Below are 72,089 nucleotides of genomic sequence, written 5' to 3' on the forward strand. Positions count from 1 at the left end.
CTGCCACTAGGCTACCGTAACCGGTTCCATGCCGAATGAATGGCCGGAATGCAAGCAGAGATTCACGCATTTTCAGATCGCGACGAAACTTACCGACAAAGATGACCAAATACGGATAAGTTTTCTTATTTACGCCATATGGGACCGGAAGCAGAAGGAAGGCTCTTGAAAGTTTTGACAAATACTTTGTTCCCAAGAAAAATGTGATTCACGAGCGCGCCAAATTCCACATCCGGAGCCAGCGCCAGGGAGAGTCAGTAGAGGAATTTGTCCTAAGTTTGCACGACTTGGCGGCGCACTGTGATTTCAGAGACAAGGACGACCAAATTCGTGACAGGTTAGTTGTGGGCATTATTGACAAGGAACTTGGCAAGAAACTACAGCTTGAATCTGAACTGAACAAATCAGATCTTAGTATTCTACATGAAAGTATAATAGTATATTATAATATCCATTATGCAATTTTTCTCTCTAAACCGCAGACGCAGTCTCTCTTTTTGTGATTAATTTGTATACGTCAATTTCATTCAATGTGTTTTATAACAGGTGTTTAATTTCCATATATGCTGTTTACTGCTTTAAATATAAGTTGTTATCAACTAAAGGAAAGGTTAAAACTCCTTGTCTGAAAGAAGGCATTTATAACGGTTTATATAACAACACTTATGTTCAAAGTACATACACTAGACACGTGGATATTGCCACATGCTGGTTTTTAATTACTTACAAGCTAAATGATAACAGCAAACAACAGATTTTTTTTTATTTTTGGAAAAGATATATTAGTGTGACGGCATCCCTTGATCTGCTATTTTTTTACCAGTAAATGAAGCCTTCGATTTGAGTTGATACTCATAGAAATGTAAATTTTTGTCAGATTAATCCTAGTTACTTTTTGAAAAAAAAACATCAATTGCTAATTGATTTAACATAACAGAATAATTTCGTTCATTTTATATTGTAGCACATTATGCTGATTTATACTTAAAAGCGGTTTTAGATTTACAGACTTTTTGATTAGTCCTGTGAAGGCTTTTTTTCTTTACATTAAAAAAAGTGATTTGATTTGCATGTACGTTTATTTAATTATTTTGTATTTTACACATGTTATATTTTACACATAACTAAGTATTATAATTCACAAACAAGTTAAATTCTAAAAATGCATTCAGACTACATTATAAATATCGTGCTATGATGACCACGGCTGGCGGACTAAAAATGCAATACGTGCAAAACTCAAAAGCTGCGACATTAAAAGGGATAAAAAATTTGAGTTAAAAAAAAATTAAAAAATAAATACTTACAATTAAGACAAATTGTTATGTAACAATGTTGGTCTATCATCGTTGTAGGGCTGAATTGATTCATCGAAATATCACTATTCAATATAACTGCTCGATTAAATATCTCGATTTTCGGTTCGATGTTTTGTTTTAAAATCGGGCTCGACCTCATTTCAAACGAAGAAAGTGGCGATGGAGAAAGTGTCAGAGCATGCTGCTATCGGTATTGACACGAACAACAAGCATTCAGTTGTGTGTTTATAAGAAGCCGAATAAACTTTATTTTAATCAAAGCTCGAGTCTGATAAAACCTTCCTTTGGATACTATCATCTTTGACCTTGGAGTGTATGACCTACTTTCGAAAACTTTAACCTTGGCTATAAAAGGCTCTTAAACTACAAAGTCCACGGTGATGTTACCGTTCGACGGTATGGAAGCACTTAGGTTTTATAATTGTCACTGTCAATGGAAGGCAAGTAACTGAACGCAAAAAGATGGTTTGTAGAATTTGCTCCAATGACGTTAGATACAAGGCTGGGAATACTACGAATATGGCAGCCCATCTGAAACGAGAGCATGCGATATTGCTGAATGACAATACTGTGTCATCAAGTAAAAATTCCCCAACGTCCATATACCTCCAATACCGGTTACACTACTCAATCAAATCTGTACAAATTCTCAAGTGCAAAATGTAAATTTTCATCGAACTCACCAAAAAAAAAAAAAAACCAAAACATCAATATGACTATAGTTATTTAGGATGGGATATGTGCCCGTTTTTACCATAGAAAATATTGGATTTAAACATTTGATTGAGTCTATAGAATCCAGGTATACGATAACAAGTAGAACACACATAGTACAGAAGGTGATGCCAGAACTCTACACCAGTTTTAAAAAGAGAATTGCAAGTGGTAATGATTAAGCAGACTTGTAGCCGTAACAACTGACGGGTAGACATCTCGAGCAGCTGAGAGTTATATGACTATTACTGTCCACATTATTGATGGCAATTTTGAAATATAGAACTATATCCTGCATACTAGGCAACTAAGTTCCTCTAACACTGCTGACAACTTGGCTGAAGGTTTGACAAATGCTTTTGAGGAGTGGGGCCTCAAGAAATCTCAACTCATTACTGATAATGCTAGTAATATTGTCTCTGGATTTAACAGTATTTCTTCTGAATTTTCTCCTCACATCAGGTGGTTTGCACATAAGTTGAACTTGGCAACTCAAAAGACAACTAAATGTCAACAAGTCGACAGAGTGGCTGATAGAATCAGGAGAATAGTTTCTTTTTTTGTCACAAAAGTTCCACAGCCACAGCTAGTCCAGATGCACTCATCCCCATTAGTATGCTGCATTAGTAGATTTGCTCCACACACCCCAGGACTGCAGTGCCATCATCCAATAAGTGGCCATGTTCAGAGCAAATTTTATTCTTTGTAAACTACATTTTAATTATCTGACGTTTTGTTGTAATGTTCTCAGCGAATGAGTATACAGCCGGCTGGAAGGGTGTCTCACCCACCCCTCGAGTACAGGGGGTTATTGTACATGCCATCGCACTGTACAGGAATGGCACTTCCCCTAAGAGTGTTGACATCCATGTAATCTAATGTAATGTCAGCCTCATTAAGGATCTTGATTATGGGCGTGATTCTATTTATTGTCTTTTACAGGAACTGATGAGTAGGAGGGGGAGTGTTAGTAGAAATAACTTATCTCATTCCATCATTTCCTAAAGGGGTTTGACTTAGTCCAACTTGTAGACCATGTCCTACCCTGGGATCAGGGCTCGAAACCATAAACTGAGAATAGACTAAAGTCAAAATTTCGATTTTGAATATTTTGCGTTTTATTTAAAATACGTACTTAAAAATTTGCAGATTAGTGTAATACTCCAATTTAAACATATGATTGAAAAATTTGTTTCATTATCCAAATCATTTCAAAAGTGATATTGATTTGAAATTTTGATTTAAGTCTGTTCTCAGTTTATGGTCTTGGGGTTAGGTCTCTATCTCCTCATACAATTGTACCTCCAGGATGCAGAAAACACTTGGTGCACCGGAGGCTCATTCTGCTCGCAAAACTACGCCTGTTTTCAAATCTTCACAAGATTTAAAATTTATACAAACAATACAAATCTTTGTTCTGAACAGCCTCCGGAAATTCTCGAGGTGATTTTAGATGCCGTAGAGGAGTTAGTAACTCCTGTTGACCAACCACACCCACCCTGAGCCCTTTGTATTGATCAGGGGGTTCATCACAGCCTGGTCTCTGTTGTTTGTGGAGTGAGACTTCATTCCACATTGTTTTCCCAAAATGTAGAAGTTTGTTGGACTTTTGGTTAGCCAGCCTAGGTAATGCTGCAATCGTTCAATTGCATGAAACAGTCAACAGCTACATGTAAAAGAGATGAGAGAAGTCAGAGTTACTTCCGTTAGATTGATTGGTTATATATTGTTTAACGTCCCATTCAAGAATTTTTCACCCAGAGACGTCACCGTATGCCGGTAAAGGGCTGCAAATCTAGGCCTATACTCGGCACTCAGGGCCATTGAGCACCGAGGGTTCTTTATCATGCCAACGCCTACCGTCACAAGGTTTTTAAGGTCTTACTGAAAAGAAGAGTGACTTTCACTTCTAGTGCTGGGCGCTTGGCGAAGGAACACCTACGTTTACGTCTTGGGTTTGACGCGGAAGGAGGAATTGCGTTTTCAAGGAATTTCCTATTTTTTTTTTTTTTATATTTTTAGTAACAATCGAAACACAGTTCATCGAACTCAAATATCGATGCATTAAATTATGAATCCTAGTGTAGATTACTTGTACGTCATATTATATTGAAATCGGATCAAAACTGTAGGAGGAGTAGCGTTTTAAAGGAATTTCACAGAAATTTCTATTTTTAGTAACCATGGCAACACCGTTCATCGAAATCAAAAACCGATGCACTAAATTATGTATATTAGTGTAGTCTACTTTTGTGCCAAGTTATATTGAAATCAGACCAAAACTGTAGGAGGAGTAGTGTTTTGAAAAATTGTTTACAGACTGATGAACAGACAGACAGACGGACGCACGACGGACTTATCGCATAAGCTCTTCTGGTCTCTGAGCAGTAGAGCTAAACCAGAAGTCTCTGATGAGACTGTATCTCTACTGGTCTGTACATATAACAAAGGAAAAGTAGCACTTGGATTTGAAACTTTGCAACATGCAGCAATAAATAGAATAATGTAATCTTAATGTAGTCTACTTGTGCGCCAAGTTATTTTAATATCAGACCAAAACAGAAGGAGGAATAGCCTTTTAAATTTGAAATTTCTATTTTTAGTGACCATGACAACACCGTTCATCGAAATCAAAAACCGATGCACTAAATTATGTATCTTAGTGTAGTCTACTTGTGTGCCAAGTTATATTGAAATCAGACCAAAACTGTAGGAGGAGTAGCGTTTTAAAGGAATTTCACAGAAATTTCTATATTTAGTAACCATGGCAACACCGTTCATCGAAAACAAAAACCGATGCACTAAATTATGTATCTTAGTGTAGTCTACTTGTGTGCCAAGTTATATTGAAATCAGACCAAAACTGTTGGAGGACGTTTTAAAGGAATTTCACAGAAATTTCTATTTTTAGTAACCATGGCAACACCATTCATCGAAATCAAAAACCGATGCACTAAATTATGTATCTTAGTGTAGTCCACTTGTTTGCCAAGTTATATTGAAATCAGATCAAAACTGTAGGAGGAGTAGCATTTTAAAAGAATTTCACAGAAATTTCTATTTTAGTAACCATGACAACACCGTTCATGGAAATCAAAAACCGATGCACTAAATTATGTATCTCAGTGTAGTCTACTTGTGTGCCAAGTTATATTGAAATTAGACCAAAACTGTAGGAGGAGTAGTGTTTTGAAAAATTGTTTACAGACAGACGGACAGACAGACAGACACCTTAATTACTATCGCATAAGCTCTTCTGGTCTGACCAGTAGAGCTAATAATTGACTTATAGCTCTGATTTATTTTCATTTAAGCACGTGGAAGGTTTTTACTCTGTCGGTTTCCTTGGCCGTAGGAGATGGTGACACCTGGGTCGCACGAGCATTAAGTTTCCCTCTCTTTATGCAGCTGACGAAATCCCCCAAAACCATCTCATGCATTTCGTCAGACAGTCTGCTGTATGGTACCGGTAAATTTTCCTCCTCTTTACTTTTCACTCTCTTAATGTGTGGCACATCTTGGGGTTTAAAACCACAATTTTGACCCTGTTTGAATTTCGGCATTGATTTGAATTCTTTACTAGGCCTTTAATTCCATGAATTTGACAAATAATGGGTGCTGTTTAAGGCTACAAAGACTGGATTCAAATGTTCTACCAAAACGAGGGATTTTCTCTCTTGTCTATGTTTATTGTAAACAACGAAGATTTGGCATACCTGCTATTTCTCCAAACTACATTACAGAGGGAATGGTGGTAAAACTTAACGCATATACTAGTACTTAATCAGAAGAGAAGACCAGATAAGAATAATTTGGTGTACTTGAGTTATTGATGATTACCATTTGATAATCATCAAAAAGTTTAATTACTTTTCTATTAGTTTTTTCTGAAACCCTTACATATTACATAATTTTCTAGGTTTTCATCAAATTTTGGAGCTTTTTCAAATTCTGGGTAGAATCCATCCTTATGAAAAAAAATTACTCAAATGTGACTATATATTAAATTTAAATTAAAAAACAAAAACATCTCATTGACGTACAAATATTTCATTACAGCCACCAATATATCCAAATAGGATCACTGGTCTGAAAATCATTCACTTCTTTAAACTGCACAGGTACCAGTAAGGTGTCGTCAATTGAGATGGTCATCGTATCCAAGACACTGAAGTCACAGGACTCAAATTTCAGACATGTACACAGATAGGAGTAAGATCTTTGAATTTACAAAATTGACTAAGTCCGAGGTAGGAAACAATGTAAGTATAAGAATGAGAGTGCCTAAACCCCGGATGTCGAGATCATTTTTTGTTATGGTAAGTAGGATAGAGTAATGAATGGGAGTAATGAGGAGGTCCAAAGGCCGCTTAGACCCGCGGCGCCTAGATAACTTTGAAATGATTTAGATCGCAAGTTAGCATAGAAACGGACAATAACAACATAAGCAAGCGCCACAAGGACTAGGGCTATGACTTTTGCATCATAATGGTGAAAATTAAAGGTGGAAATCTATGAAAATACCAGTATTTCAAAATTTTGACGAAGAGAAACAGAGGTCGTAAGGATAAATAAATATTTTAGACACTCAAACCGTAAGCCTTATGCCAAAATCGTAAGGTTTGGCAGCTCTGTTTGATGTAGAGTGCCATATACTGCTGATCGCTGTCAGTTGTAATCAACTGCAATTTTGACTCTGAAACGCCATGGGACCATATTTTTTCAGTATTTTTGTAAGGGTTTAGAAGGAAATTTCAAGTGATGCTAAAGATTTGCCTGAAGTTGCCATATTTAAGTACCGAGAGGGCCTAAGGTTTATATAGAGTTCTGTGGGAAATTAATTCGTACTCTTTTCCAGGTAGCTTTGATGGATGGATCAATAAGTATTTCAAGGAAAAATTAAATTATATCTACTCACTGTACCAATATGTGTTGGTCAAATATTCATTGAAGTTCCTACTAGTATCTGTGTATTAAAAAGTTATGAAAGATTTTATGTAAACTTAAAAGCAATAGGTGCATCACTTACATAGTTATTGGATGGTTCAATAACTTATTATTAATTTATCACAGTCTTGCATCACTTATCTAATTATTAGACGGTTCAATAACTTACTCTTAATTTATCACAGTCTAAAACAAGCTAATTTACGATCTCAGAAATATGAATTATTTGTCACTGAATAAAAATAAACTCCTTATGATCGAGATCATCATTATCCAAGACTATTATATAAAAATATAGATTTTATAAATATAAATGTTCAACAATGCTTAATAAATAATATAAATGTTTGTGGAAACATTCTTAACAACTGACCAAAATTTGTGCTCCCTACAAATCATAGTATTTATCTTTCAGGGCGTCTTTTAATTAAAAGAATTATAAACAAGTAAGTGGCTCAGCTGAATACACTTGAAATTGTTAAGTGCGCCTCGATATGTTTATTCAAGAAATTGAATCTCATGATGATCTTAGCAAGGTGTGCGCCCGGTCACAGTTATGTTAACCCTGCTAAGAGGGTAATGGGCATTCTAAACGTGGCCCTGCAAAATGTAGCATTAGAACGTGAAGAGTCAACAGAGGAAATGAATAAAGTACTAAGAAAACTGCAACAGTATGGCAGATGTGAGAAGTGTTTCTGAGAAGACTACGGGAGTGAAAATTGCATGGATGGAATCAGTAGAGCCAGCTGCTGTTGCATCACTGCTCCGTACCGCTTCTTGAGGTTGAAGTTAAAAGATGATCCAGTGAAGGCCTTAGATCCAGTAAGTAACCAGGAAACTGATATTTTGAAGCGCCATGTTCGTGAAGTTTTCCCAAATCTTGATTTGACAAAACTTCAAAAAGTGCACACAAGTAATGTTAAGAGTTACAAGAAGTGGATTGAAACTCAGTGAAGAGGTAGACAATACGCAAAAATCAGGAAATGCAAAGATGAGAACTGTTGTCTTCCTCCGCGCTGGAGAGATGAGCAAATGCAGTGGTTATCTGATCCTGTTTTAAATGAAAAGAAAGATCATTTTAAACAGCTAGTTACATCGAAGTCAAAGGAACAGAGACGATTGGATCCGAACAGAGACAGATGAATCCGATAGAACAACGTTAAAGGCACGACCACCTAAAGAAAAGAAGGTGAAGCTTGGAACTGAACTTAAATTGAACTTAAATTTATTTTAACATTTTTAATCACCTGTAATAATCTCTGTTTTTGCGCCTTTGATTCTTAATTTTTAGATTGTACAACTCCCATTCCCCCGTCACAGAAACAAATTGGCTCTCCGAATCTGCAGTGTTTCCAAGGCTCTCTTTGTTATTAGTCCCCTACCGGTGAAACCGGAGGGGACTATAGGTTTCCTCTGAGTCTGTCCGTCCGTCTGTCTGTCTGTCCGTCCCTCTGTCTGTCTGTCAGTCTGTCCCACTTGGTTTTCCGCACTTTTTTCCTAAACGCTTGTAGATATTGAGCTGATTTTTGGTATGTGAGTGTATCTTGATGAGTTACAGATCAAGTTTGCATTTCGTTCCGCTTCATTGATTTTTTACGGAATTACGGCCTTTTCAATTTTTACGGGTTTTCCGCAATTTTCTTCTAAACGCTTGTAGATATTGAGCTGATTTTGGTATGTGGCTTTACCTTGATTAGTTATAGATCAAGTTTGCATTTCGTCTCGCTTCATTCATTTTTGACGGAATTATGGCATTTTCAATTCTTAAAGGGAATAGAACCAGATTACACTTGCCGGTAGGGGACTAGTATTGCTCATGCAATACTCTCAGAATGCTTGTTTGTGATCTGTTTCTGTTGACATCGTTTTCTTTAAAAAAAAGAAGGTTCTCCTTGAATGTGCGTGACATTCTAATTTAATTTGTTTTATTCTTGTAAAAAATCTTCAGCATTAGAAATTAAGGTTGATCTTGTTGAAACAGCCAAACTGGCACTCCTCTTTACAACTCCTACTTCTCCATCACATGGCCCTTTCCCATGCCTTGATGTAAAAAAAGTGCTTCTCCGCACTCAAACAAAAATCTTCATGACAAATGCCCATGACTACAAAATTGTACTTGGATTTGTACTGTGTAGGTGCATCATTTAAAAACTGGATCTCCTTTTTTTATTTTGAGGCCCACACATTGAATTAAATATTCAATGTTTTTTTATGAGTGTTGAACAAGATGATAGTCATGTTTATGGTCTTCTGATAGCCTCTGACAGCTACCTTTTGAATTTGAAGGGACTAAGCTAACATAGTTACCAAGTGCTTTTTAGCGCCAAATTTATTTTTTGCCATTGTAGCTTCATGTAGGAGTCTTTGTGCAGCATTGTCTTTGTACTTTCTCGTTTTAACTTCTTTAAGGTTTCACTGAAACTTTTACAAAATTCTTCCAAGTGAGAAAGATTCTTCTTTGATGACAGAGACATGTTAATTTTTTTCTTTCAGGCAATTTTTACGAGTTCTTCTTTCTGGATTATGTTTGATATCACCTCTGCAAATTTTTTCTGGATTTTGGAGAAACACTTCAAGAGTCATACGAGGGTTGTCACAACTTAAAGTCTGGCACTCCTTGTATAACTAATGTAGGTTCTAGCACTTTGTACTACTTGTACTGTTGGTGGTGACGTACCAGATGATTTTCCTTTACGTAATGCATGAAGTCTTTCATTTATTCTACTCTTCTTGTGTGAAGTCGTGTTCAATCTTTGTAAGGCTTTCTGTTTTCTCCTCTCTGCTGTTCAGTATCTTTTCTTGTCCTTGGAGTTTTTCATGCCGTCATTTGATCCCATGCCGTCTTTCATTCCCTGTATTTTCTTATCATCCTTTTTGCATTTTCATTGCATTTTTGTTCAGATGTTAAATAACTTAGTATCTTCACACGTGGAGTTCCATAAGCTTTATTATATGCCTCCTCATTCTCTTTAAGTCTCATTCGCCAGGCACTTTGTGCTATGTAGTCTGTTTTTGTTCTAGGTTTTTTGTTTGTTGTTTAACGTCCCTCTTGAAAATTTTTCACTCATATGGAGACGCCACCATTTGCCGGTGAAGGGCTACAAATTTTGACCTATACTCGGCACTCAGGGCCATTGAGCAGTGAGGGATCTTTTTCGTGCCAGCACTTCTTCGACACGGGACCTCGGTTTTTTCGGTCGAAGGGCCAGTCTCCACGTCCCGCAGTGGGATTAGACTCCTTACTCCGCGACTCTTGAGCAGACGCTCTAACCACTGCGACACGTGGATTTTGTTCTAGGTGATAATGTCAGTGACTCAGGAGATTTTGTTTGTTTTTCCTATTCAAATAAAAGTAATCTGTATCCCCCCCCCCCCCAACAAAAAGAAAAGATTTTTAAGTAACTACACATTTTATTTTGTAAGGTCTTGGGGTATTGTTATGAACATGTCTGTCACTTCCTAGTGACTCTGAAAACAGTATTTTCTCATACCAGGGAAAAACATCATTCTTAATTGTTGGATTTCCCATTTGTATTTTTAAAAAAATGACTGAACAATTTCCACTTGATTTTAATCTGACATTTTACATTCAAAACAATGGACACCAATTTTTTGTGTCTTGTTATGAACATTATGTTTTTATTAAAGCACAGATAATAATGTAAAATATTATAAACATGAATTTTAAAGTTATATCTTGATTTTATACATCAGAACTACAGTTCAATATATCATGAAAATAAGAAGATAAAGCTCATATGATTTACGTTCAAAACAATGGACGCTGTATTTTTGTGCATCTCTAACGAACAACCAGTAAATAACTAGTATCCGTAAAATATTCAGTAAATGTTCATCCTCTGATAAATTGACAATAAAAAGAACAAATAAAGCATTAAATATGGTAAATATATTTGTTTATATTTAGTAAATTATTTAAGCAATGCCAAAACACTTATGCTCATAACAATGGAAGCGAAATGATATCCATATGCTAAACCGAAAATACTCGACTTCCAATAGAGCCATGCACTGTGTTATCATATTTAATTATTTTGGCTTCTGAAAAACACCAGCCTTATGTAAATACACGAACTATGTTAAATGTTTCATATTTAAAATTCAAAAAGTCCAAAACACGAATACTTACCAATTCCTTACGTTTGTTACTCCTTATTAACATAGCTGGGACTATCTGATTTAGACCAATGACTGAATGGTTGTTCATCAGCGATAGGTTTAGGTTTGTAACAAACAAAACGCCGAATATTTTACGTTTAAAGATCATTTTCCAATTCCAATGATGATTGAGTTACTGTATTTGAAATAAAGATTTTAAATTTATATTGAAAGAAAAAATGAGCAAGCTCACATACCCCACGCTCCCCCAAATTTCGACAATGAAACACGTAATGAATGGCACAGTGCATTTTAAATACACAGTATACTTCAAAAAGGGGCATTACTTGCAAAAAATCATTACATCAAAACTTCTTGCATACAAAGACATTCAAATCTTTGTATGTTACAAATTTAATTTGGCTGAAGTTTCTAGATAAATAATGGAATCAAAATTTCTGGGTAATATACAAATCTATACATTATGTCTGAAATACCTACAAAGTTTCAGGAAATTCAGTGCAGGAGTTATGCTGACAAAGTTATTTAATTTTCTGTGATTTCGATTTGTTAATGAGTGTAAGTCCATGTCCAACACATGACAATTTACACATTTAAATAATTGATGGAAACAAAATTATGATGTAGTCATATGAATTTGTTTAAATACTGTACTTATGAAATTATTTAAGGCAAAGCACCAATTTGAAAGGGGGGGGGGTTGAGAACTATCCAAGATTTTGTGTGTGTTAAATCATTAATATTTTGATCTCCAAATCAACAGGGGTCTTTTAAGGTCATAAAATATTTCACATAAAATTTCATTACAAAAGCTGATTCCAGCGGATTTCCTTATTATCTAGCTGGAAAGTTTCTTCAATAATAGGCAAAACTCTTAAGGCAAAAATAATGGAATTGGAATTTCCTGGTAATATTCACATCTACAAACTGTGTACTAAATATCTGCAAAGTTTAACCAAATTCTGTGCAGCGGTTTAAGAGGAGTTGCGCTGACAAATTGTTCATCTCTATATTCACGATATGGTCAAAAATCTAAGTTGGAAAGTGCCGAAATTCCCAGAAAAATAATGGAATCGGAATTTCCTGGTAATATGCACATCTACACACTGTGTCCTAAATATCTGCAAAGTTTAATTAAATCCTGTGCAGCGGTTTAAGAGGAGTTGCATTAACAAACTGTTCATCTCTATATTCAAGATATGGCCCAAAATCTAAGCTGAAAAGTGCCGAAATTCCCAGAAAATGATAGAATCGGAATTTCCTGGTAATATGCACATCTACACACCGTGTCCTAAATATCTGCAAAGTTTAACGAAATTCTGTGCAGCGGCTTATGAGGAGTTGCGCTGACAAAAAAAACAGGACTGACTGACTGACTGACACACTGACTGACGGACGGGTCAGAATCATCATACCTCACGCAACTTGTTGCGTGGGGTATAATAAAAGTCCAAACTGATAAATTAAACGTACAAATTGAAGTTGAATGATTTTTTTCTATTTACACAGAGGTGCGAAAAAAATCAACGCATACGGACATGACACATTACGATCAGAAACAATATATTATTAAGTAAAGTTTAAGAAAACGAACCAAGTTCGAATTCAGTATGTTTCTGTATCATATATAATTATATATATGGAAAGCACAGAGACTTTATAAGGATACCCACTTTCGCCCTAAGCCCGGATTAAACTCTTAACCAAGGGAATCTCCTAGCATTACAGGAGTCCGCTCGGCCATCTAGGCAAGTCAAACAAGAAGTCTGTGGGCTAATGCTCACTATAGTAATACCCCCGCTCCGATGTGAATATACGTTCTCACTGAACTCCACTATATGGCATGCCTAAACAAAGAGTGTTAAAATTTCAAGCATCTGCCTGGAATAGTTGCTGAAAAACTGTGACGAAAATTTGGTACGGACAGACGCATTTACAGCCTCAGTACGACTATTTCAGAAGAGAATTGATCCATTTTAATACTCTATGATGTACAATGTATAAAGAGTTGTAACGAATAGCTTAAATTAAGAATTACGTATGGCATGCCTAAACAAAATTTCAAAGTACCTGCAGTCAGTAGTTGTTGAGAAAACTGGGACGAAAATTTGGTACGGACAGACGCACGGAAAATCAGGAAGTTGACATCGGATTTGTACAAAAATGAATCCCACCATATGGCATGCCTAACAGTGGCGTATATTCCTATCTGCTAATTTGTAGGCTAGTGAGAAGTCCAAGATTTAGACTGAGGCGCAAAGTGTGGGTAGGCAAAAAGAAGTCCCCCCCCCCCGATAGGAAGAGGGGGAGGGGGGGGGGTCAGTGGGAGCTTTTTTGCGAAGACATTTACGATTGTCATCTACAATTTAACAAGTGGAAATAATATTGTAAACATTTTTTATTCAATTTATATCATGATATGAAGACTACTTAACAAAACTGAGAACTTTCAACTTATTTTTACTCTGCTTGCAAAATATGGAAACTTCCTTGAATAATCTAAATACGATCAATACATTTAATTTCCTACTAACCAAAAATATATTTCCAGTAATATTATTTCATTTACTGCACCTAATCATGGCCTCTTGTTGCTGTCGATGATTTTTTCTAAATTGTCTGATACAGACTTAATAAAACACTTGAGTTTCGGATGTAAAAAATTCCACCTATAGGAAGTTTTGTCGTTATATATATATATATATATATATATACATATATATACATATACATACATATATATATATATATATATATATATATATATATATATATATATATATATATATATTAAAACTGTCAACGTTGGATAGGTATAAAAGTACGGATTGCTAAGAATGCTTTTTTTTGGCATTTGCAACAAAATAAAATTAATAGATATATAGAATTATTATCATCTTTTCTTCCCTTTTTTCCAACCAATTTTTATCCCTAAGAAATTGATGTGTAGGCTACAGCCTTTTTGCCTATATGTAATATACGCCACTGCCTAAACAAAGAGTGCTAAAATTTCAAGCATCAGCAATGAGTAGTTGCTGAGAGAACTGCGACGAAAATTTGGGACGGACAGACGCACGGATAAACAGAAAGTTGACATCGCATTTGTACAAAAATGAATCCCATCATATGGCATGCCTAGACAAAGCGTGTTCTAAAAATTCAAGCATCTGCGGCGCGGCACTTCTCGATCATTTAGAATGGAAGTGAGAGACAGTTGTTTGGACATTACTTTTACTAGAGGATTTACCGATACACAAACAAACTTGTTTAGTAAAAAAAAAAATTGATTTATTTGGTTTGTAACTTTTAAAAAAAAAAGCTTTACGAGGGGTTATCAAAAAGTTCGTGGACTGATGCGATAAAATTAATACTATGTAGTCTATGCTTACAAAATTTATAAGGAACATAAAACAACAAAGGTTTAAGAAATGTTGACAATTTTAGCTTGATACGTTGATAATTTGCCCAATTATTCTAAAATAAAAAACACATTATACGATCACCTGGCGCTGTCCCCGTTTAGTTTCATGACGTCCGACAAACGTCATTTGTTTCTCAATGTCCGCTCTCTCTACCTCATACACTTACCTTGATGAGATTACCTGGAGTTGAGTAAGGACTTAAGCCCATCTTCTTTATATGACCTTACAATGTCATGAACAGCTGCTTTCAATGCATTTAATATTATAAATGGATCTATACATAGGAAAATCCTCACGTGATTATGCCAGAATACTTAGCTTGTTGGAGTTCAATTTCTACCACACATGATCAACGTCACTTTTCGACGTGACTGACTTTTGACACCCTGACTACAAATCGACACTAACTCTGCATCTTCCATCTCTCTGAATCTTTTTGGGCATTTAAAAACAAGTACTCTGGATTCATTTTATTTTTCTGTAGTCCGTTTAAACATTCCTTAGGTCTGTACCAGTTTTTCCATGAGCAAAACTTTATAGAATGTGGAAAAAGAAGGACGAAAAAGGTCAAAAAGGACGAAGTCATTCCATCATGAATACATGTACGTATTGGAATTCAAAGTTTACCCATTCATTATCTTCTAAACAGGGAACATCAACCTGAATGTATATCTTATGACTGTGAAGTAAGTATACACCATGTTCTTTTAGAATGTACAGATTTTTCGCCTATATGAAGTAGGCTTTTAAATATGTGCAAACGATGCATGATCTTTTTACAAACATTAGTCCTTGTATAATTTTACAATATTTACCAAAATAAAAAAAAAACAAAATACAAAAACAAAACAGAAAAAAACAAACAAACAAACAAAAAACCACCAACTTATACAGTAAGATTTAGTTGTGTACAATTTAATTTACATTTGTTTGTAAATGTACATTTAATTGTTTTCATATTTTTAAATTTCAAGTTTACGTTAAGTGGTGTCAATTCAAGGATTACAACCCCCTTGGCATGTAAAAGATCATTTATCTGGTTTTCAAAAGAGAACAGACTCACTGGGAGCCGCCATAGAAACCCAAAAATTTTCAAAACTGGCTACAAAACGTATTTTTTTATTGCCTATGAATAATTAAGAATAACAATCAATCAATCAACTACAGTAGGGCGAAAGTGACTTAGGTAAGCGTTATGGCCCATGGGCCTCTTGTTTTACTTCATGTCTCTTTATTACATCGAGAGTTATGTTTACAAAAATGTGACGGAAAGCATATTTACATGTTTTTATTAAAGATGTTATTTGATTCTTTGCAAAAGGTCCGACCCTTTTTTTAAGGGAAGTCAGTGAACCGATAGATTTGTTTATTGTAACATCACATTTAATTCGTAGTGGACATTGAACATTATAACTACAGTAAATATAAATTATCGCATAGATGAGTTAATAAAGAATGTGTTTATTCAAACTAAGCTTGAAACGTCTGTTAGATTAAACATAATTACAATATAAAGATGCAACAGTTAATTTTCAATCTGCTGCAATATCATTTTCGTTACATCTTGTTACTTTGATGAGGTCGGTAACCCTTATTTATGCACGTTATGTATTCTTCGTTTTAATACGAAGATATACACTTTGCCTTCCCAGACTGTCTAGTTGCCTTAAACGGTATAAAGGCGGCCTCTAAATGTCTTCGAGATCTTTCGATGAATCTGGACACTTGAAGATTTTCTTACTTTACATCGCTTCATTTCCACGTCCGATGATTCAATTTCCTTTAAACTTTGCAAGTAATTGTCAAACAGCAGAGTAAATGGACAATGGACGTTTAGACCTAATTTTGCACTTGTTTCAGTGAAAAGGCAAGTTTCAGGGATGTTGTCACATGCCTTTTCGGTTGAAATTTTTCGGGTTGACTTGATGTCTAATTTATTTCCAACCATTACAATATTGTCAAAACAACGACCTACAAAAAATTAATACATAATTCATACAACAAAATCGAACAGAAAAAAATAATCACAAGCAATGATTATGATTAAAATGTAATTTTTTTTATTTGTTTTTTATGTTGTCCAATCAAGCTATAAAAATTTACGCTCTTTGTCCTATCTTTAAAAATTCGACGAAATAGGATATATATTGGTTAAAACATCGAGATTCGCAAACCTTTTAGCCTGGTGATTTCTTGACGTATGACCTGGGCTTCGTCGTACGATTGCTGGTTGTCTACGGCATACATGACGACGAACGCGTCTCCCGTCTGTATGTAAACCTCTTTCATGGAAGGAAACTCATCCAGATTGCTGATATCCACAAACTCCACTCGATGATACAATCCATCTAAAACAAATTTAATATTTTTTCAAGTATGTAAAATTTCTTAAACACTTTTAACAAATTGATTATGTTTTTGCTTTTAAATTCAAATTATTGAAGTATACCTGGAAAAAGTATCATTTTGCTGTGTACATCTTTGGATACATTAGACTCTATGCTGTGATCCGGGGAAGACTGTAAAAAGGTTTTCACTAGAGTTGTTTTTCCAACTCTATTTGCTCCTAAAACAACTACTCTTAATACCTTCATGATTCACTCGTAAATAAAGTTTTACAGAGGAATTCTCTTATTTATTGCCAATTTTAAATAATGCCAATTAACGAGCTATTATTTGATTGCTTGATTTTCAAGTTTTAATTAAAAAAATAGAATTATTTTTCAACTAATAAGTAAGTAATGAACATGACATTTTCGTTTATGTATTTAGTAAGTAATTAGTATAAAATCTCTATAATAAATATTCTGTGACGTAAACAATTAGAAATAGACTTCTGATTTGTATTAATCATTGGAATGTATTACAGATTTGTATTGTCATCTATTTATGTTTTTAACACCATCCCCTGCAAGGAAGTTTGGGGTTATGATGAAAAATTCTTGTCTGTCTGCCAGTTTGTCTGGTAAAGATCAGCGGTTATGAAATGTTGTGATGTTAAAAAATTATCACTTTATGTATCCAAAACGAACTCGCATAGTTGCTCGTATACATGCTTTCTTATTAGACTTCTACATCAGCCCTCAGCACTTAATGATAAGTACAGATCGAGCTGAACTCTGTCCTAATCGGCAATAAGGATAATGACCAGTCAGGCTGAATTCTGTCCTCAGCAACTAAGGTTGAAGACGGATCGAGTTGAATTCTGTCCTAAGCACTTAAGGTTAAGAACAGATCGAGTTGAATTCCTTCATAGATTAATGTAAGTGGTATCCAAACAGAACTTGCACATAATTTTCACCAATCGTATACCTTGTTGAGAGATACAGTATCTGAAGAACATTTAGCTGATGAAATGGAAACATTTAATGCATCACCGGACTTTGATTCAAGACAGTTCACGCTAATTGTCTAGTAGCTTCACCACCAAAATAGCATACCGTGTTTACGTTTGTTTCATTAGGTACATTCATCAGCCACTGTACCTTACACGCAATTTATTCTTGTATAACTTTACCTGAGGAGAAATTAAGGGTTTTTCCTCTAACTTTATATGATAAGTTTACTTTGCAGAAACAGATTGCTATAACGTAATATATCTTAAGGCGGAATGTCCCTCTGATAAGAGAGATAACTTGCCAGCGAAATAATTCCAATTTGTCCGGTGAATTGCCGTGCCATATAATATTGAATTCTATTTTCCTTTGCCAATTTTTTTTATAGTTACTTTAATATATTTGACCTAAAACATTTGCACTCAGTTCTTTTAAGCTGTTAAGAATGAGATATTTCTATTTCTTAATAAACAATTTTTAAAATGCTACGGTGATTTTCCAGATGTATTTTCATTACTTTTACATTTTTCCCTTAAAAAAACGAAGAAAGATACCTCTTTTAGCTGGAAAGATAACTTGTGGATGGTTGCATTTTTTAAAGCACAGATAACAATGTGATACCGGTATTCTGATTTAAAAAGCAACGCTTCATTGTGTTTTCTTACATGTATGACAATAATTTTATTTTCATTTATACCTCATTTTTTAAAATTTTATTTTGAGATAATAAATTATTGATCTTTCTATTCACTGTCTCAAAATTTCTCCATATCATGATTAGACATAATATTTATTTCCGAAAAAGTAAGCAACTTTTCATACTTCAAACTATTTTTCATTTGAATCTAATGTTATTGTTGATGAAAGTGAATGTTGGGAATTGGAAAAAAAAATAGTGAAATTAAGACCTAAGGGTTTTTTCAATTTAAATCAAAAGTTGTTTTAATGGACTAAACAACTATGTAATAAATTAATATCAAAGTAGGTTTTTTAAATATGCAAGAACACAGGCAGATTTATATCCGGATATGCAGAGAAAATTTGGCTTAGATTTTAATTTTTCAAAATTTTACAATTTCTTTTCTTTAGTTTGAGTTCGTATACAAAATCAAGAATTTTCAAATCAAATCGGTAAATTTCTCTGATAGGAAATTAAATACACCTTTTACATGTATCATATTCTAGCTGAAGCCTAACACCAAATTAGGATTATCATACTTTAACTTTTTACCCCGATTATTCTGATACTGCTTATCCCTGGTTAGAAATAAAAAATAAATGACAAGAAGAGGCCCAAGGACCTTAACGGTCACATGAGTATTATACAACAATTTAGTTTTTTTTTTGGTTTGTTTGTTGTTTAACGTCCCTCTCAAAATTTTTTCGCTCGTATGGAGACGTGACTTGCCGGTGGAGGGCTACCAATTTTTGACTTACACTTTGTACTCAGGCCCACTGAGCATTGAGGGAGCACCTCCTGCGACACGGGACCTCGGTTTATACGCTCTCTTCCAAAGGACCGGCCTAGCTCCACGTTCCACAGTGGATTCGAACCCACGACGTAAGGATCTACTCCTCACATCGCGACTCTCAAGAAAACGCTCTCACCACTGCGCCATGCGGGCGACTACAACAATTTAGAGGATCCATTGTTTGTTTGTTGTTTAACGTCCCTCTCGAGAATTTTTCACTCATATGGAGACGCCACCACTTGCCGGTGGAGAGCAATTTTTGACCTTTGCTCGGCACTTAGGGGCAGTGAGGGATCTTTTTCGTGCCAGCACCTACTACGACATGGGATTTCGGTTTATATGGTCTTATTCGAAGGACCGGTCTCCACGTCCCACAGTCGGATTCGAGCCCGCGACGTAAGGATCAGCTCCTTAATCCGTGACTCTAGAGCAGACGCTCTACCACTGCGCCACGCGGGCGACTTAAGAGGATTCATAGAGTAAAAAATAAACTGATGGATGAAGTTTTCTTGCCCAAAAGCAAGAGGAAAAGGATGATCGGGATCAATGAAAAAATTAGTCTAGTATTCAGTAACAACTCATAAAGTCCCCCATTTATCATTTATCACCATAATATCACTATTAACAAATTATCAGTGCTTCTGTACCATTTTAACCCCATATTATAACATCTCACATTGACCTCTCTTGGTCTTTGAAGAACATTTAATAACATTATTAATATGACGATAACCGTTCACGGTAGCTCAGTCGGTAGAGCGCTCGCTCCGTGATCGGGAGGTCGTGAGTTCGAATCTCGGCCGCGACAGACCTAAGTCGATAAAAAATAGGTAGCAACTGTTCCTTCGCCATGCGCTCGGCACTTTGGAGTGAAAGTTGCGGGTCTTTCGGATGAGACCTTAAAAACCGAGGCCCCGTGTCACGGCAGGCGTTGGCACGATAAAGATCCCTCACTGCTCAATGGCCCTGAGTGCCGAGTAAAGGTCAAAATTTGAAGCCCTTCACCGGTATATGGTGACGTCTCTATATGAGTGAAAAATTCTCGAATGGGACGTAAAACAATATACAATCAATCAATCAATAATATGACGATATTATTTTTGTCTCCTTTTTCTTTATCTCTAATTTGCAAGTCTAACTGATCATTAAAATTATGAAAGTACTTTTTGTGTTACACAAGAATTCTTGCATAATTCTCTTATTCTATTATCCTCTCAAACCCATTATTTACAATGTTTAATTATCAAAAGTGAATGGCAAAGGGGAATAACTTTTCTCAGTAGAATACATATAAATAGAGTTCTGACGAGGACCCGAACACTTGATCAAATGGACCAGATATTAAAAAAATCGTAAAAATGCCCTTGCTTATTAAAACTTTTACTCTGTTAACCTCCGTTATGCCCAGGAGCAGAGAAAATTTTCACTTTTCATTTTCACTTCAGATTCAACACAGCTCTACCCTAACACCAGACCCATGACCCAGGGTCGTGAAATAAAGTTGGAAGAGGCACCTTTACTATCGTAACTATGCACTTAATTGAAGATTTTTAAAGAATTAAAACATTTTCTCTATATAATTAATATATCCCCCCACACACTTGAGAAACACCAGAGCCCCTGACCCTGGGACCACAAGTTTTTTAAACTTTGTAAGAAACACCCTTGCTCTTCATAATTATGCACTTTTTATCTGCTCAACACTAAGGAGCAGACAGGATTATTTGATTGAATTAATGCATTTTCACTATATTGTCAGTATATAACCCACCCTTTCACCAAAACCCCCGAACCTGGGGCCATAAATTTCACAATTAAGGAAGATGCATCCTTGCTTATCATAACTAGGCACTTAGTTTATTTAATTATTACCCAGAAGCACAGAAGATTTTCAAAACATTAAAGCATTTATGGCATTTTCACTTTATGTATCCAAAACGAACTCGCATTTTCACTAAATAATCATTAGAGCCCGTCCTAAAACCAGAATCCCTCATCCTCCATGAAATTCACAATTTTTAAAGAGGTACCCTTAGCTTGCTCAACTATGTACTTTGTTTAATACCCAGGAGCAGAGAATATTTTCAAAGAAATGATGTATTTTCACTATATGATCTATTTATAGTCCCGTCCTAGCACCACAACCCCTGACCCTCGGGCCATGAATTTCACAATTTTGGTAGAGGACTCGATGCTTATTCAATCAAGACAACAGTTTGACTGCTTGATGCCTAGGAATATAAAGAAGAATATTTTTAAAAACTGCATTAATTTTGGTGGTTTTAGGCTCACCCCTTAGGACCCTTTGGGGGGCATGAAATTCACAGTTTTTGCTCCCTTCACCCATATATGCTATATGCCAAAATTAATTGAAATTGGTTTAGTGATTTCAGAGAAGAAGTTGAAACAGACAGACAAAAAACGGATAGCATAGGCCACCTGAGTGACTTAAAAAGCTGAAGATAACTAATGGTGATCGATCTTTAAAAAAGTTTAACAATACACATTTGTAAACAGGGCGGGGACATCAGGTGCGTAGGAGGAGTAAGCACCCCCTGTTGACCGGCCACACCCGCTGTGAGCCCTATGTATTGATCAGATAGACGGAATAATCTGTAGTCATATACAGTATAAAAATAATGACCGAACATGTCAGTCATGATGGCACCCGTAAAGGAAATCATTAAGGGTTTGCATGCAGTAAGATCATAAGGGGGACAAAATAATCTCGCCCTTAAAAATATGCAAAGCTGGTTAAGGTTTTCTCTCTCTCTCTCTCTCTGATAGTAAGAAAAGGGTTATGGTCAATGACATATACCAAATAACCTAATATAAATATAATATTTCTTAACTTCAAAAACAATTGAAAACTGCGCAAAAATAAATATAAATATAAAATTTCTTAACTTCAAAAACAATTGAAAACTGCGCAAAAATAAAGATGTACAACAGACAAATAATGGGTTCAATAAATCAAGCAGTAAACACATGCGTGTGTATATGTTTATGTCTGATTGTAACTCTGGAAACCATATGTTTTTCTAACGTTTTGTCCTTTATATATTGATTACATTAGTTTAAAACCAGAAGTCTCTGACGAGACTGTAGTTCTACTGATTGTACCTATAAAGGAAGATCAATGTAGCACTTGGGCTTGAAACTTTGCAACAGCAATAAATAGAATAATGATCCTTGGTTTAGTCTCTTTTGTGGCAAGATTTATTGCAATCAGACTAAAACTGTAGGAGGAGTGCCTTTTAAAACAATTTTACAGAAATTTCTATTTAAGTAGCCATGGCAACATCATTCAACAAAATCAAAAAACAATAACGAAAATTATGTGTCTCAGTGTATCCTACTTATATGCCAAATTATACTGAAATCAGACAAAAAGTGTAGGAGGAGTAGCGTTATGAAAGTATCGAAATATAATACTGGTAAAGAGAATTATGTATCTTAGTGTAGTCTACTTGTGTGCCAAGTAATACTGAAATCAGACCAAAACTGTAGGAGGCGTAGCATTTTGAAAGTATTTCAGGGAAATTTCTATCTTTAGTAACCATGGCAACGCCGTTCATCGAAATCAAGAACCGATACAAAGAATTATGTATCTTAGTGTACTCTACTTGTGTGCCAAGATATATTGCAATCAGATCAAAACTAAAGGAGGAGTAGCGTTTTTGAAAGTATTTCCAAGAAATCTCTATTTTTAGTAACCATGGTAACACCGTTCATCGAAATCAAAACCCGATATAAAGAATTATGTATCTTAGTGTAGTCTACTTGTGTGCCAAGTTATATTGAAATCACACCAAAACTGTAGGAGGAGTAGCATTTTCAAGCCTGCTAATCGATCAGTTGCATAACCAGCAGTTATGTATAATAATCAAGAGATCGATTTCAGGTTATGCATTTGATAAGAATAATTTCAATACGCAGATGGTAAGTTGACCCGATGCAGGCAAAAATTGAAATTTTAATTAAAATATAAGAATGTGATTCCATGAGCAATTTATTTTTCATTTATTTAACACCCTTATAAAATGCAAGGATTGTCGATTAACGACGATATTTGTTTGAAACGAGGGCTGGTAGAGCGAAAACGCTGATTGAAAACAGTATTTGCCGACTGGAATTCGTGTTAATCTCAACTAACCTTAAATATTCAATGTTCACCATTAGTTTGCATCAATTACATCTTATCCACCCAAATTTGGACTTTGATATGTGTATTATTAAGCAAATATTCGAGGTAAATAATGTTGCCTATGCATGCGATACTTCAGTTGTGAAAGCAATTTCGGGTTGTGCATGCGATAGAGGACAAAAAGTTTCAAACTTCATGATTAAAATTAAACATAATGTAATTATAACGTAGTCTTCAATTTCAAAAACTAAAAGTATAGGATTCTCCTGCAAACAAGTTGATATTTTTTTTAAAAAGATCTGTTAATTGTTGAAGTAAATCTGGGGGGGGGGGGGGGTGGTTCAGTGACAATCGGTACAAACTATTTTAGAAATAATTGCACTAACATTCTCTATGTGTGAATTATTTACATCACATTATTGTGTGTGTATTTTTTAGTTTTAAAACCCAAGGCATCGTTAACAGGCCAACGGTTTCAAAAGTGGGGGGGGGGGGTTCAACTTTCCCAAAAAAATCTGACAAGCAAAAGAAAAAGAAAAAAAAACCTAAACTGACCAAAAGTGGGGACCTACTTCACAAATTTATCTGACAAGCAAAAAAAAAAAATGTCGTCCAAATCCTGGAATTTGCCAGTGCTCGACCTCACATCAAAAAAAAAGGGGGGGGGGGCAGCACATTTAAAGGAAAATTTACTATAGCAAATTTCTATCCACAGAAAAAGATCCCCCCCCCCCCCCTGCGTTCTGGGTAGGTTAAAATTTATTTGGTGGAAAATTCATTAGATTTATGTTTTGTCTAAAAATGGAACAGACGTTTTGTTCGGACAAAATATCCTACATCCACAACAGTGTAAAATCAATTTTGCTTTTCCTGGCGAAAATATTCTATAAGGAATATATCTCATAGGTGAAGCATTTCCTTATGTTCAGAAGCCGGGTATACTGAATTCTGTTATCGAGCTGGAAAAGGCACAAGATGACAACGCCTCATCTTACATTCTCATGTTTGATGGTAAAAAAGTAAAGCGTGGTGGTGATGTCAATCCATTAGGATATGCAGATCGTCCATTACACGAAAAGAAGCAAGAGAAAGAAAATGGTTTGCACACCATAAAATCGGTTATAGATGCATATTGCTATAGTGTATAATAAGAAGTTCAAATTATGAAGAAGCGTAAAAAAATGAATTAATTGCAATCAGAGTCAGTGAAATTGTAGGAAAGAATATTTTACCAATATTTGTTTGGTTTTATAATTCACAAGCCTCAATTCATACATCATTAGTTAATGTATAAAGAGATTGTAAGAGTAATTTCCATTTCGGGGGAGGGGGGGGGGTATCAACAACAACATTTAATTTACCGTATATCAAATATTTTTTTAAAATATTTTTGCGATCAGTTTGAGATCGCAAAAAATTAAACATGCAAAAATATACATATGTATATATCCACTAAATGTACTAAGAATTTTTTTCAAAGTCGCAGAAATTGGCTAAAGCATATAAAAAGTTTGTGACACGCGAGAAAAAGGAAATACTTTAATATATGTTAATACCTAATAAAAGAAATAATCTTTACTAGCGTAAGTATTTAAAAAAAAAAACCCATAAAATCAATATCCTTTAAATAACGTTTGATAATTTCATAAATGATTAAACGTACTAGTATTTAAAACTATTGAATATAAAGCAATGCAGTGATGTTTTCCTTCTCTGGCATAAAAAAATCAGCATGTGCCTGCAAATATGATGCAACGTCTTCATATTACAGCCAATATTTAAAATTTGATAATCATTACCAAGAGTAAAAATAGTATAAGAAGTGAATTATGGAGATCGTATAAAACTTCTGAAACTTTTTTGTCCTTTATCTCATGCATAACCCGAAATCTCTTTCACAACTGAAGTATCGCATGCATAGGCCACATTATTTACCTCGAATATTTGCCAAATAATACACATATCAAAGTCCAAAGAGGTAGGTACGGTAGTCATATTACGAAGGCCCAAGGATTTCCCAATTATAATAATGCATCAATCCCAAAAAATATTCTCATACAAAGAAAATTAACTGCTTATAGATACCATATTTGCATAATAAAATTTTTGAAACTCGCCACAGCAAAGTGCAGAGCAGGCTGAATATTCCGTTTTTTCCGGAAATACCAATTTTCAACACAAATTTCATCATGAAATCGTAAAATTAAGATAGTGAACAGTCCTCGAGCAAAATTAAATGTCGATTTTCTAATTTCTTCTTAAACGAAACAAAATTTTATTTGCTCTTTGTGTTGCTCGAGGCATGTTCAGACCCTTTATTTTGATATTTTCGACGATTTCCGGTGGCGGATTCAGGAATATACCAGGGCACGTAGGTGTTTGTAGCTTAAGACTTTTGTACACTGGCGACTGTTTTCATGATGGATACAACACAGAAGCGTCGAACATAAGGTAAGATATATTTTTGCAACTTTTTGAAAATTAATAAAAGATTTAATAAGCCTGAACGACGAAGTTAACAATAAAAAGAATGGACTGATACCCTCACAAGTTAGGCATAGAAACGTACCAATGCTCGCTTACATATTTGCGAGAATAACTCAAAATATTAATATTTTTTAACATAATGACCCTAAAATTTGGATTGTAAAGTGAATAAATAAAAACTGTTACTCTACACTGTCGTCTGCATTGAAAGCGATCTAGCATGCATCGCCCTTTTGTCGTATAAAATAATATCATTTAGTATTTTTATACATATATCTAGTTTGAATCTACGTTAAGTATAATTTTGTACTTGTAAGACTACTTTGGTTAGAGACAAAGACCATTATTACACTATTTGTAAACAAATTAGATATACAATATTTTCCTTTCATAATAACAAATACATCTTTAAAGCGATCTAAATTGTGTGTGTCGGCGATAGCGTAGTGGTTAGAGCGTCCATACCTTTACACTACGCGTCATAAGGAAAGGGTTCAAACCCTTGTCGTGTAGCTTGATTTTTTTTTTTTTTTTTTCAATTTACAAACATATTTAGACTTAGAGAATTTTAAACTAAAAGTAGTAAATACCTAAATATATTACACATGGAATGTCAACACAGACACAAAGGGATGAAACACCCCCCTTTTTTTAAAATATATTTTTTATATTGGATCAACAACACAGGTTTCCGTATTCATGCTTTCTGATATGCATTATAAGTTTAATGTTATCAAATTTAACTGATTGCAGATTGAAAAGAGAGGGTTACATTAACACTAATATATAAATATATCCATCTACTCTAGAAAGCAATAGGAAAAATGTATATCATTGATCCGCAATCCTAATATAAAATGATTTAAAAAATAAAAAAAGGTGGGGTCCATGCTGCAAATGTGCAGAGTTATTGAAATACCTGTAGATCAATCTCTGGTTAGATAGTCAATTTGATCAGGACTGAGAAAATATTACAACGTATTACAAAATTCCGTCAATGTCAGTCAATCAAAAACGCGAAGCTACATTAAAAGATTTAGTAAAGGGTGAATTTCTTAAAATGTTGGAGTTTTATGAAATACTAATTTTACAATATCTCTCGAAAAAACACTTTAAAAATACATTATGCATTATGAATTTCATGCATTTTATTTATTTTTTTATATGAAGATTAATTTACATGAATGCAGTTTATGTTTTATAATTATATTTTATATTTATTTCAGTACAAATCATGGATCGAAATATTTATTGCATCCTTTGTCGCCATCGTCACAAAGCCCAAGGCAGGAGAAAGGTGAACGAAATAACGAAAAAGACTTTGCAGAAATATTTCTGTGTTTATGATATATCTGAATCCTCAGTTATATGCAACAAGTGCTCACACATCTGTTACAAAAAACGGAATGAGACCACTAAGACTGATAAACAGTGTGATGAAGACGAGTACCAACCCCCTCCTAAAGTTACAAGATCTCTACCAGATAGAAGTCCTCCGTCAGTCAGGTTAGCTATTCCAAGCACAAGCACAGGCCACTCGTATTGTTTCGTTTGCAAAAGACCTGGACCAAAATTGCAGGTGGCCTCTACATATACGCGATTTAGAGCATACGTTCAAGGAGAGATATTTATTCCCCCCGGGTCTCGGTGTTGCCCTGTCCACCTTGAAAAAGACCAACTCTCAGCTGAAACGATTGAGAAAATCAGAACATCAAAAAATTCAAGTTACTTAAATAGGTCTTCAGTTCTGGAGCTGTTACAACAGGCGAGGGAAGAGGTTTTGAGGAAAGAGGGTTCAAGACTGGACTTTGATGATCCGTCTAGTCTAGCTGACACTGATTATTACAATCTGACCGGACTTAGCAGAGTACAATTTGACGACTTGATGTGCGGGGTGCATAACATACGGGCAACACAAACTAGGTCCATCCGCACATGCATTGCAATTCTCCTGATGAAGCTGAAATCGGGCTTGGACAATCAGATGCTAGCTACGCTGTTTAATATGACTAAATTCCAGGTATAAACAGTATTATTTTATGTATAGTTCTGTATAGCTTATGTATGTATTTGACATTCAGTATATTTAAAATGCAACTAACCACTCTTCTCTTCAGAAATATGAAAAAATCAATGGCATTTTTGCTTTGACTACCAAACTGCCAAACCATGTTCATTTAAATGCTCTTTATTTAATATACAGATACGAAGAGCCGTGCATTCCGCTAGACGAGCATTGATGAAGGACTTCGTTCCCCGAAATCTGGGATTTGCACACATCACAAGAAATGATATCATTGACAGTCACACAAGACCACTTGCCCAACAGATGTTCTCTACTGTAGGATCGACACCTGCCATATTAGTCCTAGATGGCACGTATATTTATATACAGAAGAGTGGGAATTATACATTTAGCAGGAGATCATACAGTATGCACAAGCATCGCCCGCTCTTGAAACCCATGATGATTGTTTCGACAACAGGGTACATCGTTTCAGTCTTTGGACCCTATCTTGCAGATCCCAGAAATAATGATGCCTTAATTCTAAATCACTCTGTTAAATCAAATACAGAAGAAATGAAATCTTGGATAAGGGAAGATGATGTTTTTGTTGTCGACAGGGGTTTTAGAGACTCTGAGGACATGCTGACAGATTTGGGAATAAAGGTCGAAATGCCTGCTTTTCTTCAAAAAGGAAAGAGACAACTTACTACAGAGGAGGCAAACTGTTCTCGACTTGTGACGAAGGTAATGCTCCTAAACAATCGAAAAAGCATATACCTACACAAAATTATAAATATATTCCTGTAGTATATATATTATGTATTTTGGGTTTATTTTTCACTTAAAGATTATATTTTAGGAAGTTATTAAGAAAATAATGATAATAAATAAAAATAAGCTTTTTCTACAGTTATTTGATAAGAATTTTGCTTTTTATTATATTTCAGGTTAGGTGGGTGGTGGAGTCAGTTAATGGGAGGATTAAGACATGGAAATATCTCGGGAAGACTTTACCAAACACTCAAATCCCATATATCGGGGACTACCTACGAATTGTTTGCAGTATTTGTAACAAATACCGACCTCCTATTAATACAGGCACTTTTGAAGACGATCTTGCTATAGCTACTAAGATGACTATGTTGGCAAAGCAATCAAATGAACTTCAGTCGTTTGTGCAGGAAAATGGTTTGTGATTTCAGAAACCAATCATCATTACAATGTAGCAATATAGTTTAATTCTTGAATTCTAGTAATATAATATTATATATATATATATATATATATATATATATATATATATATATATATATATATATATATATATATATAATATTAAAGTATATACCATGCTATAAAATATATAATAAATATAAAATTGTGCATCCTTGTACATTGCTCTTAGGATTAAATTTTATTTAATGATCAGATATAATGTTTAGATAATGTTTAGGGTCATTTTTTTTCTTGCTCCATTAAAATCTAATAAGCTACATGTATTCCAGGTCTGGATAAACGGTCTATGAAGTGGCAGAAGTTAGATGCAGAAGAAACTAGTACATGCATTACATTTCCTAAACTCACGGAAGACGAAATCAGAGAGCTAACGATTGGCGTGTATCAGCTAAAAACAGCAAAATCTTACTCATCGGAGCATTTTACAGACGATGGATCATTTGAAGTTCTTGTCAGCAATGAGATTCCTAACATCATTAGTGCTAGAATCCAAAGCCGCCATGTTAGTTCTAAAAAGTACAGTCTTTGGGTAAAATATGACACTTCAATCCTCTCATGGTATTGTACTTGTAAAAATGGAGCCCGTGTAGTAGGCATGTGTGGGCATATTGCTTGTGTTATTTGGTTTTTATCGTATGCCAGGCATCAAAAAGAAGAAGTCCGTGAATTTGGAGTTCGAGACTGGACAGAATTGGTAGAAGATGCGGCTAGAACTGTTGACTTTTCTGACAGTGAAGATGAGGTTCTAGTGGAGAATCAGGAGGAGTAGACTGTATATAACTGGTTTGAATCATTGCATGTTATTTTACTGTTTAAAGACTGTTAAAGGGGCCTACGCACAGTTATATTAATTACAATTTTAATTTCTATCTTAATCTAAAAAAATAACAGTTTTATGAAATGAACTTACTTGAATAGCAACAATATCATTTGTCAAGAAAAATATGTTTAAAGTGTGTCCAAAGAAGTAGTATCACTATATTTAAAATTTTTGAAAACAAAATTGACTCGTTCTGAAATATGTTCTGGTATTTTAGTGAATTTGTGAATTGGTTACCATGGCAACCATGTCATTTATTAAAAAAATGTTAAGAGTTTGTTGTAAGTAGTAGTATCACTGTATTTATAATTTAGAATAAAATTTTGCCATGTATCATAAACAGTACCAATAAATGTATGTATCAATGTTCATAGTAGATGGAAAAAAAATGAAATTTTGAAGAAAAGTGAAAAATGGTGAATAAAGGATCCCATTTTTGATGCCTTGTGGTGCTTTATAGAATGCAGCTGCAAATGAAATTTTATTATTTTATTATTTTACATATACATACATATATATAGGCTAATTATTAGAGATTTTGCAGATTAGGCCGATTTTGACATATACCATACTTTCTTCTTTGGGTGGATAAGATGTAATTGATGCAAACTAATGGTGAACATTGAATATTTAAGGTTAGTTGAGATTAACACGAATTCCAGTCGGCAAATACTGTTTTCAATCAGCGTTTTCGCTCTACCAGCCCTTGTTTCAAAACAAATATCGTCGTTAATCGACAATCCTTGCATTTTATAAGGGTATAAAATAAAAGAAAAATAAATTGCTCATGGAATCACATTCTTATATTTTTATTAAAATTTCAACTATTGCCTGCATCGGGTCATCTGTGTATTGAAATTACTCGTATCAAATGCATAACTGGAAATCGATCTCTTTTGATTATTATAAATAACTGCTGGTTATGCAACTGATCGATTAGCAGACGTGATTTTGAAAGTATTTCCAAGAAATCTCTATTTTTAGTAATCATGGCAACACCGTACATTGAAATCAAAAACTGATATAAAGAATCATGTATCTTAGTATAGTCTACATGTGTGCCAACATATATTGATATCAGACTAAAACTCTAGGAGGAGTAGGGTTTTGAAAGTATTTCCAAGAAATCTCTATTTTTAGTAACCATGGCAAACATCGTTCATTGAAATCAAAAACCAATACACAGAATTATGTATCTAAGTGTCTACTTATGTGCCAAGTTATATTAAAATCAGACCAAAACTGTAGGAGTAGTAGCATTTTGAAAAATTGCTTACGGACGGACGACGGACACCTTACTATCGCATAAGCTCTTCTGGTCTCTGACCAATAGACCTAAAAATAAACATTAACATACTAATTCCACAAGTGATACAATTGAAATTGCATTGGGGTAAACTATTGCACCTTCGAAAAGTCATGGATTTTTGGAAAAACCCATTGTATGAGTGTTTCACCAGTATCAATTCTTGGTAACGCTGTTTTTTATTTTCATGTCCCTGATTGAGGGTATTCCGTCCCTAATAGCAACAGATTCAATGAAATTGAAGATGTGTAGGGGTTGAATACTTGGTATATTTAGACGTTATTCCCATTTATTACTATTAGCATGTAATGGTGGGATGTGTTCTAATTTATGACCTTGAATTTTGGTAAGAGTTATCTCCCTCTGATTTTAATTAATAAAAAATCAATTCTAAAAACTTATCTGGTAAAAAAAAAAAATTGTCATTCTATTTCTAATGTTTTAATGCATCTTTCCACCACAGTATTTTTTGATATTCTTATTATAGACTTCAATGCAATTTTTGTTAATTAATTACTGATTAGTTAATTACATTTTTGAAACTTTCTCTTAGTAAATCGTTTTGTACTGTAAAATACTTTAAATTAATATCATAGTATTATGTATGTGATGGACATTTAGGGATAGAGAATTTGGTCCTATTAGGGATGGAAAACCTTGAAAAGCGTGGGTAGAGGTGGCGTTTGTAACACTTGGGGGTACCCATCTCTTATCCGCAAATGCTATAGCTATGAACGAAACTTGATGAGACTTTCACAGGATCTTTATTGCACAGTGCCATTGGACACCTCCTTTTTTACAATTTCGAGCAGATATTTGGGGTTTCTCACAGCAAAACCTTAACACTGCCATTCTTTCTATAACATTGAGGGTACTCATCTCTTATCCGCAACTCCCCTAATTATATAGCACCTTCTATTTTTCGTTTCGGTTGAACAGAAATTTGAGGTTTTCCATAGCAAAAATGGATTTTGCCATTTCATAAGGGGGGGGGGGGGGGGCGGTGTTATCAGTTTGTTAGCTCAGTTCTCACGGTACTTCTATTTTACTACACCTGGTAAAACTAGGGAGTTTTCTCACATCTGGAAAAAAAATTTTGCCCGAAAAATTTGCAGTTGATTATAACGTCATGGTAATAAAGAGCTGATTCTGACGACATTGTATACGAACCGCTAGCTTGTTGCTCACATCAAGAAAACCTTACCGTAATACACACATCATAGAGCAATCTACTGAATGGAAAAACCACTTTATATAAACTTAATTGGTTTCAAGAAGGCCTTTGATAGTATCCATAGAGACACACTTTGGAATATTTTAAGAGGCTACGGAGTGCCAGAAATATTTTTTTACCCTCATCAAGTGCTTCTATACACAGTTTGAATGCTCAGTCACGCTCACCAATAAAGAGACAGACTGGTTTTCAGTCAAATCAGGAGTCAGAAAGGGATGCATCATCGCTCCCATCTTATTCTTGGTTGCCATTTGGTTATGAAAAAAACAACAGGTGATTGTAAACGAGGTATAACATGATCCATTTTCTTCACCTTAGAGGACCTCGACTTTGCTGATGATATGGCTCTTCCGTCATCTCCGCAGACAAGACCACATGCAAGTAAAATCACAAAGACTCAGCCACTCTGCCAGTCAAATCGGTCTGCAACTCAACACCAAGAAAACTGAAGAAATGAGGTGCAATACATCTTCCCAAAATGAAATAGAGCTAGATGGAAATGAAATTAAACAAGTTGATAAATTTTTCTACCTAGGGGCAGTAGTTAGTACTGAAGATCCAACTCAAAAAGATATCAAGAACAGACTAGCAAAAGCAAGAACGGCCTTCTACAAATTTGAGCATCTTGAATATATATAAACTGTCTTTGACTGGCATGAAAATGAATAACCTGACCCGATAAATTTTCCCCCTCTCTGAATCAAAGGTTCCTCCCCATTACTGGCACTGATGCCCCGCTTCTTATCCGAATCTCAAGACTGAAATTTACCCTCGTTATATAGCAAGTTGTTAAGATTTTGTTTACAGACATTGATCACGAAGTTTACACTTTCGGAAACTTGATAGAAAACTCGGTGGTCAGCATACAGGATGAATTTGATCAAGTCCAAAAATAGGTAGATTTAAAAAAAAAAATCTTAAACAGTACCTTGACAATTTGTGTGAACCGTGCATGGGAAAATACGAGAGGGTATCTATGCTTGTTGAGGATTTAGTCTATGGATATCATGCTTATCATGGCAGTATTAATAGAGCTTTGACCGAAGCGAATAATGTGTTGAATGTCTGTAAAACCTTGTTTGGAAAAACAGTTTAAAATTATTTAAATGTAACAACTCAAAACAAGACGCCCCGGCATAAATTGACAATGTTGATTACATAAAATGCGTCTGAAAGTCTTATGGATGAACTGAAAATGAAAGGTTCATTTAAATGGACAAACTATTTCAAGTGGGAAATCATGTAAGGCAAGGTTTTATTTTCAAAAAAAGAAAAAAAGGGGGGGGGGGAAAAAGATTTTTAACAACCTAATTAGACAACAGAACTATTAGCTATTTCGTTTGAAAAATATTTTTACATAATTGAAAAACAGAACTGTTTACCATTTCTGAACGGGTACTTCGTAAATATCCGTACGTATATCGACTTCACGACTTGATGAAAAGGAAGGCATATTTTACAAGAACTAGAACAAGTCATGAAAAACAAAAGAAACTAGTGTGTATTGTTTTTTTTTTTTTAATATAAAAAAACACATTTCTCCCCTTCTTTACCAGCATTAACGAGTGCAATAATACGACCAGGATCAAAAATAACTAGATATCCTGCATCCATTGTATTTCTTCCGAGTCATTAGCAAAGATATGCTGCATAATTTTTGCGTTATTGTTACTATTGTCAGCCAAGTATGGATCCATTACACTCAAAAATTTCCTGTAGTCCCCACAAAAACTATGGGTTTTATGAGGTCTATGTTTATGTAGGCTATATGATCTCCTCTGAAAAGAGAACTGGTTACTGGTAGGTACCATCTATGACAAGCATTGCTGGCAAATGGTCTCCAAAATAATTTTGCGCTAAAGGACGGGTATGATCTTGGATAACTTGTTCTCGTGTGGCATGATGGAAACCAATATTAGAAGGAACAAATGTCTGTTTCAAGTTTTTTTTCTGACTGATGATATGGTTCGTCTTATAGAATCCTTTGAAATACTGAATTTGGTTGATAAAAGTTTGTTAGACATTCCATTTTTCATTTTTGTAAGAAAAATACCTAAGCATGTTCTTTTGCTTCTAACTGGTGGGTCACGAACTACAGTTAAATAAGAAAGCAGATTTTGAAATGACACTTTATCCAGTCCTGTCAAATTCCTTAAGTCAAAATCACTCATCAATCTGTCAAACTTTATTCTCTCATTGCCAGTTTGCACTAGGTTTTCCCTGATTTTCTGTAGAAGATGCATAATATCAGTTCTATTGTCATCTGTTTGTCTTTCTAAAGTTACTCATGAGATTTGAAGCCTCCTCTGTAAAAGAATCTCTGTCAATGTGGACTGGGCAACATCTTGATCCTGGTGGTATTGGCACATTATAGTGGACAAAGAGGTTAAATCGAACCTTCTCTGAGACTACAATCAGTTTTGGTCCACGCCGTTACAAACAAGGCAACATGAATGACTTCCACCAATAGACTGTTGAGGCAATGATATGTTCTTTGGTGATGAAGCACTAGAAGCAGGAGCTGGTATAAATTTTTAAACCTGTCTATTGCTCCACCAAAATGACCAGATTATTCCCTTGGATATGTTCTTTTGTGATATAACACTAGGAGCAGGAGCTGGTATAAATTTTTAAACATGTCTATTGCTCCATCAAAATGACCAGATTATTCCCTTGGATATTCTACATCAGAAATATTCATGATTGATTGATTGATTGTATGTTGTTTAACGTCCCATTCGAGAATTTTTCACTCATATAGAGACGTCACCATATACCGGTGAAGGGCTTCAGATTTTGACCTTTACTCGGCACTCAGGGCCATTGAGCAGTGAGGGATCTTTATCGTGCCAACGCCTGCCGTGACACGGGGCCTCGGTTTTTAAGGTCTCGTCCGAAGGACCCGCAATTTTCATGGCGAAGGAACAGTTACTACCCATTTTTTAACGACTTAGGTCTGTCGCGGCCGAGATTCGAACTCAGGACCTCCCGATCAGGAGCGAGCGCTCTGCCGACTGATCATGAGCTACCGTGAACGGTCTCAGAAATATTCAAAAATATGGCATATTTTATAATTGATTCAAAGAAGATGGGCGAACAAGGCAAGTGAAGTGCCTATAGTGCGACAAACATGATTGATTTCACTCACATGGAGACGCCACCACTTGCCGGTGAAGAGATGCCAATTTTGTCCTATATTCGGCACTTACGGCCGTTGAGCAGTGAGGGATCTTTTTCGTGCCAGAACCTACTGCGACACGGGACCTCGGTCTATACGGTCTCATCCGAAGGACCGATCTCCACGTCCCACAGTGGGATTCGAACCCGCGACGTAAGGATCAACTCCTTACTTCGCGACTGTAGAGCAGACGCTCTAACCAATGCGCCACGCAGGCGACGCGACAAACATGAAAGTGAAAATTAAATCTCAATTATAACAAAATTTTCTTATATTTCATCTATCATTAAAGTATACTTTATGTGAAATCTCACAATCTGTAAAAATAAATCTCTCAAAGATTTACCTATGAAATACCATACACACGCTAAAAAGGGCAAAAAGGATCATTTTCTTATACTATAACACAGTTATTCGTCTTCGCTCCATTTTTCTGAAAGATTATCCTAAGCGTAAAACTAATTTTATTGGTTAACAAAAAACATGGAGCAAAGACCCATTATACCTTAAAAATACACTTTTTTGACACAACATTCGCATCTTCCGAGGAATAAGTCCATTTAGTCAAGGGTCATATCACAAACATGATTTAAATGCCACTTTTCATCAGAAGCTGTGTAGCGTAGTGGTTAGCGCGTTAATTTAAGAGGAAAAAGATACTCAGGATTTTTATTGCTAGGGTTCGGACCCCACGAATACCACATAATTTTTTAATAATGGGATAATTTTTGCCGAGAAAATTTTCCTGAGAAAAAGTTTTGTTTATCATAATTTCATAAATTTCAATAACGAGAACTTTACCCAAAATATTGAATTCACAAACTGAATATGGTTTTTACATATCTGAAGCTATAAGCATTCTACATGCCTTCTTCATCTCCTTTATATACCCAGCTGGTTTGCTCATTGAAAGAAGAGGCCTAGCCCATGTCACCTAAGCTACACTGTTCATAGATTTGAAGAGCCATTCCCTGTAATGACTTGGACTTTGATATAGGTGTGGCACGCATAGTCTTAGAATTTTTCCAAACTCTTAGATAAGAGTTCCTAATCTTTGAAAAATGTCACGTTTGAACATGTCCAGTCTCATGTTTAACGTTTGCAGCAATGCAAAAAAGTGACATCATCTGTTTCCAAAAGTTAAAAGCCTGATGTCTTAAATGTAGACCTGAGTATCGCAGGCCTCCTCACGAAACGATACGTATCACGATCAGGTCATGCGATACAAGTATAATGATACAGTTGTCAATAATTAAAGAAATTGATCGATATCTTGGTTGTGTTTTGCCTCCACAGTAAGAAATATCTCAACAACTGTTTTACCGAAGTTTATAAAAGCCTGGAACCCATATTGTAAAAAAGAAATAATAATAATAAACATTTTTAATTTCATATATTTGTTAAATACTCATATTTGAATGTATTTACAGATTTATTGAAATAAATTGCCTAAGAAAAGTACCAAAAAGCACATTCTTTACTGTCTTCCTCTAATTTTTAGAAATTCAAAATAATACGATATCTGAATCAACATCTGTGTTTTTTTTTTTAATTCTTTCATCATCAAGGGCTGTTAATTAACACGCAGTGCTCACGAAATCCACGTGCGCCTGTTCTGTCGTGCATGGTATCGAGTCATCAAATCACGAAGATCTACAGATTAATTTAATGTTTGGGTACTATTTAGGGATTCTTGGGGTTCGTATCGCCTCTTCTCCATTCTTCGGGACATAAGTTTAGTTTTTCGAATTTATGAGAATATTCTTTATTTATCAAGTAAGAATAATTTAAGCATATTCTTAGGGATACCATTATGCCATTCGTTAAGTCCAAATTTTGCGATACTGGACACCTGTTTCAATAAGATAATGACCCAAACACACTTCAAAACTATCCAAGAGTTTCATGGAAAACAACATCAACTGGGAGTGAATGGCCTGCAGGTAATTGTATTCATAAAATTAATTTGTTCATTAAATGACGCTGATAAACAATGATATTTCAAAAATATTAAAAAATATTTTTATCAATAAAAATAAATTGTCTGTTTTAAAGTCACCTGAGTCACCCAGGTGCCCTATTACATGTACTACATGTATCTGTTTTTGTCCGTCGTCGTCCGTCGTAAAATTTTGAACATTTTCAGCTTCTCTTAAACCGCTAAACCAATTTTGGCATATAGCATCAACTGGTAAAGGGGTACAAAAATTGAGTTTCATGGTCCCTCCCCCACTGGGACCATCAAAATTAGTGAAAAATCTTCTCTACTAGTCAAGCATTAAGCCCTCTACCAAAATTGTGAAATTAAACCTCATGGTCATGTCATGGGTTTTTAGTGAGGGCGGGCCTCTTATGATCATATAATAAAAAGGCCCTAATGATCATGTAGTGAAAATGTATAAATTCTTTAAAAATCTTTTTCCCTCCCCCTGTATATTAAGAAGATGAACTAGGTGTATGGTTAAAATACTATAGTAAGCAAGGGTGCCCCCTTTTTATTTTTAATTTTTATATACATAAAAGCGTTATACGCATTCTAATTAAAAAAAAATATTTTCTTCAAAAGTCCTGATCTTAACCCTATCGTAATGGTTTGGAACGAGCTAAAAAGATGTGTTGCTCGGTAGACCCCAATGCAAGGATCAAAAGCAAGTTAATACATTGATCATATGTTTAAAGTTGTACGTTTGTTTGATTATAAAACGAAATGCTACTTGTGACATGCCAAAGAAACTGTTTCCCGAGAAATCCCGAGGGAAAAGTGTACGTCAAGGACAAGCTAAATTCCGATGTAAACGTTCGAGAGAAGGCTTAAGAATTGTCAAAACAATGGATGTAGAAAATTCAGATTAGTGCTTCTGTATTTACTATGAACCTCAACATCAAAGGAAAGTTTTGAACAGTCTGCCAAACGGGGACAATTAACGTGCACGATTACTTACGACAGATTTTACGGATTTATAGATTATAAGCAAACATACGTGTAACAATGTTTTGACACAGTTACGACTGGGTTTGGTAGAGGTCCCAACAAATCCTTTTATAAATTATTTTCTCCCGCATCTGCTCACAGAATACAACACAACAGCCCTTTCCACTTCCTTTGGTCTACCCCACTGCACATCATGCTCAAGTCCAACATTAATTGTAGAATCTCCATCACACTTAAAGGACACGATTTCTCACTTGCAGTTTGTCACTCACACAATAAAATGAGTGCCCACACGCTGAAGTCGCCCTGCCATGTTCCATAGTTTATAGTCGAAAACACAGAAAAAAGTACTTTCAGATCAATCACTTTTGTTTGTTTGTTTCTTTGTGTGTTGTTTAACGTCCCTCTCGAGAATTTTTCACTCATACGGAGACGCCACCACTTGCCGGTGGAGAGCTGCAAATTTTTAACCTATACTCGACACTCGGGGCCATTGAGCAGTGAGGGATCTTTTTCGTGCCAGTACCTACTGCGACACGGGACCGCGGTTTATACGGTCTCATCCGAAGGATCGGTCTCCACGTCCCACAGCGGGATTCAAACCCGCGACGTAAAGATCAATTCCTTACTCCGCGATTCTAGGGCGGACGCTCTAACCACTGCGCCACGCGGGCGACTAAATCACTTTTGCAAGACTGAATTTAGTATCAGGAGAATTATCGGTTTCCAAAGATTTCCTTCATTTTTTTAATTATGAGTCTAATGTTCCTAATTAATTTACATTATTGATAGCTTATGGAAATTAAATCAAATAGAAAATAATAGTCACCTTAAAATTGGTCTTTATTAAACGATAAATTAAATGATGTTTATACATAGATTTTAAATCTCCGAAAGTCGGTAAGAAATAAATAAATTCATTTAATAAATACATTTATTATTTATTTATTTTCTACGTCACCTGAGTCACCCAGGTGACCTATTGCTATCCGTTTTTGTCTGTCGTCGTCCGTCGTGGACAATCAAACATTTTCAACTTCTTCTCTAGAACCACTGAACCAATTTCAAATAATTTTGGCATATAGCATCTATGGGTGAAGAGAAACAAATGTTTTGAATTTCATGGTCCTGGGTCCTGAGGGTTGAATCTAAAACCATCAAAATTAAGCTTTTTCAGCTTTCCAAATGATGCTGCACGGATAAGAGTGTGGACAGTTTTCTGTCGGCGGGATGGCTTCGTACCAACTATTAACAGTATATTGTGCTCGAAACATTTCAATAAGTGTCAGTAAGAAAGGGATCCAGATAAAATGCTGGAAAATGGGTATTCCCCTGGTGCAAGGATACGGCTACGCAGCGACGCTGCTTCCAGATGTACCCTCCTTCTCAAGCCCCAGGATGAGAACGCTATCATTGTTCTCCCGTCTATAAATCCCCTGGGAGCCTATGTTAAACTCTGTACGTGCGTATGCGCTAACTGGACTGTTTTCAACAAGTCAAGAACTCCAATGAAAGTTTATAAATTTATTTCAGAGGATACAGAAACAAAACAATACTGTTCAAAATTTACAAAATCTCTGGTGTTTTATAAACTAATGAAAACCTCCATAACTGGAGTCTTATCCAGTAATAATAATTCATGTGCAAGTCTAACTCTCTTAGATCTAATAAAAATTCTGGTTATCCTAAGTATAATCCCAAATTGGTAATAAACCAGTAAACTTGAAAGTCTAAACCAGTAATATACTGGTAAATAAATATTATTTAGTCTTCCCCCACAACACTTAATATTATCAAACTATTAACCTAAAGAACTAAATTAAACACACACACCTTGATACAGTGGTGTAGTCTAGTGTTCAAACGCAGCAACTCCGCGTTCTTTCTATAGATACGTCATTAAATACTACGAAATGAGGTAAAATACGTTAACCAATCAGAAACATCGCGTACCTGATCATCAACCAATCACAGGCGATACGCGATACCCCAATTCCCATGACACGAAAAAATTGTGCACGTTTCACCAGAAAATAGAAACAAGTAAAATATTATTACTACTTTATGAACAGTGTTAAATTAAAGCATATTGACATACAATCGATTAAATAAATCGCCGCTTACAACTTTTTACATCTTAAAAAATGCATTATGGGAAATAGCACTTCCGGAATAACAACCATGCGGCGAAAACATACCAGGTAACAATTTACCGAATAATAGCTAGATAAACACCGTTTTAATTATGTGATCCTGTAAACAATACAGGAAACTGTAAATAACAATTAGTTCAACATCATAACAACAATAAAGTTTTAAATAGCAAAGAAAGTAACTTGTATTTGGCAATCCACATCGTCTGACAGCAATCTGTCATATCAAAACACAATTTACAAAAAATGTATTCAATTGATATAGTTAAAACATCGCGATTATAATATCGCTGTCACTACATTTGTAACAGTTTGCCCCCGTTTAAAATCATCCAAGTCCATTTGGACGTATTTTACATTGAAAAGAATTGTTAACAATGCAAGAATAAAAATGTTAAATACTGATAACAATGTGCTAATGCTAATAATTTAGACTCAAATGTACTTAAGTTTAACTACTAGTATAACTAGTAAATAACAAGTAACGTATCATAATCTTCCTTGTTTTCATTCACAGAGTCATTCAGAAGAGAGGATGGACACATGTTACTAAGCTCTCAGTATAAAATATTAAAGGTAAGCACGCAAATTAATCTCACAGTACAATGCCTCAAAAGAGTATTAAATACGCATTAATGAATTACCAATGATACTCATCCCAAAAGACACCAAGTCATAAATAAAAAATATCAGTATTACTCAGTTTCACATTCAGGTATTTCAACTACATATTCAACAGATTAAGTTTCATATTTCAGCAGGATGAGTTCATATACAGCACAGATACTTATCAAGTATATATATAACATATATAGCAACATGACAAAATAAATCCAAGCAAATATAATGGATGCTTGAAAATACAATAAAAAAAATACACAGAAAGTATACCACCCATCCCAGTCCTAACCTTATTTCCCAATTAACAATTAATCAATTATATTAAGTTATCTAATCTAAGGAGAAATATACCTAGCCTTAAGTGAATGTGTATAATGTTTGCTGTGCTTCTCAAGTTAACATAGGTTATTCAGGGCAGATGGTCTTCTAGGCATCTGGTAAACAACTGAGTTTAACCCGGAGGGTGGGGAGATTTCATCCTGTAAGACACATTGGGGCGCTCACCTTCCCCTGGACCATGGTGTAAGAACCTCATCTCCTGCTGTGTTTGGGTTTGCTTGAGTAGTTCCTCTAACTGTTTGGTGGCGAGTGTTATTTCTCAGTGCCCTGGTCTGCCTCTCGATAATAGCCTTCAACTCTGCTACATCATCTTTTCATGGTGAGGTATTAACTCCTATGTCCCTGTTGGTTTTGGAAGGCACATTTTCGAGATCAAATTCACTGCTGTCTTCCATGGTCAGAAACTCATCCAGGATTGATGCTTCCTCTGAATTGAGGGATGGAAGTGTGATCTTGGAGACTGATGGAGCAGGCACAGCAGAAGATAAGGCAGGCACACCAGAAGATGAGACAGATAAAGCAGAAGGAGGAGCTGTAGACAAAGCCACTACAGTAACAGGAGCTGATGAAATAGGCACAGTTGGTAATGGCAGAGTGGCACATGGTACAATGGCAGGGTAGTTCTGTATAGATGAACAGGGAAATGGTGGAACCATGGGTTTTCTCTTACTCTCCCAGTATCTCCTAGACTCCTCTATGGTCCACTGCTGCATCATCGAGAAAACCCTTGCTCTCTGGCCGTATCTCCTTTTGATCCTGAAGAGTGTAGGTAGACACAGATGATGCCATGGGCCGGGGAATCTCGTGCCACTTTATATGGCTGATGAGGTTTGCATAGTTGTAGTGACTATACTGGTATAAACCACACTGATAGGGCCACTTGTCTACGGTTATGTGTTTTTAATAAACGTTTCATGACGGTGTCTCTCTCTCCTCGGTAGGGGTAAACCACGCAACTCTGCCTCTTCTCCCGGCTGTGGTCTTCAAAGACATCCTGGAAGTTCATAAAGGTTAATATTATGCAATAGATACATTGAAATTACCATGTTATTCATATTAACAATAATATAACATTATTTTATATTAAAATAGCTATAATCCTTTTCTGATTAGCTATAAAATTCTAATGAGAAGAATACCCCATTTATTTATTAGTCAAAACCTTTGTGTTGAAACATCTTTTTTGTCTTGCTTTAAGTATCTCCGGCAAATCTCATGAGCTTTATATAGGTTGGACCTAATTTCTTCGACAAATTCCCCATATGAAGAAACTTCCTCGCCATAAGTAGCTAGTGGATGAGTTGCCTCATAAGGCATTCTCAGTTCACGACCAATTTTAGCTTAGATTTGGATCCCATTCATCATGAGCAGCAGCTATGAAAACTTTTATCATTGTAATAAGTGTTCTGTTGAATTGCTCAACCATTCAATTGCATTTTGGGTTTCGACCTTGGTCCGAATGTATAATTGTAGGGCAACCGCATCTGGTAATAATTTCATTCAAAAGTACACGAGCTGTACTTTCCGCTGTCTGATCTGGAACAGGGAAAGCTTCAACCCATTTGGTGAAATAATCCATAAAAACAAAAATGTATCTATTCTTTCTCTTTGTAATAGGTAAAAGACAAATATAATCAGTGACCAGACAATCCCATGGAGCACCAAACAACATACTTCCAAGATGAGCTCTGGGTTTTACGTGCAGGAGGTTTGTTCACTGAACAAGTTTCGCAAGATACGATAAATATTCTGATTTTTTCCTTCAATTCAAACCAGTTAAAGTTTCTGGTAACTCTAAAAAAAAATTTTCTAAATCCCTAAATGTCCTAATAATGGAGAACAACGGCACATGGAGAGAATTTCTTTCTTCATAACTTTTGGGACGATGAATTGTTCAAAAGTATTGCCTAATGTAGTTTTACATAAATTATACAGAACTCCATCTTTGATAACAAGTTAATCCCACAGGCTAAAGTAATGTCTAGTGGCAAGTGAATAAGACACTATGTCAACTTTTCATAGTCGCTCATTTTTCGACTTCTGTTGTAGAACAGGGGCAATGCCAGGATCTTCAACCTGAAGTTTGTAGAGTGTAGAGATGAATAATGACTTTTTTCAAATGGTGCAGTCTAGATCTGCTGAAATGGATTCCTGTTGCTGCTTCCTAGTAACTCTTCTTGCACTCTCAGAAAGTTTTGGAGTGGAAATTATCTCATTCGGTATGTTATTAGCTCGTGAGATGCATTTTTTACAAGGGCCGCATTTGAGCATGTCCATGTTGTCAACCATGTCACACTGGCAGTCTCGTGGAATGAATTATACATCTAAAGATAGCATCTGCATTTCCTTGCTTAGGACCTGGTCTGTACTTCACTTCAAAGTCATTCTAGCCATCTTGCCACTCTTCCTTTTGGTTCTCTGAGGTTGAATAACCATACAAGTGCTCGATGATCTGATCTAACAATGAACTTTCGATCAGATAAAATTTGCCTAAATTACTCAATAAAATGCTTGACAGCCAGTAACTCCTCGTCACGAGAATTTTTCTCAGTTTTATTGAGGGTTCGACTGGCGTAAGAAATCACTCTTTCACGTCCATCTTGTATTTGGCTCAAAACTGCGCCAATTCCCACATCACAGGCATCAGTGTCTAGTATGAAAGTGCCCTCATTAGAGTCTGGATAGCGCTTCAGAACGGCGAAAGCTGTTTGGCAATCCTGAGTCCAATGAAATGGTTCCTTCTTCTTTGTTAAGTTTGTAAGGGGCTTGGCCTTTGTAGAAAAATCTTCGATGAATTTTCTGAAGTATGATGCCATCCCTAGAAAATGGCGTATTTCTGATAAGTTCTTTGGACATGGTCAGTTGACAATTTTTTCAACATTCTGCATATCTGGAGCTATGCCATTTTTGTTTATTGTATGGCCTAAAAACTTTACCTCTTTTTGCAAAAGTTTAAATTTTTCTGGTTTTAATTTTAATCCAGCTTCATGCAGTCGTGCAGAACCTGTTTTACTCTTTCAACGTGTTCATCGAAGGACTTGCTGAATATTATGATATCATCAAGGTAGATTAAGCAGATTTCCCACTGTAACCCTCTCATGGCTAATTCAATGAGTCTGAGAAAGGTTGCTGGAACATTGGTAAGTCCGATTGGCATGGTAACGTATTCAAAATGACCGTATTTGATTACAAAAGCTGTCTTGGCTATATCTTCTTTAACTTTGATTTGATGGTAACCAGAGGTAAGGTCTAGTTTAGAGCAATATTTTGAACCCGCAACTGAATCTTAGCAGTCCTGAACAAGTGGCAACGGAAATGCATCCTTTGTAGTAATTTGTTTAAGTCTTCTATAGTCCACACATACTCGTATTTTCCCATTCTTCTTTTTAACTAGGACCAAAGGAGAAGCGCAGGGAGACAAAGAAGGTCTAATGATTTCTTTGTCTTGAAGTTTCTTTATTGCATTTTTCTCTTCATCTGCCAAAGCCAATGGCACTCGACGTGGAGGCTGTTTTTTCATTCTCTGTGAGGTGAGTTCTGCCTTAATCCCGTTCATCTTTGGACAAGACATCTTTATAATTCTGTAGAAGGTTTTTGAAGATTTTAACCTCTTCTTTGGACAAGTTGCTGAAAGACCTCATACAAATCTGTTAAGTGCACTAAAGATTCCTTTTCAGTGCCCGCTGGTTATTAGAGAGGTCTCGCGCGTGGTAATTATTGTCCCGTTAAAGATCTATCCTGTATCGACAGTTGGGATTTTAATAAACGTGATTAATGATCACAAAAAGCTCAAGTAAACAAACTTCACTTTGTTCTTGCAATTATTAAAATAATCAGTGCGAAGGCATTACGCATCGCTGCCAATGAAGTGTTATGTTTTTTAAAACTTTCTTTAACGTTCAATATTCTCCAATCCGGATGTTGTATAATCCGACCAAAAATTTTGGAACCACTGGTCGCCGGATAAGACAAGTTTTACTGTACTAGTAAGACGGCCTCGTCTATACATGTATTCTCCGGTTCTTTAACATATTCAACATGAAACTGGGCATCGCTGTCTGCTAGACCATCTAAGAATCTGCGTAACAGATAATCTTCTCGCGTCTCAGAATTTCTTTTGGGGTGTGCTTTGTCATACAAGCTTTTCAATTCAGCAGCGTAATCCTCATCTCTTTCTCCGGTTTTTTGGTGTCGGTTACTAAATTTGGATATAAAGGTCTTTCTAGTTTCCAAAACCTGAAATCTGTTGTTTAATTTCTCTGTTAGTTTCCTGTAGTTTCTACGAGTTTATTTGGTTAATTAGCCATAAACAAATTCTGCTGCTACCCCATGAAAACGTGCAATAACTCGTCTAGTTTCCTTTTTTTCACTTCATCATTTCCTTTCTTCGGTCTCCTCAAATTTTGCGTACCAAATTTTCAAGTATTCTTTGTCATTAAAGGGAGGTAGCTTTACTCTGGATTTGGTTTCATGAAATATGACTGAAGAACTAAAATCACTAAACTCTGTATCTTCTAGCTCTGAGTCAGAATTCTATTCATACTGAAATTTCTTGGTCACTGGCCTAACGTGCCGCATTTTGGTTGACAGTTTCTGTACTGCTTTTTCCACCTCGGCCTGAATTAGCTGAGCAATGTTTGGGGTTGATGACACATTATAGATCTGCAATGGATCATCATTAGGCGGAGCCTGATAGGTTGGAAAATGATGGCTGATGTTGTTTTGAGCAATATTTTGACTTCTTTCAAAGGCACAACTTGTGGCAGGGGCTTCTGTACCCTGTGAGATGATGGGTAATTAGAAGGGAAACCCATACTTGATGTAATAGGAATGTTATCTGAAGATGTAAGAACAGGAATATGACCTGTACAAACAGCAGGTATCGTACTTGCTGATGGAGAAACTGGTAAAAACTGATTAGTATGGGATATGACAGGCACATAACCTGTATTGTGTGCATTGGACATTGAATTGACTGGTCCTAATTTGCCAACATTGATACTAGGTTTTGAACGATTTGGTATATGCTCTGCCTGAATTGTGTGCAGTAGTGCCAGTCATTGAAGGACTATGATTGGAGAGGTACAGAATGTGCAGTTGTGAGTGTTACCAAGTAACTAGTGTTGCGCTTTTGTATTAAGCCCACTAAAGGTGAAGCTACTGGACCTTGAGTGCCTGGTAAAAATAATGGTGGCACTAACTCCATGTGAAAATGGTGAGTGCACTGAGGTGTTAACCTTATATGCATTTGTTACAGAGCTAAGAGTTCTAGTATGTGAGCATGATATCTGGATTAGATCAGTAAAATTTGCTGCTGTAAATGAGGTTTTGCATGTTACAGGTACATCACCTGAATTGTGTTATGATAGGGTATTGCTTGTAACATGTACAAAACCTGTATGTTCTGCAAAAGATATTTTACCTGTATTAGTAGCAAATATTTCAGACTCTACAAATATTTGTTGAGTAGGATTTGAGCTTATAATTGAGTGATTAGCAGATGCTTCAATAGGTTTTCATCATCTTTTTCAGATTGGACAGATGTGTCAGAATTGTAATCTTTACCAACCAACATATCCTCTTTTATGTGTCTGCTTACAGGAGAATCCATATCTCGACTTCTTCTTGCCACGCGACTTCGAGCTTTTTCTTAGAGCCCATGACACAAACTACTTTGTAAACAAGTAAAACAACTTGTACATAAAACACCAGGATAATGCAAATAAACAGTATTGTAAACCAGATGTTTCTTTAAAATAACCTGTAAATTACATGTACATGAAAAACTTTTCTAGAGGTACAGAATTCAATCACTGGATCTGTAAATTTTACAGATCCCGCCGTGGATGTCAAAATTGTGACGTGCGGATGCTCTAACTGGACTGTTTTCAACAAGTCAAGAACTCCATTGAAAGTTTATAAATTTATTTCATAGGGCACAGAAACAAAACAATACTCTTTAATATCCACAAAATCTCTGGTGTTTCATAAACTGATAAAAACCTCTATAACTGGAGTCTTATCCAGTAATAATAATTCATGTGCAATTCTAACTCTCGTAATATATCGGTAAATAAATATTATTCAATCTTCCCCCACATCACTTAATATTATCGAATTATTAACCTAAAGAACTAAATTAAGCACACACCTTGATACAGTGGTGTAGTCTACTGTTAAAAGGCTGCAGCTCCGCGTTCTTACTATAGATACATCATTAAATACTACGCAATGATGTAAAATACGTTAAACAATCAGAAACATCGCGCACTTGATCATCAAACCATCACAGGCGACTGTACAAGGCGAAGTATCTTAGAGAATAAACAATAGAACACAGATATAAAATGTGCTGAGCGCCTATCAAGCAGTTTATTTGCCTTACGTACAATAAACACGCGAATTTATCAGCGATGCACTGGAAGTACATGTATTTCCATTTACAATTTACAAAATACAATGTAAAATATTGAATATGCATGTCAAAAATATATACCATTTTCTCGATAAATCAAAAAAAGCGTGTTCGAAACTGGTTGATTGCTCGTCGATGACCACTTCACGCCTGACCAGCGCTTTATATACTATGTCCTAACAACTACCTTTAAATGTACTTACGCAAATTGAAATAGTTCAACAATACAACTAATACAAATTGATTTATGTTCTCCTTCGTTTCACTCATCCGATCATAAAACATTTCTATTCTAAGTATCTTAGAGAATAAACAACAGAACACAGATATAGAATGTGTTGAGCGCCTATCAACCAGTTCGATAACAAAGGTTTTGAAAATATCAACCTGCAAAAGAATTTAAAGAAATTATAATCCAAGATTCAAAGTAACAGCGAGTTTATTGTTTAAGCTATCTAAAACATACCCGTCTTTTGCGTTTTCCGAGCGCCATCTGCCGCGAGCTTTAAATAGTCTATCTGGAATATTGTTGTTAGCTGCTGCAATAGCTCCTCCACTTCTCAAAATATGTAAACCATATTTTTTGAAATTTACACCGACACTTTTATGAGCATCTAAAAGTAGCTCTCTAGCTCTTGTATACGTCAAGGGTTTATTTGATTTACATAACTTGTAAACATTGTCCTTTTTAAAAAAGGAAACCGCTCTGAAAATAAACTCATTAGATTGAAAAGCAAGACCAGCGGATGATATGTATTTTTCAAGATAAACTGGTCAAAGCTTATTACTTGTTCTCGCAATAACAACAATATTAATATTAATATATCATCTTGTCTGAAAATATCCGTTTTGCTTTTTTCAACTCTAATTTCAACATTTGAACCTGATTCGTGAAACTTAATGTCACACATTCTTATGTGAACAAGTTTATCATATCTTAAAAATTCAGCATAACCTAATAACAACATACACACTTGTCTCGAATGATATAAGTTTTCTAACTGCGGAAATTTATCCATAATTTTATCTAGAATTTCAGTTGTAATGGGTTTCTTCTTAACTACAGGTTTTGATAACAGTCTCTTCCCTCCTTCTAAAATCAAATTCACAAGACTATCTGAACATTGATTATTACAAAGATTAATAGGATGTGTCAGTTGAATACTATAATATGCTGCATTAATGACTGCAACTGCGGATTGCTTTTGTATTAAGTAAGATAAATAAACTGCAACGGTAGAAGGTGAAGCAGGCAAAGCATGAAATTGAAATTTTTCGCACCAGGACTTAAACTACAAAAAATAATTTCTGTATTTTTTATATGTGTTAGCACTTTTACTATGCAATACTATATCATTCATTTTTAGCACCGTGTCCTTGAGTCTAGGATCTTGAATCTCTTTAATTTCTTTCCAATGCGAAAAGCTACATGTGAACTGAAATTAAAAAAAAAAATGAAGTTACTTTTTACTATATGTACATGACTGTTAATTCTAAAGAAAAGGAAAACCCAAACAACTTCAATCCAGTCTTAATTTAAACTAGTTAACACTCTCCATAATATTAATCATATTGCTTTATGAAAAATATTTCACAATAACAAATACAGCTTATTTATACTGCCCAATTAATACTAAACTATACAATGCTCCTTAAGGGCTTAGTCACAATTGCCCCATCAAAGCTAAATTACAAAAGCCCCATTAAGACTAAATTACAAAGGCCCCACTAAGGCTTAATCACAAATGTCCCATTAAGACTAAATTACAAAAGCCCCATTAATTACCGTATATACTCGTCTATAAGTCGGTTTTTAGGAGTTAAATTTTGGTTCAAAACTCTGTGTCCGACTTATAGGCGAGTCATAAAAAGATTAGTATTTTTCTGGACGGCGCAATGTAGAATTTTACAAACATTTCCCACGATTATCGTTGAACAAAGTCTGGATATATTACATCATTCATGTAATCTAAGATTATACAATAAGTACAAGTATTTACATATTTTAATACCTTTATTTTTATCTTCACTGTTCATGTATTTTTCTTAATGGTTTAAAATTAAATTTCTAAAGAATATTAATCGAAACCAGGTTAAAACATCAGAGCATTAATAGGCGGACCGACTTATAGGCCGGAATATAAAGTACATTCTTCCCTTTATTTGTCAAATGTCTATATATTTGTCCAACTAGTAAAGTCTTTCCTGTCCCAGCTTGTCCATCAATAAAAATATTGTGGTCACTTAAAACTACATCTAATGCTGTTTGTTGTGATTTTAATAGACATGATGTGTTACTCATTTCAGCCATACATGGGGTATCGTTGAAAAGACAGGATAACTCTAGAGGGTGTCCAATAAATTCCGGGAAAATTTTAACCAATCGTAGCCCTCTTTAGAAATAGTCATTCAGGATAATCAAAATGGCAGTTGCAGCTGTGAAAGCAGACGTTTTCGGAGATTTGTAGTCGGAAGGAATGTTTAGAAACTTAAATTTACAAACTGGGTTGAAAAATTCTACTTGAAAATACTATTAAACTAGTATTAATTGTAACGGGGTACAGATGTTCCCCAAACGCTCCCCAACTCCCTTTTGGTGTCTTATTTCCTGTAAGCTTCATTAAATAAGGCAATTAAGTATATTGGTCATTTAACGCATTTCACGCGCGCGAACGTGCATGCATGTGCAGGTTGACAATGTCATTCCGTCTATACTATAAATGCATCTTTACATTCTCAGTATCAAAACATTTCATAAAAAAATATATAAGTTCCGGCTATATCAAGTATATTGGTCATCTTAGCATTGCGCGCACGCACACTTGTATGCATGTTCATAATGACCATGCCATTTTGTCTACACTTATAATATGTCTGTTAATTCTTAGTATCAAAGCTGTTCATCAAAAAATATAAAATTTACGGCTATATTTTAAGTATATTGGTCATTAAACACATTGCACGCGCGTGCATGTGCATGATGGCCACATCATCTTGTCTACACTTTTAATATATCTGCATATTTTTAATATTAAAGCTTTTCATCAAAAAATATAAAAAGTACGGCTATATTAAGTAAATTGGTCATTTAACACATTGCACGCGCGCGCACGTGCATGCATATGCATCCATGTGCATGATGATCATGTCGTCTTGTCTACACTTTAAATACATATAAATATTTTGAGTATCAAAGCATTTCATCAAAAAGTTTCAAAGTTACAACTATATCAAGTAAATTGGTCATTTTACGCTTTGCGCGTGCGCGCACGTGCATGCATGTGCATGTTGACCATGTCATCTTGTTCATACTTTTAATATATCCTTATATTCTGAGTATCAAAGCATTTTATCAAAAAATATAAAAGTTACAGCTATTTCAAGTACATTGGTCATTTTACGCATTGCACGCGCACGCACGTGCATGAGCGTGCGCGCAAAATGACCTTCGTTCCGCAAATCTACATAACATGCCTAGTAACCCTAAAAAGGTTTCACCTCAATCGGATGTGTAGTTTCGGAGATCACTCACGGACAAAAAAGTACCCAGGAAGAAAAATAATAATAACTAGAAACTCATTGCGAGCAATGAGAGGTCTTCCGTCCCATTCTGAAAATAAAAACGAAAATTGAAGCTGAAAAGTGATAAAAGAAATTCAGACACTCTGGAGATTTAACCCTGGTCTTCAGCGTGAAAATCCAACGTGCTAACTATTAACCATTCACTTTTTTGCATCACTTCCTGTCACGACCGGAAGTAACGGGACACACGATTTTCATACGATGCAAATAAACTGAAGACGGACTATCAGTCCTGAAAGTTTCAGAATTCAGTTGTTTATTGTTGCCGAGCAGTTGTGAGAACAAATTCTAATTTTGAGGACAGGAAAACACACAACCGGAAGTAAATTTTATAAAAAAAAAATATCTGACATGTCTCGAGACATTTGCAGTATCTACAACATGTATAAAACATTTCAATACTTTTTCTATAAGCGATATTTATGAGAAAGTTAAATATCGAAATAACGTATTTTATCTTCTAAAACCGGAAGTTGACGTTTTTGTTTCCGGTGGAGTCTAACATATTTCAAAACAGCGAAAGAGATGCAATAAAGTGATGAAAGTTGAAAAGTAAAAAGTTGAAATTTTTGATTTCTTTGATCACTTCCTGTGACGACCGGAAGTGACGGCTGACAGTTTAACCCAAATGGTTCTGCTTACTCTTCAAGGTCTATCACTCATAAAAGTCTGGTGTCTTAATCTCTTACCGTTTCTGAGATCTCGCTCAGATATTTTCTCATTTTGAGGACAGAACATACATGTAACTAACACTAACACATCCGGAGAATTGGATTGTATTGAAGAAATAATATCGCTAGTTTGTAGTCACTAGTGATACCGAAAATAATTAATACGAGTGTTTTATACTAAGATGAAGTAATCGTAGATAAGATGTTTTACACACACGCAACAGAAAAAGCATCACGGCAGCGGAATATAACTCATATAGTAGGAAACTTGATTTACAAAATGTAAATTTTATATTTCTTAAAATAAGGTAGCAATGCTCAATAAATGTATAACTTGTATAATTATACTGTAAAAAGAAAGAAATATCGTTTTCTTATAATTTCATAAAGTATTATCTGGTAATTGGATTTAAAAAATACATTGCATCATATCATGAAATTGACATAAAAAAATATCAAATGGAAATTTGAATTTCTGTTTCTAAATAGACATTTCATTTTTTCATCACTAAAGCAATACCCATTAGCTAAGCTTGGACAACCATCAACTCTTTCAGTCCTTTCAGTACTTTGATTAAAAGAAACTTCTTATAGCATACAATGGTCACGAGACCGCGACCTTTCTTAAATCATCTGGGGCCCGTTTTACAAAAGAACTTACGACTAAGATCAAAAACTTAAGTTGATTGTAAAATTGATGATTCTCTTTAAAATTGCTAGCGTAAAAATATCTTACTATATTCCTTTTAAAAAGATTAAAATCATTTTAATACAATGTAAATTTAAAAAGTTACAAGCAGAATTAAATTTTTGTCTTAGTCGTAAGTTCTTTTGTAAAACGGGCCCCTGTTCCTTATCTGGCGTCAGCGACAAAATTTGACAAAATAAAATATCTCATGCACAACTAGGGTTGGTGATTTTTATCTCTGTAAAGTTTCATGAAGATTTTGAAAGCCATCTACGAGAACGCTCGAGTACAAATCTAAGGTGAACCAAAATACGACTTCGTTCCGGTGGCTGAAGTGATGGACCTGCTAAATATGATTCAGTAGAAGGAATAATCCTTTAAAGTCTCCAAAAGATTGCTTGCGTAGTTACTGAGAAAAATAGAAATGAAAGAATTTTCACTTTTCGTCCGTTTCCATGGCAACGATAGGAATTTAGAAAAATTTGAATGTTGACTGCACACCTAGAGTTTCTAATTATAATTTCTGTAAAGTTTCATCAAAATCGTCCAAGCCACCTCTGAGAACATGTGTGAGCATAATAACTTTTTATCTGTTTTGTTTCTATGGTAACTGTGTGCGGCCAATTCCAGTTTTTTAAAAAATAGAAATCACTTTGACACAATGCAAGGAATCATCCATTAGAGTTTCAAAGTGATTGCTTGAGCAGTTACTGAGAAAATCGAAGTTAAAGAATTTTCACTTTTCCTCTGTTTCCATGACAACAATGGACAATTTGAAAATTTTCTATGCGAATCGCACAACTACAATTACTGATCATTATTTCTATAAAGTTTCAAGGAGGATAAAAGTTTGTTTTTTGTACTTGTTACTTCAAGCATTGATACAAAGTAAAAATCGATGATGGATATATATACCGAGAAATTACCGAGACCAGGAAGTGAATTTTTGAACGCTATTTAAGGTTACCCTAGACATTTGCACTCTGAATAACATATCTAAAATTCATTCCAAATACTTAATCTATAAAGAATATTTATGGGAAAGTAAAATATTCAATTTATTTAGTTTTTCTCTTATAACCGGAAGTTGTCGTTTTTGTTTCCAGTGGGACCAACATCTTTCGAATCTGCGAAAAAGATGCAATAAAGTGATGCAATTTTTAATTAAAAAAAGAAAAGTTGAAATTTTCGATTTCTTTGATCACTTCCTGTGACGACCGGAAGAAACGGCTGACGCTCTGAACTCAAATGGTTTTGTCTAAATCTTAAGGTCTGTTGCTCATATAAGTTTGGTGTCTTAATCTCTTACTGTGTTCGAGATCTTTCTCAGACAACTGACAATGTGATATTCTTTGCATGTAAAATTATATTTATATATGCTTGTAGTAAAGACGCCTAAAATATTACATGGGTCTTTCAAAATGCAAGGATATTAAAGATTTCTGTTAAAAAATGAGAATAGCGCAGAGTTCGCAAAGAAAAAAAACGCTCAATGTCATTTATAAAGATGAAAACGTAAATTAAAACTAAGAAATGAGAAAGAAAATTCAGACATAATTGGGAATAAACCCAGATCGCTTGCTTCAAAATTCAATATGGAAACCACTACACCAGCGCAATTTTACCATCCATCATCGATTTTTACTTTGAATCAATGCTTGAAGTAACAAGCGTCAAGGAGGATAAAAGCTCTTTTTTTTATATACGGCGGAATTATAGAATGCGAACTAGTTAGCCAAATTTTGTGCAAGCAGATTAACATCGGAATTCGTTAATTGAGTTTAATTAAACAATAACTGTTAGCAGAAGAAATAATCTATTACTGATGAACTGATGATACTGTTTACTTCTTTTATTCTTATACATATATATTCAACTTTTTATTCCATGCAATTCCATATACATGTATTTCATGTCCATGTTATCTTTTTCTGCTCTTCTGTATCGGACCATTTGTCTACTATGAAAAGGGAGGGGTGTTACAATACATTATTTCGCGCCAAACGTCACGAGCAAATCTTCCCGCTTTTCTTTAAAATGATTGATCTATTGAATGGTCTCCATCATCATATATATTATTGTGTGTACCGTACAAATTACTAATTTTATTGCATTTGGAGGTCAGAGTATTTATGTTTTCAAAGACAGATTATCCATTTCCAAAATCTGCCAGATCCAATAATTCCTGTACATTTCGTTGATCCTTATGCTAGTTTCATTCAACAAGACGTTCGGCTGTCTCCGTAAACTCCGACCAGCTCGTCGGAGTTTGCGGAGACGGCCGCCATTTTGACCCGCTTCAAATTTTAAAATGCAAATATCTAGAGTTTGAATTTATCAATTTTAAAACAAAATATATATTAAGTATTTTAGAAGTGTTTCTATTAACCATAATAATATCAAAGAAAAATTTTGAAAAACAAAAAAGTTGAAAAAATCCATTTTTGAAATTCGCTTCCGGTGGTGACCGGAAGCATCGACGACGCACAAAAAATTGGTCAGAACATCTACAAGTCATGCTCTATCATCTTTGACATATCTCCAGTTCATATCTTTAGCCGTTCTAGAGGAGATAGAAAGACAAAAATCCAATTCAAAATCAGAAAATTGGCCATTACATGGAACCGAAAGAGATTTTTTGAATTTTCTCCTCAAATGCACAAAGATCATAATAATGTCCATTATCCCTGAAAAAATCACTGAAAACCACTGAATACTTTTTGAGAAAACGCGTGCACAAAATATGGGAGGAAAAATATGAATAACAATAATAATAATAAGAAACAGTAGAATCACTATAAGGTCTTCCGTGAAAACGAAAGACCTTAATAAACAGTACAATCACTATAAGGTCTTCCGACTGAAACGGAAGACCTTAATAATAGAAAACAGACGGAAAACAATAAGGTCTTCCGAAGGAAGTCGGAAGACCTTAACTAGATGAGATCTCGTTGCGAGCAACGAGTAGGTCTTCCGTCCGATTTTTCGATAAGATGAGATATGATTTTGTTTATGATCTTTGTTAAAAGATAATAATACATAGACTTCCCTAATTAGATTTCATTCTTTTGATTTATATAACATTATCAAAGAGCTATAGCTGAAAGACTTTTGGCCCCTCTTAACCCCTAATTTGAAGGGTCAGCCCCTTTTTCTTGATATCAAATGAAAGGTCTTGTGATTTTGAAGATTTTTTGTTCAACAACTATTCAGAGATTTCTTTTCGTTGTGGAGATATGCTGAATTGAAATATTTAGGGGCCACCCCTCCAGGTCCTTAATGGGGCCGTTTGACAAAAATCGAAAGGGTGTATATTGTTTAGAACATTATTCTGACCATCTTTTGTTCAGTATTGCTTATCAAAATATTCTCCCTTTTCGAGATATAAAGCGTCAAAGATTTAGCATTCTGGCCCCTTTTGACCCCTTATTACGTAACATATGATCAAAATCTTATCATATATTGTTTTAAATCATTTAGATAAACATCTTTGCTTCAGTAATGTATTACAAATAATTGATCGTTAAAGAGTTAAAGATGGAAGACTTTTGGCCCCTCTGAGCCCCTAATTTGAAGGGTCAGCCCCTTTTTCTTCATATCAAATGAGAGGTCGTATCATTCTGCACAACTTTTCTTCTATATGTTTTAACAAATTCTTAACATGTATGAAGATATGAAAGAAAAGGTGTTAAATTTTGAGATGTTTCTGAGACATTTTTTGAGCCCTACCGAGCTTCGGCGCCTTTTGCGCTAGAGAGATTTGGACACCTGCCTGCAAATCTACAAACCTTCCCCTACCTTCACCGAAAATCTTTACTCAATATCTTAAGTCGTTTCGGAGGAGTTTCCAGGACAAGCCGACCCTCTAAAAATCAGAAAATCCTAAATATCTCGAGATATCATTTAATTTCTATAAAATAATTGATTCTGATTGGATAAAAAATTCTTTTGATAACCGCATCAATAGAATTTGGAGTTCGCTTGCACTTAGCAGCCGGAACTACTTTGTCTGTCTTTACATGTATATTTCCCGCTTCCAGAAGTTCATGAAGGAACAATTAAATACTTTTTCTCTAATAGATATTTTCCTGAATTTCGAAACTTGTCCGTTGCGTTCCTGACTTATTTTCTACTTTCGTTTCTTTTTGAATTATCCCCCTTTGCTAAACAAATCAGATCGTCTGCATGACAACAATACAGTAATGGGAAAGAAGGAAAGAAATCAGCATACCAATGTTAAATGTTTGACTTTGAGATAACTGGTATGAACAATAGAACTGTGAAGAAATGTTTTCATGCTACCAAAGCGGGGAAATGCCGTTAGGAACCGAATGATCGAGAAAAACGACACTGCATGAATGAGGACGGAATTCTTTCAATGTTAAACAGTAGGCAACAGACTCTTTCAGATTTTACAGCATGGACAGGTTGTGATACATATTTATATGTTCGGTTTGAAATTCAGATGAAGAGATGCGCAAATGAAATCCAAAATTTCTGTGACCTATAGAAAGAGTTGTTAAGATATCCGAGTAGTATCCCTTTAAATTTACGAACCTAGATAGGTTACCGGGGGAAATATACCCATTGGGATATAGCAAAAAAATGATAACACAACAGGTAAGTTTTTTGTGTTAATTAAAGAACTGTTAATCATTGTTAGAAAAGGTTGGTAGTGACAAGACAATATTTGAGAACGTTTTTTCTTCGTTAGGCCTAGATAGCCATTTTGAATTTCAGCAACATTGTTCTGATATATTCCTACGCACTGTTTTTGATGCGTAAATTTAATAGTAAACTGAAGGAAAGTTTCATTTTATTATTTTAAAATCATAATTAAATGATAAGAAATGAAAGTAATATTTTTTTCTTTGACCGACGTATCAAAGAAAAAATTTGGACAGAAAACGTTTTCATCAATGCGCTACGCGCATTGATGACGTTTTCCGTCCAAATTTTTTCTTTGATACGTCGGTCAAAGAAAAAAATATTACATTCATTTCTTAAAGAAAGTGACGTCATCAACGAAAAAAATTTCCAATAAGGTTCAGATCAATACCTATCAGTTCTGAAAGTTTCATAAAAATCGGCCAAGACGATACCAAGAACTCGCGTGCACAAAATCGGTAATAATAATGATTGATTGTATATTGTTTTACGTCCCATTCGAGAATTTTTCACTCATATAGAGACGTCACCATATACCGGTGAAGGGCTTCAAATTTTGACCTTTACTCGGCACTCAGGGCCATTGAGCAGTGAGGGATCTTTATCGTGCCAACGCCTGCCGTGACACGGGGCCTCGGTTTTTAAGGTCTCATCCGAAAGACCCGCAACTTTCACTCCAAAGTGCCGAGCGCATGGCGAAGGAACAGTTGCTACCTATTTTTTATCGACTTAGGTCTGTCGCGGCCGCGATTCGAACTCACGACCTCCCGATCACGGAGCGAGCGCTCTACCGACTGAGCTACCGTGAACGGTCGGTAATAATAATAATAATAATAATAATAGGGAAAAAGAAACCGAACGAAAACAATAAGGTCTTCCGTTGAAGACGGAAGACCTTAACTAGAAACTCATTGCGAGCAATGAGAGGTCTTCCGTCCGATTTGAAAATAAAAACGAAAATTCAAGCTGAAAAGGTGATAAAAGAAATTCAGACACTCTGGAGATTTAACCCTGGTCGTCAGAGTGAAAATCCAACACGCTAACCATTAACAATTCACTTTTTTGCATCACTTCCTGTCACGACCGGAAGTGACGGCGATACAAGATTTTCTCGCGATTCAAATAAACTGATGACTGACTATCAGTCCTGAAAGTTTTAGACTTCAGTCGTTTACTGTTGCCGAGCAATACTGTGAGAACAAATTCTAATTCTGAGGACAGTTAAACACGCGACCGGAAGTGAATTTTATAAAAAAAATCTCTGACGTTTCTCTATACATTTGCAGTATCTACAAAATGCATAAAAACATTTCAAGTACTTTATCAATAAGCAATATTTATGAGAAAGTTAAATATCGAAATAACGTAGTTTATCACCGAAAACCGGAAGTTGACGTTTTTGTTTCCGGTGGAAACTAACATATTTCAAAATAGCGAAAGAGATGCAATAAAGTGATGCAAACTTTAATTTAAAAAAGAAAAGTAAAAATTTTTGATTTCTTTTATCACTTCCTGTGACGACCGGAAGTTACGACGGCCGCGTTTAACCAAAATGGTTTAACCTACTCCTCAAGGTCTGCTGCTCATATAAGTCTGGTGTTTTAATCTTTCACCTGTTTTTGAGATCTCGCTCAGACAATTTCTCATTTTGAGGACAGAAAAACACGCGACCGGAAGTGAATTTTTGAAAGATGTTTGAGGTTACCCTAGACCTTTAGAGTCTGAATAACATATTTAAAAGTCATTTCAAATACATTATATATAAAGAATATTTATAGGAAAGTAAAATACGAAATTTTGTAGTTTTTCTCTTATAACCGGAAGTTGTCGTTTTTGTTTCCGGTGGGACCAACATCTATCGAATCTGGGAAGAAGATGCAATAAAGTGATGCAATTCTAAAATAAAAAAGAAAAGTTGAAATTTTCGATTTCTTTGATCACTTCCTGTGACGACCGGAAGTGACGGCTGACGCTCTGAACCCAAGTGGTTTTGGCTACATCTTAAGATCTGTTGCTCATATAAGTCTGGTGTCTTAATCTCTTGCCGTTTCCGAGATCTTGCTCAGACAACTTCTCATTTTTAGAACAGAAAAACACGTGACCGGAAGTGAATTTTTGAAAGATATTTGAGCTTACTCTAGACATTTGCTGTCTGAATAATATATTTAAAATTCGTTCCAAATACTTTATCTACAAAAGATATTAATGGGAAAGAAAAATACTCAATTATGTAGTTTTTCTCTTATAACCGGAAGTTGACGTTTTTGTTTCCGGTGGGACCAACATATTTCAAAACTACAAAAGAGATGCAAGAATGTGATGTAAGAATTAATTTAAAAAAGGAAAGTTGAATTTTAACGATTTCTTTGATCACTTCCGTAAGCGACCGGAAGTGCCGACGACGAACGAAAAGGTGCCCTTTCCAATCTAGAAATCATGTTCTATAATCTATAACAAGTCTCCAGTTAATATCTTAAGCCATTCTGGAGAACACTCGCGGACAAAATTTCATTTTAAAATCAGAAAATTGTCCATAACTTGGCACTGGAACCGAATTTACCAAAAAACGGAATTTTATATAAAATTCATATAAAGACCTTTTATCCCTGAAAATTTCAAGGAAATTCATTGAACAGTTTTCGAGAAATCGCGTGCACAAAATTTTGTCTAAAATAAAAAAGAATAATAATAACTAGAGCAAAGCTTGTTGCAAAGCAACGAGTAGGTCTTCCGTCCGATTTTCAGAAGCACTGCTTGTAAGATGGATAAATGAAAGTAAAGTATTCGTTAAAAAGAAGACCTCCAGACCAAAAATTATGTCGATCTGTATTAAGTTTTTTATGATTTTATGCTGATTTTCGTTACATAAAGCAAATAAAGACTACTTCCGGTTTGACCGGAAGTGACCCCAATCGACAGAAAATTGGGTCAAAAGTCTTGGTTGAATTCAATCATTTGATTTTATGCTGATATCTGCAGAAATACGTCATTTATAGTTACTTCCGGTTAAGCCGGAAGTCGACAAAAGAGACGATACTCGACAGGAAATACAATGAGAAATCCTCTGTGACATGTATAATTCAATTCCATACAGTGCTGCTATCCTATAAGTTGACAATCCTATCCTATCGTGAATCCTGCATCCACAATCCTATCCTGTGATTTCAGTCTAATCCTATCCTATCCTATCCTGCTGCTCTCAGTTTTTTTTTTATATTAAAGAGTTAATTTGACAAAAACGAAAAAAAATATAAAATGACCATCAAATAAAAATCAGTCATACCGGTAGTTATGTAATAAATTTTAATGGAGAAAAAATAATCGAGATCGACATCCATTAATTTCCGACACCTCTCACGAATTAATTTGCGAGTAACCAGTTAAAATGTAAACAAAAGGATTGTAATAAAACGTAGGCAAGTATTGATCTAGCGAACATGTGAAGAAATAGGAACTTCGGAAGAATTGAAGAAAAAAATATAGTTAAACTTTATTTGTGTTTAATTTTACATACTAACAATGATCAGGAGACGTCAAGGTATTTGTGATTTCTTTTCAAATTTGTTCTCTACGAAAAATAAATGGAGTTAAAATTAGAGAGAGAAAAAGGGGGAAGCAATAAAGATTGCAGATACTTTTCTAATGTTATAAAGTAGACAAAAGGAACAAAATTTAAACTCTTTATAAGAATCAGACCACGAATACCAAATCTTTCATGCGGGGTAGGTACACTGAATTATAACCATACCCATTGAAAAAACAATTTCTCTATCATGTCTACACATACTAAATAATGACAAAAGTAGGATTTGTTTGATGTTTTAACAAGTGTATGTTTCATCTGTTCATGTAAAATTTATGCAAAACTTTATTTTTCCCTTAACTGGGCATCACGAAAATAACATATAGATCTTACTGCACCTATATCAGCTGTATATTAGATTTAACTTTTGACGTAAATCTAAATAAGAACTAGATATGACAAGACCTTAAACCGAGAACAGACAAGTCAAAATTTAGATCTAGAATATGTTGACTTTCATTTATTAAATAAGTTAAAATTGTCTTATTATATTCAATTTTAAATGTGTGATAAAAATTTGTTTTATATTTATTAGTAAAGTTATTCTTGTTTAAAATGTTCAGTTCATCATTTATTTGTATGTGAATATTTTACAAACATGCAATATTTTCATCATGTTTGCTAAATAAAAATCAAGATATTCAAAATGTTAAAATTTCTTATTTTGCTTCAGTTTGTTCTCAATTTATGGTCAGATCAGTGCCGTACAAGTGTATCTTAATTAAAAAAAATATTTATGTGTGAGAATTTAATCAATTTATGTTTAACAGAAAACATTTTCCGAAATCTTCATAGTCAGACAGGTTGACAGCAATAATTATTGTAGTCAGCTCACATATTCCTTAGATCTTATAAAACATGCATAAGAGTCCACATTTGTTACAGTATTTATAACCCAAATTTAAGTAAATCTTGTTTTTGACCTTGACATTTGATCTTGAATGTTATTCAGTGTCTAAATGAGGAATAAAAATAATTGACCAAGTTCACAATATTTATTCAGGGTAATTCCTTTTTTCAGTGAATATAAATATAATTATATATATTAGACCAAATACATATTATCTACAATTTATATTTACAATGTATAACAACTGAATGTTCATTATCATGAGACAAATTCATTAAAAGTGTCCATGTAAAGTATACATGTATTTCAATGCCAAGCTCAAAGATACATGTACATCTAGTTTGTTTAAAAAAAGTTTATCAATGTCTTATTACAGTTGTATAATGTTTTGCATATTATTTGGTCTGCTTGTCCGTCGCTCAAATTGAATTTCAACTGTCAAAGTAGTTGTCAGAGAGATGGTCAAAAAGTAACCGAACAGTTTCACAAATGTCATCAATGCACAGAAAACAAATACATCACACACTGATCTCCTTAATAAAGAACACCTTCATTTCAGATTCTAGGGGGCTCTTGGAAACTGGTTTGTAAATCTTTCATTATTTATTCCAGCAGCAGATGAGATGAAGTGCAGTTTGTACAGCTGCAAATTTGCAGGATTGTCCTGAAGAAAAAAACACGCACCATTATATGCATGTATATTGTAAATTTTGCCATACACATTATACATTAAAACTGTATTTGATGATGATTATCTTTCTCATTTCATGTACAATTGTCTTAATTTCACCTTTTTCTCTCCCAGAGTAATGCATTCATTTTAAAGAAATCAAGCAAAATCAAATCTTATACTGCAACTTCATAGTCATAACTCATATCTTAATTAAACAATCATAATTTACTTGTAGATTATAATTCATTTCATCTCGTCGACTTACTAACTAGTATGAGTACATGTTTGGATGTTTTTTCTCTCTCTATTTTCTGCTTGTATTAATCTATTTAATATGTTGTTTGTTAATTTCTTTTCATTTTTTGCTTGAAATTTGAATATAAAAAAAAAATGAAAATACATATAACATGACCATGATGACCAGAACAATTATATATTAATTTCAGTTTTACTGTCAACATTTCAAAAAGAAGAAAATCACTTATTCATAAAATCTGCAGACATTTCATCTCAACTTAGATAATGATTTTTACATATTTTAATGATACATGCATAAACACAAAAAAAAAAAAATAATCTAATCATACCTACTTCTAAATGTAAAATTCTTTATATTGTGATGACTGATGAGGGCAGGCAAAATTGGGTACCATTCTCTAGAATGAAGAAGAATAATAAATGATTAATTTATGTTACATGTTTTATGTTTAACTCACAATAGGTCATACATACAATGTACATGCAAGTGCTGAGTGAGCTTATTATACACAGTCAGTTGCAGTACAATCAGTACATTTAGCTACGTAGCTAAAATTACCTTCCATAGCTTTATTTACCTACCTCAGGTAGCTTTATTTAGCTATTTCAAGCCAACTTTTCACAATTTTGCTTTTTATTTTAAAGATACAAAAAGTCGCAAGAAAATGTCTACTAATATTTATTTTAGGTAACATTTAAAAAGCAATCTAAAGCAGAGATAATTTTAACATTGCTGCGTTTGATTACTTTTAAGGAAAATATGTATTCCCATTGTTTGAGTGACTGTACACACCTTGTGCGCGATGAGGCGTGGATAAGTATGATTACTTCACATTGTGCTCATGTTAACCAAAACTGGTTTTCTTTGTTATTACACTCAAGAAGTAACTGTTAGGTCACAAATTAACTGTTGTATATAGCCCCAAAACTTTTAGAACTTTGATTGCAATTGCGCAAAAAAAGACATCTCCAAGAGTGTTTTTTTCATGAATTGTTTTCAGATTAGTTCAAAGTTGAAAATTATCACTGCATCAAAGTGCAATTTTCTGCCTTTTCTGGGAAAAATTCTTATTTAAGAAATAAGTTTGATTTAGTAGCTTAATAAAGCTACTTCAGGTAGGTAAATAAAGCTATGTAGGTAATTCAAGCTATGTAGCTAAATATAGTGATTGTACCAGACCTGACAGTAGCATAAGAAATGGTCATGATGATTCCAGTGTGCGAAATTAACGCCTGTCCGATGGTCTGAATCTATCTCAAGTTAAATCGGGCTACACCGATCCGAATTGAAATAGACCGAATTGTCTATCCCAACTTCGGCAATGGGTAAATTGAGATTGAATAAAAAATTTTAACATGTAATTAAAAACAAAATGATTCTGAGAAAGAGTTTTATACTTTTATATTTTGTGTTAAAAGAATTGTTGTTAAATCTCATCATTCAGAACATTGTGTATCTTTCGACAAATGAACGGTGTACTATTTTTATCCAATACTCGCTTCCTGTTGTGCATCTGTCATGCAGGAAATCCTGACCGCTGGTTGCTTGAAGCATGACATTAAACATAAAGTGAATAAAAAAAATTAATAAAAAAAGACCAAAAAGGGAAAGCTACGAAGATGATTTTAGAGTTCGTGTCTTTCACAAACATAAACTGTTCTGCAGAATGAAGTTCATATACAAGGAATCTGAATATATACACGGTACAGATTTTTGTCATAAGCATTAAGCACTGACACTGATTTTATACTTTATTTTCACAAGGTAATAATGAATATGTAACAGATACATGTACTTAAAAAAAAAAAAAAAAAAAAAAAAAAAAAAAAAAAAAAATATATATATATATATATATATATATATATATATATATATATATATATATATATATATATATATATATATGAATAAAAACAAGTGCACATTTCTCGTCTTTACTTTTTCGTGTTTTTGTGGACAGTCCCATTTGTCTACGGTCTATCCCACTTTAAAATGAGATAGCCAATGGGCTATTTCATTCTCCCGTTTAGTTTTGCACACTGTGATTCAGCATTTAATTATGTTAAATTGCAATCAGATAAGAAAAAAATATTTTTAACCACAGTAGGGAAATGATTATATAGCAATAACAAACTGAAAAAGGTGTAATACATCTGATCCTGTGACAAAGCATGTGACAAAGTATTTGTAAATATTTAACCCCCCTACCCGTCCCCTTTCTACACAACCTCTTTTTTCCACAACCGATTTCTGTGTATATTACAATAGAATAAAATTTTAATAGTTCAAGTCATTAAAACATTGCTTAAATGGAGAGATATGTATAAACATGCACACATTTACAGTGTGTAGTATACTTACATGGTCTTGCACCAAACAACTGCGATTATGATCTGTTATAGTCCGCCGCTGACGGTTCAAGTGGAATTATCCAGACAAACAGAGCACATTTAACAGAGAAACACGTTATTGAACTGTAACACAAGTAGGATTCGAGTTAATCATCCAAACATGATGAAGAAATACGATCTTTTGATGTCCGATCTCTTCTTTGTTTACATGCGAAACTTCTTCCGGTGATCGTTCACGGTTAGATCGTACGACATATTACTCGAAGGTAATAGAATAAATGTGTGTTACGAAAAAAAAATGTTTATTTTCTTTTGTGATTTTATAAATATTTCTTTTGTAAACGTTCTATATCCTTTTGCGTTTCTGTAATTTATTTTGAAATATGAATTAACCTTTACTCCAATCTGAAGGCTGTAAGATACAGGGATTGGATTGGATTAACTACTATATGTTTCTATCGTGAATCCTCAATCCTGAATCCTATCCAATCCCATCTCATATTAACTTGTGGGATAGCAGCACTGTACCAATATCTGTGAAAATAAGCTATTTTCTACTACTTCCTGTTTGGCCGGAAGTGACGTCATTCGACGCATTTTGATGATCTCGCAAGCTGCTACTTGTCATGTTGAACAACTTTGCTTCTTTGAAGTATTACAAATTCTAAATACTTATTGAGATATCACGAAAAATATTTTGGCCCCTTTACATTCCTTAATTTAGGGGCCAGCCCTTTTTTCGAGATAACATTTAAAAGATCTTATAATTCTGCACAAATTTTGTTATATATGTTTTAACAAAATATTTCCAAGTAAAAAGATATCGTACAGAAAGTGTTCGAAATTTTGAAACTTTTGATACGACTTTTTTCAGGCCATAGCGAGCGTCGACGTGTGGTACTTCCGGTGAAAGTTAACTACGTATTACAAATCTACATATATTGCTCTGTCTTCCCTAAAAGTTTCATGTTCCTGTGATGAGTGGTTTCTAAGAAAACCTGCGGACAAACTGACCCTCCAAAAATCACTAAATCGCAAAAATCTTCGGACCGGAAGTGACGTCATCAAAATAAAAAAATATGTATCAAGATTTTTTAATGTTCTATCAGACCTGAAAGTATCATGAAAATCTAGCGAACCGTTTTCGAGAAATTGCGTGCACAAAATCGGTAAGAAAAAAAATAATAAGAAAAACAGTGGAAAAGAAACCGAAGAATAACAAGAAGGTCTTCCGCTGAAGACGGAAGACCTTAATAACTAGATGCGTTTCTTGTTGCTAGGGCAACAAATGGTCTTCCGACCGAACTTTTCTCCAGAACGCTATGCTATCTCACTTCATTTAATACTTTATTGCAGGTATTTTTCGTTTGCGTTTATGTAACACAGTCTTTCAACATAGATCATCATTATTAAAGGATTTCTGTAGAATCTCTGTTAACAAAGCTTTAAAAAAATAAGCAAAAACTAAAAAAGAAAAGAGAAAAGAGAAAAATATTATTTACAACTGAAAAAGAGAGAAACAATCTCCCGCCCCAGCAGGATTCGAACCTGCAACATACGAGAAAGTTTGAATCGGTCATATCTTTGCAATGAATGCATCAATCAAAATAAGGAAAACATATATAGAATTCTTAGAAGACTCTCTATTAACCCTGTAAATTTCAAAGAAAAATATCGAAAAACAAAATAGTTGCAAATTAAACATTTTAGAAATCACTTCCGTTTGCGACCGGAAGTACGAACGACGAAAAATAAAGGTCGATCACCATATCTCCATTTGATGTTCTATCACGTCAGTGAGTTTCAATTTCATATCTTTAGCCGTTCTCGAGAAAATTAACGGACAAAATTCCATTTAAAAAATACAATTTTCCCCAAAAATCGCGAACGGAAGTGAATTTCAAAAATGTGAGGGACACCCCTGGAGATATATTCATGATGCATCGTCCCTGCAAAAATCTTTCAAATTGAACCACGCATAGCTGAGATATAGCGTGTACTATGAAAAAAAGAATAATAATAATAATAGAAAACAGACGGAAAACAATAAGGTCTTCCGAAGGAAGTCGGAAGACCTTAATAATAATAATTACTAGAAACTCATTGCGAGCAATGAGAGGTCTTCCGTCCGATTCTGAAAAAAAAAAACACGAAAATTCAAGCAGAAAAAAGTGATAAAAGAAATTCAGACACTCTGAAGATTTAACCCTGGTCATCAGCGAAAAAATCCAATGTGCTAACCATTCACCATTCACCTTTTTGCATCACTTCCTGTCACGATTGGAAGTAACGGCGATACAAGATTATCTCACGATTCAAATAAACTGATGACTGACTATCAATCCTGAAAGTTTTAGACTTCAGTCTTTTATTGTTGCCGAGCAATATTGTGAGAACAAATTCTAATTTTGAGGACAGGTAAACAAGCGACCGGAAGTGAATTTTATAAAAATCTCTGACTTTTCTCTAGACATTTACAGTATCTACAACATACATAAAATTATTTCAAGTATTTTATTGATGAGTAATATTAATGAGAAAGTTAAATATAAAAATAACGTAGTTTATCTCCTGAAACCGGAAGTTGACGTATTTGTTTCCGGTTGAATCAAACATATTTCAAAACAGCGAAAGAGATGCAATAAAGTGATGCAACTTTTAATTTAAAAAAGAAAAGTTAAAATTTTTGATTTTTTGATCACTTCCTGTAGCAAGGGGAAGTGACGACTGACGCGTTAAACCCAAATGGTTTTGCCTACTCCAGAAGGTCTATTACTCATAAAAGTTTGGTGTTTTAATCTTTTACCTTTTTTGAGATCTCGAGCAGAAATCTTCTCATTTTAAGGACAGGAAAACATGCGACCGGAAGTGAATATTTGAAATATATTTAAGGTTACTCTAGATATTTGCACTCTGAATGACATATTTAAGATTCATTTCAAAAACTTAAACTATAAAGAATATTTATAGGAAAGAAAAATACTCAAATTATGTAGTTTTTCTCTTATGACCGGAAGTTGTATTTGTTTCCGGTGAGACAAACATCTTTCGAATCTGCGAAAAGTATGCAATAAAGTGATGCAACTTTTAATTAAAAAAAGAAAGGTTTAAATTTTTGATTTCTTTGATCACTTCCTGTGACAAGCGGAAGTGACGACTGACGCGTTTAACCCAAATGGTTTCAACTATCCCTCAACGTCCATTACTCTGAAAATTTTGGTGTTTTAATCTTTTACCTGTTTTTGATCTCGCTCAGACAACTTCTCATTTTGAGGACAGGAAAACACGTGACCGGAAGTGAATTTTTGAAAAAAATATTTAAGGTTACTCTAGACATTTGCACTCTGAATAGCACATTTGAAATTCATTTCAAATACTTTATCTATAAAGAATATTTACGGGAAATTAAGAAACTCCAATTATTAAGTTTTTCTATTCTAACCGGAAGTTGTTGTTTTTGTTTCTGGTGGGACGAACATCTTTCGAATCTGCGAAAAAGATGCAATAAAATGATGCAATTTTTAATTACAAAAAGAAAAGTTAAAATTTTCGTTTTCTTTGATCACTTCCTGTGACGACCGGAAGTAACGACTGACGCTCTTATCCCAAATGGTTTTGCCTTCATCTTAAGGTCTGTTGCTCATAAAAGTTTGGTGTCATAATCTCTTACCGTTTCCGAGATCTTGCTCACACAACTTCTCATTTTGAGGACAGGAAAACACGCGACCGGAAGTGAATTTTACAAAGATATTTGACGTTACTCTAGACATTTTTAAACTGAATAACATATTTAAAATTCATTTCAAATACTTTATCTTCAAAAGATATTAATGGGAAAGAGAAATACTCAAATTATGTAGTTTTTCTCTTATAACCGGAAGTTGACGTTTTTGTTTCCGGTGGGACCAATATAATTCGAAACTACAAAAGAGATCCAGTAATGTGATGTAAGTATTGATTTAAAAAAAGAAAGTTGAAATTTTACGATTTCTTTGATCACTTCCGTAAGCGAGCGGAAGTGCCGACGGCGAACGAAAAGTAGCGACCCGGCTAGTACCAATCACGAACTATAATCCCTGAAAGTTTGACATTGATATCTCTTGTTGTTATTGAGATTATCCGCGGACAAAATGTCATTTTGAAATCAGAAAATGGTCTGTAACTTGGCACCGGAAGGAAATTTCCAGAAAATCTCTCAGATAGATCAAGTTCATGTTACAACACACTTTTCCTGAAAATTTCATGTAAATCCATCCAATAGTCTTCGAGAAATCGCGTGCACAAAATTAGAAAGTCAAAAAAATAAGAATAAAAATAATAATAATAAGAAACAGTAGAATCACTATAGGTCTTCCGTTGAAAACGGAAGACCTAATAATAATAAGAAACAATAGAATCACTATAAGGTCTTCCGTGGAGACGGAAGACCTTAATAAGAAACAGAGTAAAAACAATATGTTCCCAAACTTCGTTTGGGGAACATAATTATGCACATCGATGCATTTCAAACTTCGTCTGTAGGTCAATGTTTTCATTTCATTTCTGCATATCTCGAGAAGTAGACGGAGTTTCGGAATAAAATTTGGTAGTAATGTAGATTGTTTATTTGTGAATTTATACGAAAAGAAAATAGAATTTTATACCTTTCGGTTTAATAGTTTTTAATCAGCGAACTTGGGTACCCTCGTTTAGGAGTTCCATACCTTTATTTTTTTATACATGTCGGTCAGATTAAAGCGATCTGAAGACCTGTGGACATATCTAACGACGTTACATGTACGTCGAAGTCTCCCCCGGATTTTACAACTGTCCATATTAAGAAAGCTCCTGTTTCCTTAATGGTAATTGGAACGTAGTGAAATTTTCCAGTATTGTTGCATAATGGCTCTATTTTATAAATATGTCTATTGTTTGCTTTAATCACACCAAGATAAAATTTTAGAAAGAAATTCCACGAACTTTTGGATCAACCCTCGTACATTTATATAACTTAATTATTTATTAAATTCAATATTTAAAATTCCTGAAAGTGCCACTCCGAGCTCTTCGGTTGGCTTGTACCTCGCACACTAACCTCAGAAGTAAACAGTGTTCTACCATTTTTCTGATAGTCATGTGATCTTATTTGAAATTCCTCCAAATGTTATACCTTTGAAATTTGAGGTACTTTGTGGCACGCCCAACACTGCTTTCAAAGACTATTAACATAAGTTGTAATCAAAACCAATACACAAGGAAGAATTAGACAACTTAAAAATACTTTTTGAAGAACTTTATGCAGACCGAAATATCAAATGAGTTACAAGGCAGTTTCTGGCGGAGAAATGTATCGATTTGATGCATATTCCTCCACCAATCACACCATTCACGGTAGCTCAGTCGGTAGAGCGCTCGCTTCGTGATCGGAAGGTCGTGAGTTCGAATCTCGCAACTGTTCCTTCACCATGCGCTCGGCTCTTTAAGTGAAAGTTGCGGGTCCTTCGGATGAGACGTTAAAAACCGAGGCCCGTGTCACGACAGGCGTTGGCACGATAAAGGTCCTTCACTGCTCAATGGCCCTGAGTGCCGAGTAAAGGTCAAAATTTGAAGCCCTTCACCGGTATATGGTGATGTCTCTATCTGAGTGAAAAATTCTCGAATGGGACGTTAAACAACATACAATCAATCAATCACATCCGAGGTTTGTATGGAGCGTAGCGGAGTCAGCCGAAGATTGCCAATTGCGTAAGTGCAGCAAGTTTAAGCAAAAATACCCAATCTGAGTCTCATGAGCTTGTAAAATTTGTTGATGTTTGAACACAATATTATAATGGGGGGAGGGGGAATAATGTGATAACAATGATGAAAATGAACAAAATTTGTTTTCTGTATTTGAAAATTGTTTTCTGTGAATGAGTTGTTTCAGTATCGAATGTTATTATATATTTTTTTTTTCAATTGAATTTTCTTCCTTTTTTCGTAAATAAGTTGGTCAAATATAAATAATTGTCATATAAAAGCTTTGAAAAAATAAGGATTTCCTGGGCTTATTTTAAAGGTTGATCTGTAACATGATACTAGATCATAGTATATTGTTATTTAATATAAATCTTATACGGTACCAAAAAAATGTTTTCAGGTTCTATAGCAAGTCCTGGGCTACAGGAATTAGAGCCGCGAAACATTGACACATCAACCCAGCAGAACCCCCAGATCCACAACCATACACTTTCCCAACTTCACCAAACATATGGACTGGGAGTTTACCATAGTGTGGTCAACAGTTTTGCTCCAAAGAACACGTTTTTGTCCTGCAGTGATGGCCAGGTACTATAATATACAAACATAAAGCATGAACAAATAAATCATTTTCTTTTGAAAGCAATCAGGTATCAAAGTGTTAATTTCATTGTTTTAAGAACTAAAATAATTGTAATGTAAACATTAATTTTAACATTAATTTTGCAGATTATGTTGATCTGTTGAGACTTAATCTGGTGGAGCGTCGGAGACAGTTCCCTTCTTATTCAACCGCTTCTTCAGATGCACGAGTATCTCTT

At 34.7% G+C, this 72,089-nt stretch overlaps 2 protein-coding genes across 2 annotated transcripts; one reads left to right on the forward strand and one right to left on the reverse strand.

The window, feature by feature from the left end:
* Positions 1–3,500: 3,500 nt before the first annotated feature.
* LOC133204880 (ras-like protein rasD) lies at positions 3,501–17,136 on the reverse strand. The gene is made up of 4 exons (XM_061340624.1): positions 16,992–17,136; positions 16,717–16,890; positions 16,284–16,513; positions 3,501–3,665 (listed from the first exon to the last, which is right to left on the reverse strand). Exons 1-4 carry the CDS (start codon positions 17,134–17,136, stop codon positions 3,501–3,503), a joined length of 714 nt encoding a protein of 237 aa, XP_061196608.1.
* Positions 17,137–27,225: 10,089 nt separating this feature from the next.
* LOC133204881 (uncharacterized) lies at positions 27,226–29,996 on the forward strand. Its single transcript, XM_061340625.1, has 4 exons — positions 27,226–28,003; positions 28,187–28,735; positions 28,939–29,179; positions 29,497–29,996. Exons 1-4 carry the CDS (start codon positions 27,869–27,871, stop codon positions 29,994–29,996), a joined length of 1,425 nt encoding a protein of 474 aa, XP_061196609.1. The 5' UTR covers positions 27,226–27,868.
* Positions 29,997–72,089: the final 42,093 nt, after the last annotated feature.

The sequence above is a fragment of the Saccostrea echinata genome, unplaced genomic scaffold (genome assembly GCF_033153115.1).
Source record: "Saccostrea echinata isolate AGI-Se365-2 ecotype Australia unplaced genomic scaffold, CSIRO_AGI_Sech_v1 ptg000054l, whole genome shotgun sequence".
NCBI lineage: Eukaryota > Metazoa > Mollusca > Bivalvia > Ostreida > Ostreidae > Saccostrea > Saccostrea echinata.

What these genes read in the sequence shown, in the direction of transcription:
- LOC133204880 (XM_061340624.1), bottom strand. Translation starts at nt 17,136, where the DNA reads ATGAAGGTATTAAGAGTAGTTGTTTTAGGAGCAAATAGAGTTGGAAAA. An exon ending in AGAAATCACCAGGCTAAAAG is followed by an intron (nt 16,514 to 16,716) that starts GTTTGCGAATCT and finishes AATTTTTTGTAG; the next exon opens with GTCGTTGTTTTGACAATATT. An exon ending in TGGAAATGAAGCGATGTAAA is followed by an intron (nt 3,666 to 16,283) that starts GTAAGAAAATCT and finishes GAACGATTGCAG; the next exon opens with CATTACCTAGGCTGGCTAAC.
- LOC133204881 (XM_061340625.1), top strand. Translation starts at nt 27,869, where the DNA reads ATGTGCGGGGTGCATAACATACGGGCAACACAAACTAGGTCCATCCGC. An exon ending in GTTCTCGACTTGTGACGAAG is followed by an intron (nt 28,736 to 28,938) that starts GTAATGCTCCTA and finishes ATTATATTTCAG; the next exon opens with GTTAGGTGGGTGGTGGAGTC. An exon ending in GTCGTTTGTGCAGGAAAATG is followed by an intron (nt 29,180 to 29,496) that starts GTTTGTGATTTC and finishes CATGTATTCCAG; the next exon opens with GTCTGGATAAACGGTCTATG.